Source organism: Cyanistes caeruleus, chromosome 14, assembly GCF_971803275.1.
Source record: "Cyanistes caeruleus chromosome 14, bCyaCae1.hap1.1, whole genome shotgun sequence".
In the NCBI taxonomy this organism is placed as follows: Eukaryota; Metazoa; Chordata; class Aves; order Passeriformes; family Paridae; genus Cyanistes; species Cyanistes caeruleus.
In genome coordinates this window covers 11,699,298-11,770,977 of record NC_141714.1, presented here as the reverse complement: position 1 = coordinate 11,770,977, position 71,680 = coordinate 11,699,298, and the positions used below count along the sequence as shown (strand labels likewise).

The following is a 71,680-nucleotide window of genomic DNA, read 5'->3' as shown; positions in this document are numbered from 1 at the left end:
GACAGTGCTGGGACAGGGCTGGGACAGTGCTGGGACAGTGCTGGACAGTGATGGGACAGTGATGGGACAGTGCTGGGACACTGCTGGACAGTGCTGGGACAGTGCTGGGACAGTGATGGGACAGTGCTGGGACAGTGCTGGACAGTGCTGGGACAGTGCTGGACAGTGCTGGGACAGTGATGGGACACCGCAGGGACACTGCTGGGACACCGCAGGGACACTGCTGGGACACGGCAGGGACACTGCCGGGACACTGCCGGGACATCACCAGGACACTGCTGGGACATCACCAGGACACTGCCAGGACACTGCCGGGACACTGCCCCGTCCTCCGGTCCCTCTAAGGCAGCGGGCAGGGCTCGGGCTCTCCCCGCTCTCCATCGCCTGCGAACAGCGTGGGGACAGGTCATGGGACAGCCACAGTGGGACTGATACCATCACAGAATGCTTTGGCTTGGATCATGGAGAACATCTCGTTCCACCCCTCTGCTGTGGACAGAGGTCTCCTTCCACAAGGGGTGAAGAGAGGAGGCAAAAGAAGCTGGTGGAATGTGGGCTCTGTATGAATGAGCTAGCCACTCAAATCCTGTAGCTATGTTAAGGAAAAACAGGGCTGAAAAATCAAGTACATCCTGAAAATAAAAGAGAAGAACTATTAGAGTCCAACTGCTGAACTTCAAAGCAAAGGGATTTTCACCCTGTTTTAAGTGAAAAGTTCAATAGACACAATCCATTCACTTCAGCCATTTAAACCAGCCATAGTTTAAACCATCTCAGTGCTGCATAAAGCTGGCTTCTAATGGATTGTTGTCCACACATCAACTGTCTCTTACCTTTGAACCTGCTCTAAATGCCTAATACTTCATTGAAGCCCAAGCCCATGAATCTCACACAGTAAATCAAAATGAGACTATTTAAACACATCTATTTTTATCAGCCAGAAGTTCACCAAAATTTCTTCAGTGACATTTGGAAGAGAAATCTTTGTCATCCTATCAGGTGCCACAAAAAAGTGCAAAAGCATATAATTCCCTGGACACTGAGGCAAGTGCCAGCACTTGAGCAGGCACTTAGCTCTTCTTAGAGTCCCTACAGTATTTATGCAAGGTAAGGACCAGCCCTGGCCTGGCCTGGCTGCTGCCCTGTGCCCTGTACTAAAAAGTCATTAGGGAATGAGGAAAAACACCATTTTCAGTGACTTCTCCCTGGAGGAAGGAACTTTCAGTCTCCTCTACTATATATCCTGACTGTCAGGAAGTATTTTTATTTTGAGGTGGTTAAGTTTATGGCACATAAATCTCAGTGGTGTCTCAGCTGGCAAAGGCTGGCAGACTGCTACGAGTCTCTGTCAAGAGTCTGGACTCCAGGAGCAAGGCTCAGTAGAGGCAGCCAGGGTGCAGAACCACTCCACTCACCTGGGCTGCAAGATGAGCATGCAGGGCTGGTGTCAGCCAGAACAGGTCATGTCTTTCAAGATGTTCACTGTTGATCTACAAGCATAGTCATTGTTCCAGCCCTCTGCCACCTCATCCATCCACCTCCCTCACAGAAGCACAACTTATTTCTTCCATTTCCCTGTAAGTCTATATGACAGGGCAGCTGAGCATGTTTTGATGCCACCATCTCAACCCATTGTGGGAATCTGTCAGTGTCAGTGTAATCAGATCTGGACAATCACTATTTTTGTGCTGGTTTGCTTCCCTCCCAAATGTCATTCCAAGTCAGAGGAATGAGTATATTAAATTCTCTCTTAAAACACCTTTCTGTGCATGTGTTCATTCATCTTACCAATCTTACCAAGTAGAGTTGCCTCAATGACCCTTGCAGACGTCTTATAAGTTGGCCCAAATAAAGCAAGCTTTGAGAACATAACCCCTTAATTGTGGAAAACCCAAATGGGTTTTCAGGAAAATTAATTTTCTTGTCTATTCCAGTAGAAAGTCTTCACACAACTAAACTTACTTGATGGATGTTGCCAAAACACTCAGCCTTTTCATGATGAAGGTTGCTTCTAGAAATAGATAAATGTCCTTCACCCAAGAACTGGGACCCCAGCTTCAACAGAATAAACAATAATAAACAAATATTTCCTGCACCTACTAACTGCAGAAGCATTTCCTGGACATGACAGACTCCATCAGTGCCAAAGAAAGAAGGTCACTGAACAAAGAGAATCTCACAACAGTAATGGGTATTACCAGCAGCCAGCTTTACTACAGGGGTAAAATGATACCTTCTTGAGAGACTCCTCATAATTCTACCTAGTCTGGGATGAGTTTTAATTCAGAAAAAGGGGAAAATGCTTGTAAAAACATCAGAGCATTGAAATTAACATAGTTGCTCCTACATGCAGTGTCTTATTTTGAGAGAATTTCCAAAGTGGCAGGTAATTTTATTTTGTGCCTGTCCCTCTGTTGTTATCTGGCCCTCATGTCTCAGCACTACTTTTGCATTCATCAGCAAGGCCAGTTAAAAATTGCCTGAACTGCCTTTTGACCAAGTGCTTATCTGCACAACTGCACAACCCATACCATCAGTTAGGAAAAACAATTTTCCCTGGCTACTCGAGACAGCCTAATTACCTAATCTGACAGGTTATTAATGGTCCAAGTCAACAAAAAGTGTAATGGATGCTGATAAGCACAAGCTGCCTGAACATTTGGCACGTACAGCCCAGCCAGAAATCTTTGCTGTGAAAAGCTGCCATTGGCCACAGGACTGAAGTGTCTGATTTCCCAGGGTTTCATTTAACAGGTCTATCAACATGATAAAGAGACAAACTAGCAACTTTAATCCATTAATGAGGACTGTGAATCAGCTGCACAGTATAAAAGATATTTATGTAGCAGGTTAATGTAAAAATAAATCTCTGCTTCATTTCTCGATAATTGTAACAATCTCGTCTCCATACTAGGAAGGAGAGCAGCACATGTCCGTGTTCACCAGCAAATGGGCAGCAAGAATTATGACAGAGCCCTCGTTTAAAGCCTTGTCAGCACTCCCATAACTCACCACAAGTGCTGCACTATTTCATGGGTCTGTTTAAAAGATCCAATTACTAGACTCGCATGATCCCATCAGAAGCTCAAGTTTTCGTTTTAAAGAGGAAAAAGAGTCATATTACTTGCAGTAGTGGGAGCAGTGGACAAAGGTGTTTCCTGAACAGCTCCAAGACAGAAAGTATTCAAACAGGAGCATATGGCACCAGTCATTTATTTTAACCTCAGGGTTCTACAGGCCACTATTTTAATTGCTTGCCTCCTTCCTCCTGAGCTGTAAATACCTGGGGATAGCATCATTGAGACATTTAAGGATGAAAAGAAAGAAACAGATTTGTCCCTTAGACTTCAGACTGTAGTTAGCACATTCCAAAACCGATAGTAGCTGGAACTGCACCACCAGGACAAACAGCAGCTCACACCTCTAACACCCATGAGATAGATTTTTCACAGACACTCTTTGTGGATGCTGAATGCAGGAGTTCAGGCAGGTAGCACAGTGTCTGTGTGAAACTAAGTCACATAACTTCCTCACACTGGCCTGAGAAATGTGGCCTGAGAAATTGTGAAGAGGAACTTGAACAGTCCTTAGAGAAGGAAAACAACCTTTGCAGGTGTTGTTTGTGTCCTTATTGTTTACCTGCAAGAAATGGTCTAGAGGTGTTGTTCCTAAGTCCCCAATGATGGTGATGTGTTGGTTTGATGGCCAATGAAAGCTTTACCTTTTCAGACCTTTTTGGAACTGTCTATAAAAGAGGATCTGGAAGAATAAAATTTGCTCTGTTTCGCAACTAAGCTTGAGAGTCTGTGTCATCATTATCGCCATTCCTAATACAGTGCAACAACTATTTAAATTCCATCTGGTCCACTGACTTTTTTTTTTAATTAAGTAGCACATCTTTTATTGTGCTTTGTTGCTCCAATTCCCTGTGAGAGCTTTCATCCACTTCTGCAGCCAGTCCACTTCTTTGCTTAAGCATCCATCCTCTACTGCTCATACAATGAAAGGGTTTAAGGGTGTTACCTGGGCAATGAATACTCCAGTAGATCTCAAGTATGTTTTGAAATGTGTCCAATCATTAAGCAAAACTTCACATCACTGAAATATTTATTTCTGTATCTCTGCAAACCCCCAGCTCCATGACAGCCACACCTTGGAAAAATATAAGACACCTACCCACTTTAACATGCTCTGGATGATGTTCCTAAAGTGACTTTTAAAATTAAGATACTTCACAGTGTTCCACATTTACAACAGCCTGTACTCCCTGAAAATAAGTACCAGTGGCTCACTCAATGCTTGCATTGCTTGGGGCACTTCAGGGCTAAAGCCCAGTTTATAATCCAGATAAGGTAATTACTGATTTCATTGCATGGTTTTTCCTCTACCCATCAGTAAAACTAAAAATAATCTGCATATGCATTCTGCTGCAAACTCAAATTCTTTAAATAGCAGCAAAGAGAAATGCAAAGCAATTTTGCTTGGAACTTACAAGTGAGCCACATCAAAAACAGAGTCTGTCATTAATGTTAACATTTTTCACCACTGTAGTGGTTTAACCCCACTGGTCTGGGATATCCCTTGGGTCACTTGGGGTCAGTGTCCCGGCTGTGTCCCCTCCCAGCTCCTTGTGCACCCCCAGCCTCTCGCTGCTGGGGTGGGGTGAGGAGCAGAGAAGGCCGTGGCTCAGGATAAACCCTGCTCAGCAGTAACAGAAACATCTCTGAGTTATCGGCACTGTTTCCAGCATAAATCCAAACCATTGGCCCAAAACAACTACTGTAGAGAAAATGAACTCTATCCCACCTTCTCAAAATCCCACTATATCTAACAAACATTAATGGCTCATACTGTCCACAAGACTGCTGGTGATACTGGATGATATTGGACAGTGCAGACATTCAATGGACACAGTTATGGTCAACAGAGAAGGGAAGTCATGATATTACCTGCAGAATATTATTAGCCTGTTTAGGTAGTGATGCCATCATTCCTTTAAACTATTATTGGGCCAAAACCACAGTCATTCTGTTGAGTATCTTCTGTATAACTGAGCTAGTAGACCTGTTTCACTTTTCCTGTAACTGGGTAACACCAGTTACATCTTTAACAACTACATAACTACTCTGTCGGAAATTCCTCACTTGCCTCTCAGTAACTTCATGATCAGACTTTGAACCAGTTCACTGCTGCTCCTGGGGGTCCTGGAGTGTAAAAGTCTCTCACACGAGGCACCAAATGTAAAAGTCCCTGGGGTACCAGAGGTAAAAGTGTCCAGTTCTTTTCCCCAGGATCGGATTGACAAACAGGTTTTTGCATTCGCATTTAGGATGTTTATTTTTCTTATCTATATTACATTTTTACAGACAGTAAGCACTTCTACACAGTAACCCAACAAGCTACAAATGGTGACCTCAGGCTCTGTCCACAAGGTCTTTTAAGCATAAACTATCCAATTATCAAATGACAACTAATTTATTTTTACTTTTAACCCAATAACCAAACATCTGTGTTCTGCACTGCGTACCTTTCTGTCCAATCACCCAATATCACCCAAATCCATGAAGAAGAAGGAAGAAAGGCAAAGACAAACCAATGCCCAAGTACCTCCATCTTGTTGCACACATATTACTATATTCTAAAACCTTAAAGTCTAAATTTTCCAAAATAAATATCCAAGTGACATAACACACTTCTGTTTAAACTACACACCCACAGTTTCAGTTCTATCTATTAATTTTGGAAGCCTTTTCCATGGCCTCAGGTCAAACACAGTGTTTTCTTGTGGGTTTGTGCCTGTCAGCACAGAAAGCATGAAATTCTCTGTGTCCAGGGTTCCAGCACTGGAGGCTCTGGGTAATCTCACATGTGTGTATGCAGTAACACTGCAGCCCATGGCAAAGACATGAAGCTAAACATGCACAAACAGTGAATTCCTCTTCAAATCAGGCTCCCCACCCTGCACATAATGCTTCACTATAAAGTTTAAAAAAACTCTTCTCTGAGGGCACAAATATTAGAAAAACACATTATCACAAGTGGCATTATGGAGCCCAGGAAAACACAGCATCTTTACAGAGTTAGAGCAACCAGCAGTAATCTGGGGTGTGGTTTTCTGTTGGTATTCCTTTTCTCATCTCTAGAGTGCACATAACTTCCACCTATGGGATAAGTATCTTTGCACATCCAATGTAAGTGTTTTGTAAAATCTAGGGCCAAGCAGGCTAATGGATCACTAAATTAATGCATTTTCTGCTATTAGATCACAAACCTGAAGAAGAAGTAAGGGAAAGGGAAAAATACACCAAATGGCACAAAGGTCTGCAGGAAGTGACATAAAAATTTAACTAGTGTGAGGTAAGTATTCCTAAGCTGTTCTTTCATGTGTATATGTAAAAATCAACAATCAACAGAGCATATATAATTGTATTTCATCATTCTGCATTTCCTGACTACTGAAAAGCTACAATAAAATCCAGCATTTAGCCTTGCTTCAGAAAGCTATTTGCTTCAGGTCTGTGTTTTGACCTTGTACTTTCACACCACTTCGAGTAACATCAGAAATCTCAGTTTATTCTGTCACAAGATGCTAAGTAAAACACATTCAGCTTCCCTCACTGTTACAGGCAGTTTTTCCCCGAAGTTTCTTCATATTTCTACATGTACCACAAGAGGGAGCGCAGACTTCACCTTCCTAAAGTTCTGCCAAAGAGGAGATAAACTTCGATGTAGTCATAAACTGTGACTGAAGTCAGAGTAGGAGTTTAGAGCGTTTTTATAGATCGCACCGGTGCTCAGACAGGGAAAAAAATCAGGTTTCTTCTTTGAGAAAGGTGTTACATTGCCACTGTTGCATTGCTCTCTTCAAGGATAGCCAACCCTGAAGAAGAGAGATACACAGGCTGATGCCACAGGAGCGTAAAATCAAGGCAATCCAGATGGGAAGAAGCTTGCAGGCTCATCAAAGCTGTGTGAATAGGATATTTGGAAAAAATTGATAAGCCTTTCCTAGAATATTAGATATACATGTGGGTGCAGGGACAAATGAAGAAAACACACCCTTCTGACTGCACATACTGCTTTTAATGGCAGTGTACTGTGATTTCTCATTAAAACACTATCAGAAAATAGCTCCCTAAAAAACAAAAAATCCCTGAATCCCCTCTTCTGCAGCACACATAACAAAAAACAGGAAAAGGCTCGCAGTACAGGAAGGTCTGTCCCTGGTCATTCCTTCTTTCTTTCTCTCCCCCTCCCACCACCTACCTTCTCCTACAATCATCAAATCTATTTTTAAATTACAAAACTGAATAGGCATAATGATTATACATAAATCTTAAATCCAGCTAGCTACAGGTGGCTACTGAAATATTATGAAATTTCTATTAACAGCAACAATTAATATCCTATTCCAGCAGAGCAATCCAGCAGATGCTTAAGCACATTGACTCCCAATCTTGTACAGTTACACTCTATGCCATTGTTACCACTCATATCAAACACAGTAACTTACATTTCCTTAACATTGCTTCATAAAGATGGACACAAGCTTTTGAGAGGGAGGAGAAGAAAACTCCCTGCCTCACACTTACCTTCCTCCTGGATAAAGTCACTCTGGGCTGGTGTTATCTGAATCAAATCCAGGCTGCATTTGTACTCCCCTTCACAATTGGTTTCCAACATGAGTTCAAGGTGTTTGCTCAGTTCAAATCTTCACTGCTTAGCTGTTTCCTTCTAATGATTCATTCTATTTCAATTCCAAAAAGTTAATTACAGAATAATTTTATACAGTGCTGTTCAGAACTGGTTCATAAAATAAAAAAGACAAGTGACTAACACAAATACATCTTCCATGCTTTCAACCAAGCAAGTTGAACCAAGTTATTAACTCTTCACAATTTAAAACAAACAGGTTTCCTTTTTTTCCTAATATCCCTGTGGATTCACCACAGCCTCATTGACTGCAACCACTTTATATACAGAAAACTGCCAAAATTGCCCAAATCTTCACCATTCCACCTCTCCATGCTTTAAATCTCCATAATGGCAGCAGCAAAATCGTTATAAATACTAGGATGAAACAACAATTACTACATTTGTGGAAGACTGAAACACAGATAACACAGAGGTTATAGCAGAACCCTTGCACATTACTGGACAGTTCACAACTCTTTGAAGTTTCCTGACTTCAGTCCCTGTCCATAAAGTGAGCTGGAATTATTCATAGTACCCACGGTATTTGGGAAGACTGGGTAGCTCCATATCTGCATAAATGAACACCAGAGGACCTCAAACAATGTTAAAGAACATACTTGGTAAAGATTTGTTTCTAAAATAATCATGGCAATACAGAAAAAAGTAATCAGATTTTCCAGCAGTCATTTTGAAACTAACACAAGGTTATATTTAGGGCTTAAAAAGGGAATGGATGTAGCATGTATTTTACAATTGTAAATGGGTAAACATCAGCTGTGAATTATTCTAAACATACCCAGCTTTCCCAGAGATAATTTAGTAGCAAAGCGTGCGTGACCATTCCAATTTCACATATGAATAAATGATGCAGATAGAAGTGGTGATTTTTTTGTCAAGGGCCAGCAAAGGAAGAAGGAATGTGGTCTTCCAAGTCTAGTCCAACATTCATAGTCAGCCCCTAAATAAAGTAATTTGAAAAAAAAGTAATTTTCACTCTAGGAATATGCAAACATGATAGAGGACTGACACCCCTCAGAAAGGGTAAAATATGAACCCTTAAACAGAGATAACCTTTTTCTTAGTCTATTATCTAGCACTTTCTAAGAAAAAACAAATTAATATTGCATCCTTTTTATTTATCCTGGGACTTCTGGGACCTTAGGTTCTACCAGTTTTTTGCTCCGTAGATGCAGAGTTTAAAAATTTGAGATGTAAAAACATACACCTTTTTACCTTTTAGAAGGGATGAGAGCCTCATTTAATTGTGACCCCAAAGGGGTGGCTTTAGCAGATCCAGTAAATAGTAATTCATCACAGGGGCACTGCTAGAGGTACCTGTGCACCAAAGATCTCTTCACTTTTTACCTAAAGCCTCTGAGAAACAGTGCATTGCAGCAGCTGCTGAGAGAACACTCAGTGCAGTATGTTTAAGTCATTCCAAGTATCTTGCAACACTTTCATGTCACTTCAACAGGAGCCTCTTACATGCCAGCCTTTCATGGACAATCCATCTCTTTCAAGAACCAAATGCACAAAGGGAAGACTGAGGCTCTCAGTTTATTTGCCTGCATAAACTTAAAGGTCTGAAGAGGGGGAAGGAAGAGATCTGAAAGTGATACTGCCAAGAGATTTGGATGGGGACACAACAGAGGGACATCTACTCCAGGTGGGTTGGTCAGAATGAGCAGTGACAGCAGTGTCTGCCATCTCAACACAATGCCTTCTCCATAGTCAGCAACATTCCAATTCTTATCTTATTCTTCTTTCAACTAGTATTTTATTGTGCTTTTGAATATGCAGCACAGAAAGGGAAGCTGAATTGCCATGTACTGCACACACATTTTTTCCAAGCAGCCACATATGCCTAATCAGCAAAAAGCACTTACTTTATTTTCACAAGTTATTAATTGAAATGGGAAACCAGCTTACTGTGATTCCATTACAAAAGAGTTACTGCACTGTGGTGCAGCTGGTGTAATAATTATCAATTGGCTTGAGAGAAACCAACTAAGGCTGTACCACAACATTGAGTCTTGCATTTCCCCAGTATTTACAGGATTGCCACACATAACCTAGATCTAATCCCATAAAATGAAAGAGGTGATCTTCAAGTTCATGCAGATCTTCAGGCCTCTGTGTAAAACAGAAATAGAATGAGAAATAGTGGTGTTAATAAGAATATGAATCCAAATAATATCAATCCAAAGAGTTATATTGGCATTAAAGGTGTTCAGCACTTTTCATCTGCTTCCTAGGACATTAGCCACAGCCAATACAGAGCTCCCATCAGAATCACTTCTGTTTTACCCAAGTTTTGCACTTAATTCTCAATTTAGTAGCTATTTTCCTTCTTCAAGCCAAAAAAGATCCATGCTGAGCTATCAAACCAACTCCTTGGACACTCTTCAACACATTTTTCCTGTTAACTTCATCACATATTTCATCTCAGAACTTTTTTCAATGTAGATATGGACAGGATTGTTTTCTAAGCCGAAATATTAAACTTCATTAACATATATTTATGTATTTAAGGCAGCATAAAGAATAGTGAAATACATTATTAGCGTGCCAAGAGACATTTCAAGCACTGCAAACACCAGTGCCCCCTCATACAGTTGCAATTCTGCTGTCATCCACAAACATGCATATGCTTCCTTTCATCTTTTAAACACTCCATGGACAAGGCAAGCTTTATGATTCATTTGTCACATTTTACTCTGTATGGGAGTCAAAGAAAACCAAGAAAGCAGTAGCAACAAGCTTGGTTAGACACAAAGTAATGAAAATGTATTTAAATCACACTCTTTTAGGGGATTTTTCAATGATAATGCAGCAACTATGACACAGGTTGCTCAGCTCATGACAAGACACAATACAAATCAAAAATGACTACTCAACATCAATCAGCAGTGTAAATGTGACCTGCCTGAGGACATCTGAAAAACACAAATGTATTGTGGGTTGGCTTTGGCTAAACACAAGTTGCCTACCAAGATGCTGTCTTCCCTCTTTGACTGGGAGAGGAGAAAATAGGATGAAAATAATAATGGATTAAAGTAAAGACAGTTTAATAATGCAAAACCAGAGGCCAGGCACAGAAGCAAAGGAAGACAAAAGATTTATTCTCTATTTCCCGTTAGACAATGTCCAGCTCCTTTTGGGGAAGTATGGCTTCAGCCCATGTAGCACCTGTTCTAGAAGACAAATTTCATAATAATAAATGCTCTACAACCTTTTTCCTTAGCCTTTATTGTTGAGCAGGCATCATCTGGTCTGGGATATCCCTTTGGTCAGGTGGGGTCAGCTGTCCTGGCTCTGCTCCAATAAGGGTCTCTTCCACCACAGGCTGCAGTCCTTTGGGAACAGACTGTTCCTAAGTGGGGTCCCCATGGGGTCTCAAGTTCTGCCAGCAAACCTGCTCTTGCACTGGTGCCCACAGGGTCATAAACTCCTTTGGGTACATCTTTCTGCTCCAGCTGGGGGTTCTCCCTGGACTGCAGTTGGATCTCTGCTCCGCCATGGACCCCCATGGGCTCCAAGGTCCCAGCTGCCTCACCATGGCTTTGCAGCACAGGCTGCGGGGGAATCTCTGCTCTGGCACCTGGAGAACCTCCTGCCTTTCTTCTTCACTGACCTGGGTGTCTGCAGAGCTGTTCTTCTCATATTCTCACTCCTCCCTCTGGTTGCAGTTGCTGGTGTGCAGGTTTTTTCCTCTTCTTAATTCCATTGTTCCAGAGGTGCTACCAGCATTGCTGATGAACTCAGCTTTGGCCAGCAGCACGTTCAACTGGAGCCAGCTGGCACTGGCCTGTTGAATGTGGGGTAAACTTCTCACAGAAGCCACCCCTGCAGCTCCTCAGAGAAGCTTTATCTGCTGCTGTTCACAGATTGGGTTTGTACGGAACACAGAAGTAACAAAATGTTAGTCACTTCTGGCTCTTGGGAGATCCCAATGGAATTCCTGGGCATGCTCTCCAAGATGCAGGAGTTTCTCTTTGACCATAGACACGTGTGTGACTGTAACACATTTGTAACCATGAAACAAGCATTTCTCTGGCTATTTCACATCCAGGACATTCCTTATGAAGTTGTGACAGTTTCTTTAGTCAGAGGAAATTACATCATTCAAATCTTGTTTCCTGGAATTGACAGCATTTGGTCCGTAGGATGTCATTGTTTTTCCCAACACAAATGAGTCTCTAGGTCTTTGAACACAATTAAGGTTCCGTGAATGTAGCAGTTTGGGCTTTAGAGCTTAGGATCAAGATAGGGCAATAAATTAGGAAATTAGGAAATGTCAAGAAAACACCATGTAAAACCCCACTTTCTGTAAACATTACCCAGAGTTATCTTTCATACAGGCACCTTACTTTTTCAAGAGTTAGCATCACAAAGTGCTGTCCCAAACCTTCTCATAGAGGATGTCACAGGAATAGGCGAAATAGGTTCACAAAGGTATTGCTTCAGGCCAAACCAAATTGTTGTAGTGGAAGGAATGAAGTCAAGGTCTGAGTCAAAGAGCCCTGCAGCGGAGCAGACAGAAAGGAGATCTGTACAAAGTCTGTACAAAGATAGAAGCACTAAAGCAGTCACACAGCCCCAGTGAGGTGAGAGGAGAGGAGGGAAAAACAAAGAAATTTGCCTGTGGGCTGCAGTGCCAGAAGTAACCAAAAGATTTTTGACAGGTCAGAGTCAGGAAGCATTTCTGCACTGACAGCCTCTATTTCTTCAGCCAGAATGTAAACTAATCCAGCCTTGATATGAAGACAGAGAACTCAGAACTCCACCGCTTTTGTTTCAAAACTTAAATATAAACACACAGATTTTTAAATCTTTGCCTCATTTCTAATCTGAATTTGTCTGGCTTCAGCTTTCAACCACTAGTTTTGGGGTTTGGGGATTCTTAGCCCTTTTCTCCTGTACTCTCTGTAAGACTCCCTAGAAAGTAGTGTTTCATTCTCATCCCCCAAAATCAAGATCTCAGGCTCAAGTAATTTTGTGATCTAATTTATGGCAGTCTGTATTATGAGTACACCACGGTAAGATCACAGAACTGCTGGAGGTCTCTGTGCAGGAAATCATTTCCAGGCCTCCTGCTGAGGAACCATTGCTGTAACAGCACCGACAGCAGAATTGTAGCAGGAGTGGAATTAGAGATCTCCAGGAAAAAGGACTCAAGTCTTCTACGGGTTTGCGCACTTTCTGTTCTCCTGCCGGCACACAGTACTTTGCAAGGTCAGCCTTAAAAAGCTGAATTCAACAAGTGTAAGGTCATCAGGAGCAACAAAGGTAAACACTGGTGACTCTTCTCCCTCACTGCCGGCTCTCAGCCGGGGTCTCTCAGCCTCACCGCGAACCCAGCCTCGGCTCTGGAGAAGCCGGGCACGGCACAACTTCACCGCAGCCGCTCCGCGCCCCCGAACGAGGCTTGAAAAAGTTTCCTCCGGCCTGCGGGAGCGGGGGGAGCGGGCGGAACGGCCCCGGGGCCGTGAGCCGTAGGGCAGCCCCGCTGGGGCGGCTCTCTGCGCCCGCCCGGGGGAGGCGGCCCGGCTCCTGCGCGGCGAGCGGGGCACGGCTCGTCCCACCCCCGGCCTTGACGCCACGCGTTAATGAAATGCTAATGCCGGGGCGCCGAGCCGGGCGCTGCCCGCGCCCATAAAACGCGGCGCGGCGCGGGGGCCCTGCCCGCAGCCATGCAGAGCGCGGCCCCCGCCCCGCCGGCCCTGCACCTCCTCACCTCCTACTTCATCGACAGCATCCTGGGCCGGGGCCCCGCCGCGGGCCGGCACGGTGAGGGGCGGCGGGGAGCGCGGCACGGTGAGGGGCAGCGGGCTCGCTGCACGGCCCCAGCCCCGGTAAGTCCCCGGTTGTCTCCCGCAGGCGCGGAAGGCGCGGAGACGCCGCGGCCCGGCCGAGCGCGCAGCCCCGCGGAGGAGCCGCGGGCGGAGGAGCGGCCGCCCGGCTCCGAGGCACCGGCTCCGGCCAAGAGGAAGCAGCGGCGGTACCGCACCACGTTCAGCACGTTCCAGCTGGAGGAGCTGGAGCGCGCCTTCTGCAAGTCCCACTACCCCGACGTGTTCACCAGGTAGCGGCGGGCGGGGCCGTGCCGGGCGGCGGGCGAGCTCCGGCTCTAACTGTGTGTTCCTCCCGCAGAGAGGAGCTGGCCCTGCGCCTTGACCTGACGGAAGCCCGGGTGCAGGTGAGTGCCGGAGGGGACGAGGGGCCGGAGGAGGTTGAACACGGCGCGTTTTCGCTCTCGTCCGGCCGGGCGAGAAGGGAAGGGAAGGGCGGCGGTGCCGTCCTGGCCGCGGCGGGTGGTGCTGAAGGGACGCGGGAGGGGAGCGCTCCCTCCGCGGCGGGGAAGCCGAGGCTCAAGAACATCCCCAGGTTACGCTTCAGCCCCGCTTGTGCTGCCGCCTTCATGGGTCGAAAGGCAGGTACTGTCTCCTGAGTTTTAAAAGAGGATTAAAAAAGAATAAATTAGGTTGTTCCCAGAAAACGAAGGGTTCTGTGAGGCATCTAAAGTACTGAGGCTGCAGAGTTAACATCCTTCTCTTGGTCTAACTTAGCTCAATAAAACTGTCACACTTCTAAATGACTGGCTGAAACAAATGAAAGATTAATTTGGCATTCATATATGGCAGTCAGGTCTTGTCCAGGAGAATTCTATGCCCAGCTGGGCTGAGAGTGCAGCAGTGCCTGTAGAACCTCAGCACACTCAGACACGAATCACTTGTGGGCTGCACTTTGCTCAAACTACAAACGACCCTTAGTAACTTTTCCTGATTCTGTGCACTCCTGCTTAACAATATCCCTTAAAACCTCTTTTCTTTAGATTCATCTCTTGATAACCTAGAAATTCCCTTTTTGTACAGAAATTATAGCCTTAAAAAAGATTTTTAAAAAAATTTTAAAAGTTGTTTCAGAAGGTGTGAAGGCTTTCAAGTATTTATAAGCTGCAAATGACAATTGTACTAGATTTGGCTTGTGCTGTAGATCAGATATTGACTGTTCCAGCACAACTCTGGGTATGTGCCTACTTCTGAAAGACTGAGAACTGGTGCAGCTGCTCAGTGTGACAGTCCTGCTTACTACTGCATAGCTTTGATATTGTTAATGCCAGATCCTTGTTTGGGTACTTTGTCATTACTCCAGTCACTGGATCTGCGATGGTTCACACCACAGTTTCAGTCCGTAAAACTGAAACTTTTTAGCTTTTTATTTTAATATGCACCATCTTTTTAAAAGGCATTAGAAGTATGAATAGTACTTTATAATTGACTCAAATACCTAGATGAGCTTTTCGGCTCTCTTTTGTGGACTTAGGGGAAATTATGTACCCTCCACTCTTCCTAACACCAACAATGACTAAAACCTCTAGCCACTGACATGCCCCAGCCTCTGACAATTGCACATGGCATTTTACAATGAAAAAGACATGGGTGAAAAGCTGTTACTTTAACTGTTACTGCCAAATTCCCTTTGTGGGGTACATTTTCTGTAGACCCTGTGAAGGAATGGTGCAGTGGTACATGGCAAAGAGGAACATGACTCATCTAAAAAAAGAAAAGTGGAAACATTTGTGTTTGATGGAGCCAAAAATGAATTAACAAGAAAAATAATAGAGTTGATGTATGCCCAGTAGATGGAAGGAGCTGCAAAGAGCTGTAGCTCATTGCCTCATTAATATGTTAGATCTCACACAAGTCTCCTGAGTAAGTAGCATGGAGTCAGCCCAGTTGTTTAGTGTGAGCTTGCAGTGCACAGATCCAAGCCCCAGCTCCTATCCTGTGGGAATCTGGGATCAGCCTGGAGGGAAGGGGATGGGTAGGAATAGCACTGATGCACTTAAAATGTACTAAAACGCACTGATGTACTTAAACTTCCGTAATTACCAAATACTTGCCACATATGCTCATGCTCATAGCTGCTCTATAGGGCATCCTGTGTAAGATGAAGTTTTCCAATTCTCTCCCATGGTACCTGGCTAAATCAGCTGACACGGAAAGCAGCATCTCTTTACTTAGTAAAGTGTAAACTCAAGAAATTAATCTTACCCAATGCAGTCAGACCATTTCTTCACCTCAGTGTGTTTTACAAATGGAGGTTTGCTTCTCTGGGGAGAGCCCTCTGACAACCAGCTGAAATGGGTACCAGCCACTGCATTGTTCCTCCTCTTGCCTTTTGAGTCTTACATAAAAGTGAACAAATAAGAAAAAAATGGCATGAATGTATGCTCATTCCATCATCATTTCAAAGAGATCCCCCTCACCCAACAACCCCTTATGTACTTTAATAGAATAAGGGAGGTGGGGCATTCCTTACCTTGGGAAAGAGGTAGTCAGAGAGTCTGCAAAACCTTTTTATAACCTGGAGCTATGTTGGGATTTCTCTTCAATGGTTTTTGCATGTGTTGTCGCCATTCATTCTTTCTCATTATTCATATTGTTAGAATGGGAAGAAAATAAGAAAAAGTTAAAGGAATTTTTTATCTTGTTTAACGTGAGGGGTAAAAGGTTTCATGGGTATTTCATTTCCATAAACTGCATCAGTTTTAAGACACTGGCTCACAGATATAATTGATCTAGACATCTTTGTCATATTTTCTCATTACGATCCTCTTATTCACTTACAGCAGAAACACAATGCAGTTATGCACATCTCTATATCTTTTTAGCATAATTAGGTATTACATCAATTAAATAATATAATAATTTTTTTAAAGAAAATTACAGCAAGAAAACAATCCAATTTTACATGCTCACCTTTTCTTTTATAGAAATCTCTTGAATCTCTTGTCAGATATGCACAATGCTAGTGATTGCAAATATAATCTGGGTAATATTTAGCATGCAATTCAAGACTTGATGGTTTAAAATTTATTTTTGAGGATTAAGCAATACTTTTTTTCTAGAGTATTTTGCCATTGATATTACAGTCATAAAAATCTTAAGACTGGTATAGCAGTTTCTGTTATGGTTAGTTTGTCACTTCAGATGTGTCTGAAAACATAATAAAGGCAAGTTAAGCCTTTTATCAGAAGCAAAGGAAAAATTATTAACAAAAGGTTCAAGATGACTAATCTGAATGTTAATGACTATAATGTGTGCAGTAAAATTTGAAAGCTGTTTGTCATGTCAGTCTAAGGTATGAGGCATTGGTCTACTCCTGTTATCACTGGAACTGATGAGTTTGTACCAGTAAGGAATGGAAAGCCAGCTTTTTTCTAACAGTAATTATTAGATATCTATGCTGGTATTTCCTTCCAGTTTGAGAAATACAAAATCTGAGAGATTATTAACTTTTGGGATTAAGCTCAAAATTACCTGTAACTTTAAAAAGAAATATTTTGTAGTCAAATTGCATCTCTGAGTGATCCAATGGATTTACTTTAGAATGGAGAAAGCATAAAAAAGCAGATATTTAATTTTGTGTTAGGCTTCTTCATGAGGAACAGATTGAAGAACAGTGCTAAGATTTAGTAAGGACATGGACCCTTGCAGCATTTATCCTTTTTAGGAAAGGCTGTATCTGCATATCTCAGTGTGACACAGTTATTGGATTTTTTTTCATAGGAAGCATTATCACCTTTGAGTTGGTGGTCTTCTCCTGTAAGATTTTACCAATATTATCTTACCAATATCTCCACTTAGCAATATTTAGGATTATTGGTTAACAGTGATTTTAAATCATCTGATCCCATCAATTTAGTTTTCCCTACCAGACCCCTGTCTTGGACTAATACTGATGGAATATCTGGTCCTCACTGCCATGCAGGCATAGCTGCCTGGCATTTCGCAGGTTCAGATACTCCTTTGTAAGACATCTGACTATTGAAAGCTGATGGTTGCTGGAGTACATACAAAAGTTGAGTCTTAACACTCAAGAATTTCAAGTACCAACTTCAAAATTTTGATGTTCTGACTTTCTGCTGAGCGCACCTCCCTCTGCTGAGTGCCCATGAGCGAGACAGTTCTGAGTCACACAGGTAACCCCACGGGCAGAAACCCCTCTTCCAGGAGAACAGCAACTTCCCAGTGTAAATATACTGCATGCAATGAAAGGACTAGCACAGTACTTCTTCAGCTGGATCCTGAGAACCCCAGAGCAAGTGCTTTGAAAAAGTCAATTGTTGCTGACTGAGAGAAACAACAACAGGCTCGGCACAGCAAGGCTGGGGCATGCTGCAGCCTTGTTTGGGGATCAGTGCCCTGGTGTGTGGAGGGCTTTTCTCCCAAACACACTTGGTGTTATTTAAGCACCTGAAGGTAAGTTACACTGCTGGAAATGCTCAAAGGGCATTGGCTGAGGTAAAGCAAGCTGGGTCTCCCAAAACCTGATTTTTTAAATACTGTAGATGCTATTTAAAACACTTGGAAAACCATTTTTGTATTGTATTATAATTGCCACCTGTTGAATGGTTTTGTTGAAATTTAATAAATAGGTTATGAAAGGAAGAATGATCATTTCTAATAATTGCTCTTGCATTTCAGGTGATAAGTTAATATATTACAATGACTTTAAAATATATGTGACTCCTCAGTCAGAGAGTAGTCAAATTTACAATATTTAAAAGGAATTTATTTTGTACTAAACCCAATAAGGCATTTATGAAAAGAACTTTTTTATATTAAAGAAGTGAAGCTTGGTTTAACAGTAATTATTTTGCCATCCATATCAATTTGTGCTGTAGTATTTGGTAAGATAAACTGCAGAGTAAGTTCAGCTAATGCCTTTATAATTTCTTATTTAAGGTCTGGTTCCAAAACAGAAGGGCAAAGTGGAGGAAACGTGAAAAGAATGAAATTCTGGGGACTGTTCCGGGAATCTCCTTAACACACCCACTTGGTCTATTTCTGGATGTTCCACTGAGTCATTCTCCCCTCCTAGATCACACGTGGAGGTCAATGCCTCTTTCAACATTGGCTGTGCCATCCATGTCCCCAGCTTTTAGTCCTTCAACCTTAGGGCCATTTGGCCTCAGCAGTCTTACGTGGACTTCCCTCTTCAGAAATCCCATATTAAATCCACATTTTGGAAGGTATAGAATAATTTTATTTTTTCTCAATCTCAAAACTGTTAAAAATGTTGCATTTATATTATTTTGCTACTCGCATGTTCTCAATAAACTGACTAAAAAGGGTTAGTGCCTGTGTAGGATCTCTTGATTAGGAATAGCAAGATTTGGGTTTAAGTCATGCTAATAAAATCTGAATGTGTAATTGCTTTATGAAGACAAATTGGGCATACTTACTGCAATTTTGGTCTCACTGAACTCTAATCTTCATACAGACTGCTGTGACCTGTGTGGCTGCAGCTCCATCCTTTTCTCTCGCTCTCTCTCAAGAATAAATACATTATATATAAAATATGTAAATACATTATGTATTATATATTAGTATATACAAATATATAAAGAAATAGAAGGTAGCACTCTTGCTAAAATTAGAGCTTGTATCTTAGTACTACCTTGACAAACAAACAAATGCTTTTCACCTTGAATCAACTGATCTGAACAAATTGTCTGCATAAACAGCTATATAAATTGGTCTTTTTATGGGGTGGTTTATTGCTTTCACAGAACAGGCTGATCTACAGCATCCAGGGTTTGTTTAGAAAGGATTTAGCATGAGGGGTTAAGCAAATGGTTGATGGATTAGATATCTGCATGCCATGCCTAATCATCTCTTGTTCATTTAATTTAAAAGTGTTTTGGTTTTTATTTAGGGTGGGGTTTTCTGCTTTTTTTTTTTTTTTTAAGGGCAAGATGCTATACTGCAAAATAAAGCTAAAAAAATGTACATTTGGAAGAAATTGGAAATTTTGGAACTTTTTTTTCTAATACTTGTTGGTTTTTTTACTAATACTTTGGTGGGGGAAAGCTGCAACTCAGTAAGTATTTGTTCTCCAAAACAATTCTTAATTTGGATAATATTGACTTCTTTCAAATACAGGTTTCTCAATGCTTTAAATCCTCTCGTGACAACAGCTTCAGTACTAATGAAAGCTCCTGGACCCCCGTCAGACCCTGTTCTCACTGCCTTCACTGATCCAGCAGCAGTTGAAAGGAAAACGTCAAGCATTGCAGCACTAAGACTCAAAGCGAAGGAACATTCAGCACAAATCCCTCAATTAAACCTCATCTCCAGTCTTACAAACACTAACAAAGAACTTTGTTAGGAGCTCTCCCACAGACTACAGCCACGGAGGGGAAAGTGAATGCCTTCTCCAATAAGTAGCTCTCATTAGAGAGACACATTTAAAAAAAGAAAACACACACACACAGAGCTCTATTTCCTGCAGCTTCAGTAACAGACTGAAAAGAAATAAACCTGCTAAACATTGTTTTCCTTCATTACAACACAAAATCAGGTGGTAAATTGGCTTGTATAATTTCTTGCACAGCAGAAACAGAAGCAGGAACTATCTCATCTTTGTAAATCAGGCTAACATGTATGTGAAGCTTTGAAATCACCAAACTCACCAGAAGATAGTCCAAAGGCTCCAAATTCTTTGTAGGAGTAACCACTTTTCTAAGCAAGTCTTAACTTCTCAGGAGGAACTCTTACATGCAGTACTTGAGAATCAGTACACAGTTATTAACTTGGAGACCATGCTTCATGTTGAAGTGCAAATGCCAGTGAAATATTGCATTCTAGACAAACTCAGCAGGAACAAGATGGGGACTATTTTCAGTACGGGCTTTTAATTCAGAACTAGGTTTGTGTAAAGAGTACCTTGTTTCAAATTAAAAAAAAAAAAAAAAAGTTTGCTTTATGTTCAGGGTGGCAATGTTTTAACTATGAAAGTTTAACCTCTGTACATGAACTGTATCCTGTGAAAGTAGGTTAGCAGTGTGCAGTAATTGTGTGTAGCTCTCTGTGTATGTACATACATGTCAATCAGTAGCTTATAGCTGTAAATAGGAGGTTGCTGAATACTTTTAGCAAGCTTTCTGGCACACCTTACCAGATCAGTGGGTTAACAGATTACTTGTATATTTTGAGACATTTCATGCCTTGAGTAGTTTCAGAGTTTAAATGAATACTCAGTGTGAAGTGTTAAATTCTTCCTTGGACCAATGTTGAAATGAGTGAAAACAGAGGCCTTACTGAGCAGGAGTCTACAGTCCATCACAACCCTGGACTCCATGACAGGTCATTTTAAAGTCTTTGCTGAATTTCCCCATACAGGACATGGGACTGAGAACAACTCTCCACAGGTCTGATGTTTTAGTGTAAAGTGAGGATATGTAGTATCCTCCTGGTGCTTCAGTGAAAAGTGAGGATAGGTCATCATTTCCTCTTTCTCACTCGCCTACCTCACAGGGCTGTTGTGAGGACTCATTAAACAAACACAACTCTGGAAGAGTTATATAAATGCTAATTTTTGCTTTACAGCAACAAAAGAAATACCAACAGTTGGCTGCAGATGGAGGTCACCTTTCCCACACCTGTAGCAGAGGACCAAGCAAACTATTCCTGTGGTTGATGGAACAGCATGGAACTCCTCCACTGATGCTGCCTGTTTTCTCAAACACATTCACACTGAAAAGATTTTGTGTATTTTAGAACTTCTTTCACAAGGCAGCTCTGGGCCTACTCTTAAGACTACACAGTTGTGTTCTCAGCTAGAGTTTGATGTGCAGAGCTCCAGCTACATTGCTGCTGCTTCTGGAGACTGCACCAAGCTTGTACGTAGCTCCAGGACAAGGAAGAAGGAAGTTTGCTGAGTCAAACACAAATACTCATCACTTTCCACAAGAGTGGAAGAATTTCTATTTGGGTTCATAGACCTCTTTGGTAGCACAGGCAGGAGAAGGCAGAATTTCAGCTATTAGGAAAAGCCAGCTCCCTACTCAAGTTACAGCAGGGCTGTGCTGTGTGTCAGGCAGCAAGAGACTGGGGAAGTGAAGTAAGCAGGACCTCTCACACAAAGTTTGAGTGTGTTTCTTCCACAACAGCTATTTGCTTCCACCAGTCCACTCTCATGGCCCAGGCTGCCAACTGGCAGCACAACAAGGTATCCACTCAAGTGTTGAGTTTGTTCCAAATAAACCTTTTAAGTAGGTTAATGGCTTGAAAACTGTCATTACACAACTCCTGTTCTGTACAAGCTTCTGTGGTATCTTTCCTTGCCACCAGTGTCTCTCTCTTGCAATGCAGAGAGGTTCTGCAGGAAAGGAGACTCACTGTTTCATTTAAAGTAGCAGAAACTGTCCTGCATTTGACATGAGCCATTAAGAAAAGGACTCTGCAACAATAATAAAACTTGGGTATTTTTGCCAAATTCCATTTCTAGACAAGTTCACCAGAAGCAGCATATGAAAAATAAGAGCTGAAGGCTCATGTAATACATTGTATGAAATAGTAGGTCCTGTGTTATCACCAAAATCTTCATCACTGACCAGAGGGCCACAGATACCTCACTCAGGTATGGAGGAATCAAATTCACAGGTTAAATTTCAGCAATTACATCACAGATAACTTTTATCCATCTACAAAGTTTTTCCAATAGCTATGGCTAGAAATAATTTCAGAGACAGCAATTAAACACGCAGAGGGCAAGTAACTTCACTCACATGCATGACAGCTCCTGCCAGAGCTGGGAGCTGCTACCTCCAGCCAGCACACACAGCCACTTCAGCACCACTGTAGGAACTGCAGGGCTGGACAGCAGGGTCAGTTCCTAAAGCCTTGCCAGTTTGGGTGTTGCTTTGTCCTGATTCTCCTTACAAGAGGGCATGCCTCTCCAAGACATCCTCCTCTCCTACTGAGACCACAGCCAAGCACCTGCTGGGTACCACTCCCCTGGCAGCTGTGAACTCCTCCCAATGTCACACTGGGGCCAAGACTGTCTCCTTTGGTGTACACTTCTGTAAGGCTCTGCAGCTCCAAGCTACTGTGCCCAATTTGGCACATGGCAGAAGAGCAAAGATTTTGTTCCTGGTTAAGGAGGAGCTGCCATTCCTGTGCCATCTGGGCTGGAGCCAGTGTCTGCAATCATCAGCAGTTCCCAACAGGTACAGGTAGAGAACAAAGCTTCCTGATGTTTCATCTGGGTTTACTTTGAAATGAAGAGAGATTTTCTTTCAGATGGCTTCATTTTTTCTGCTTCAACCAGTCTTCCCAAGAAATTTCCATTCTTCCATGTGACTTGAAATCCAGCTGTGAGAGCTAATGGTATTATGAACATAAATACATAGGACAACACTTGAAATCAGCTTAGGAACCACAGAGTGCTCATAACCAAAACTCAGAAAGTTTTACATGTTAGTTACTACTACTTTACAATAAAATATCACAAGAGAAGAAGGTTTATTTATTCAGTCTGTTTTAATTTTACATAAAGAGGCTTAATTACCAGCTTTTATGGATATAGTACTAAAATTACATCTAAAAAATGTGGGGGAGAAATTAACTGAAAAACCTTCAGCCTAGTTTCATAGCTGCACGTGGGGTCAACACCTTTGCTATTAATCAAGCAGGGACATCTGCTTTCCTAGTTTTTCTCAGGGCAATAAGGTCTACAACCTCCCATATCTTAAAAAAGTCAGCCATTTTACAGAGCATGTCTCACACTGAACATTGCAACTATTTCCTGACATTTTATCTTGCCTTCTGCACTAAATTCTTTAGTCCAAATTTAGGCAAAGCCTGCAATGACCTGGATTGAGACTGAGGATTTGTCCCTATGCCTCTCTTCTGAATAAAAAAGGGTTGCAGTCACCCTTCTCTGGATGACATCAAAATTGTTTCCTGGCACAGATTTCAGCTGAAGGAGGCCTGAAGCCCTGGTTGCTTATTGGGTTCATCTGATTTTCTTGAAAACAAAAATATATGGGAGGATTTCCGAAGCCACAGAGAAATCTCAATGCAATCTCACCCCATCCACCCTCTACAAATACTGAGAAAAAAACTTATCTTCAAATTAAACCTCTTGACTTTATCCTCCACATCACAATTTGTTGAGGTGTTCTGCAAGCACATTAGTATTTCTTCAGGAAACATTGATAAATATTTCTATTAGGGGACTCACATTTGGCTAAACTGTCAAATATTTTCAGTTTGTTCTCTGGTCCAAGTTCAGTTCTGGTACCATAGGATGTTGGGTAAATTTCCTTATTTCCAGTGACATAATATCATCAGAACCTTGCCTACAAAGAGTGAGCGATTTTGTTGGGGGGGAAAAAAAGGAGAATAATAGGCCAGGTGTTTGAAGAAAAGACAAAGAAACAAGCACAGTAGGGTGTTCTGACTCACAAATCTGTATTGAGAAAGAAGTATTCACGAAGAAAATTAATTTAAGAAGTATGTAGTTCAGGTTTTGAGCCCATAAGTTCCTTTCAAAAACAGATTAGTGATTAAAAACTTTTTTAGTCTAGCAATCTCTTAAACAATTAGCACAGTAATTGGAAAGAGACTACAAATTCAAATCTAGATGGACATAAAAGACTTTCCCCATAGAGCTTTGCCTTGGTTTTGTGGGTAACTGGCATGCACCTGCCTTTACCATCAGTGGGACTGAAATACTGAAGAAGTGCTCTGAATAGGGATACAAATGCCCCAAACAGTAATGCCATACAAATTACTTAATTCATGTAAAGTAGAAGTAATTGTATTGATTATGAATGTGTGAGTGACTCCTTTATTTCAAGTTATATGAGATGTAAGCCACCAGCTTTCAATGGGGTCCTTGCTGCAAATTTGCCAACCGTGGAGTGGGATGTTACATTTTTCCTTATTCTGAGCAAGAAATCCAAGGCATTGCCATTTGGAAACGGAAATCTGCTGACCTTAACCTAAACCAGGTAAATCAGAATTCCTCTCCTCCAGCCAGGTAGTAATTTTTCTCTGCTTGTTCATCCTCTGAAAGATGCTTGAAATCAAAGAAAAAGGAACATAAGGGAGAAACGTCCCCAAACTTCAGATGCTTTTCCTCAAAGTAGAAGTTTTTTCTCTTTTTGTTAATATTATCATGAAACACCATGGATCACCAGATAAAGCCTGCACTGCCAAAAGAAAAGAAATAAAAAAGGGAGGGGAAGAGAGATTGTGCACAGTGTGTCCCTAGCAATTTAATTACCTAACAGCAAATGTCTGCCTTATGGCTTCCCAGGAAGCTGCATCAAGAACACACGTAGGACACACGTGGGATGAAGCCTGTGCTAATACACACACACACACACACCTGTACCTCAGTTGCTTCAGCTGCACTGCCACCCAAAAGGCATGAAGGACAGTTAAGGACAGGGCACTTCTGTAGGTCTTATAGTCAATCAAGTCATACAGTCATATGGACTCACAAAAAATCGAGCTAGTGGGTTGTGTCACAGTCTGCCCTGATTTTGGATATCCCCCCTGCCCCATCCAGGCCTGAGAACAGGATGCAGGTGGAGGAACCACAGCACAAGGCAACTCAGGCATGATTTGATAGCAGCAGCTCTCCCAGCTGCTTGTCTTCTCCTCAGCCCCTGGTCACACTGCCCTTACCAGTTAACATACTGACTTTACCAAAAAATGTGAGGAAAACCCAGAAAGAATATTCTCTATTAACTTCATTTGTTGGCTGCAGCAATGTTTCCTATATTTCAGCTGGAAAATTGCTCAGTGCTGGCTGGTGAGAAGCCACTGGAAGATTGGGATGAGCTTGCAAAGTCACTGGTTGAGTAACAAAACTTTTATATTAAAATATAACTGAATGTTGGTTTGGTTGGGTTGTTGGTTGAGTTTACTTATTTTATAAAAACTACATTATCAGAAATGACCAGCAGAAAAGCTAGGACAAGATACCTGATGTTACAGATAAAAACTTCAGCCTTTGGTGTGAGCAGCATAGTGACATTATTGTGAACTAAAGCAGAAGCAGACAAGACAGCTTGAATTACAGTTTCATCTGGTTCAAAAGGGTTGCTAGTGCAATGTATTTAGGGGATCTGCTAAAGAAAAGAATACATTGCATTTTGTAAGTACCCAGTCACAGCTAGAGATTTTGACAAAAGTTGACTTTCACACGCAATTAAACACAATAATTTCAGTTTTCTAGTTTCATAGAAGCTGATCCACAGACTGCCCTATCTCCAGGGTTATTTTGTACTGATAAAAAATCACGGGATTAATGTTTGTGAAAGAAGACAAGAAAGGACAGCATTATTATAGCCTTATTTTCTATATATCCCAAAGTGAATATAGGAAGATAACTGAAGCAGGCTGAAATGTTAATGTATGAGAGGAGCCTGGAGACACTCTCATCAGTAAGTTATCAGAACATCTCAGTCTTACCTCTGTGCTCTCTCAAACTGAACTAGTAGAGAAGTTGCTGACAGAAGCAATAAAGTTTTCAGGTGTTGTTTGGCATTGTGTACATTCAGCTTCTTTGTACTGAGCTGAGAAAAGAGAAAGCAAAGCAGTGAGGGGGATGTGTTTGGAGAACACGGGAGCAAATGGGAGAGATTCTTACTTGCATCCCAGCTCAGCAGCAGAGTTTCTGCTTTGGGACTGTGGTGAGTTCTGAGCTCAGCCCTGGCTGTAAAACAAATAAACAAATAACCTTCCCCAAGCTGGGTGGATGGCAAGTGTTGAGGACTGCCAAGACACAGCCTTGAAGACAAAAAAAAAAAAAAAAAAAAAAAGAAAAAAAAGAGAAAAAAAAGCAGCACCAAGCATAACCAGAGCATTCACAAAATTCTCAGTTTAAAAAGAACCCAATCTGCATTTCAATTTCTCATCCTCACTCTAAGAGAAGGCAGGAGAGGACCTCATTTATTATTTCCAGCATAGGCATGGCCATTACTATTGACTCTTACAGAATTCTACCTTATGAAGGTGCCATTTCAAATATTTTCAAGAATAATTTGTTCTTAGGACAAAAATGCATGACTATGCTACAGTCAAATATTTTAAATTATCCACAGCCTTAACAGTGAAGTGTTCAGCAATTTTTCTTGTGGAAGAACACTTTGATGAGAGAAATCAAAAAGCAGGGAAGGCCATTAAAAAACTCCAGTCTGTTTCTTAGACATGCATATCGAGGGAAAACATACCTGACAATGAAAAAAACTTTTATTATTGTAGGAAATCTAAAACCACCCTCAAGATCCCCACTGTTACTGCTTAAAAACTAGTAATTTACACCCTGCTTTTGGCTAGGCAGTCTCTGTTCACTGTTTTATCTTCCTGGCATCCACACCAATGCTTCTTACAGAACATTCCTGTACATTAGGAATGACCTAAAAGAAAGGTCTGCTTCTAGACTGAAAAACAAACAGATGAACAAGAAGAACCAGAAAACACCTAACTCCATGCATACAAGGCAACAAAGGCCTCAGCAGCCAGTGGAATGAGAGCCATAGATCACCTGAACTGGAGCTAAACCAGCTCAATGGAAAGATCTAACCATGCTGGACTGAGACTTTCTGGTCCCACTGATGTGTACAGTGAGGCACAGGGTTTAGAGACATTAATAATTAGTCATACTTTTAGTAGCCAGAAAGTTGAGGTTTTAATTAGCATTTTTCCCAAAATTCAGAAATTACTTTTCACTGTAAATATAATTTTCCCCCGGAGCTGGCCTTGTGCCACGTTAGACACCCCAGAATATTATCCTTCACTTCCAGAGCTTGCCAGTGTTATTTTGAGGGTCTGTGTTTTATAGGTTTAAGTCTATTATTAATTAGTTAATATGCCTTGCAAACCACATTTTTAAAAGTTATTTTCATAAATACAACTCAACTGAAATCATGGCTGCATGATAATAATAAAACAAACCTACAAAATTACAGTATTAGATAATTCCTGCATTATCTACAGGGGAGAAGGTTGGGGTTGTAATGTCAGAATATTGTTTGTCTCCCTTTAAAATTTAGAAGGTGTTACATACAGACTTTGCAGTTTGGCACCTATACATCAAAACAGACAGAAAATACTCTGTTTTCTGCTACTATTTCAATATGGAAAGGTCTCATACACAATGCAACAGATTCACAGCAGGTCTTTAGAAAATATTGTACCTTTAGTACCTTTGAGTAAACAGGCGACTTTAGAAGGAGAGAAATGAATACAACAAGCAATCCAAACAAATTTTAAAATAATTTCACGAATGGTTTCCCTTTCAGAAGGATAAAAAACTCTGTCTTCTCTCTAAAACACTCAACTGATAGCTTACTTATTAGACAAAAATTAGTGTCCATTCAACCATGAAAAAGACAAGCCATTATATGCTATAAGGGAGATCAAACTGACATCAGCTACTGTACATCTTGACACTTACTACATAATCAAAGTAAACTTTGCTATACGTGTCTGATCTAATGTACCTGTCAGTTATCACTGTCTCTGCTCAGATGAGTTTGTGTGCCACCTATATATGTGGGACAAAACAAATAAATAAATTGCAGTGTTATCTCTTCAAGCTGCTCACACAGTAAGGGGAAAGTACTTAGTATTCCGTAATGGAGTTAGGAGTAATTTACTGAGAGATAATTTCTTTTGGACCTAAAATCTCCTACCTCCTGTAGAGCAGACAAATAGAACTATCTTACAGGAAATGGGGCATGATAATACTGCTCTTTAAATAGAACTAACAAAATGGAAATACAATAGGCATTACAAAATATATAGCTAACAGTTACCAAAACCTTTGATGTTTTTATAGCTATTTACTGCAAGAGATTGTATTAGCTGCTCCAGCCCATTTTAATATAAGGAAAGTTTACCATGTGTTTTTTAAAACACTTTTTAAAAAAAAAAAGTTAAACCTGTAAAGTAGTACTCTCAGGTATTTGGGGAAACTGAGCATGAGGAGGAAAAGCCACTTGGTTGATGAAAGAACAAAGATTTGACAATCGGCTCCTGTAGGGGATAAGAAAATTCTTATAGAATAAGGGCCTTACAGGCATCTGCTTACTTCTGTTCCTTTCTGTCACCTTTTGCTCACCGAGAAGAACTCTGGGAAAGGTCCCCTAATAAGATAGCAAAAACCAAGTTACATAACCTAGAAAACAAGTTGTTGTGCTGGTTGAACACAGACTGGGTTTTTGGTGGGGGCAGGGGAAGCCACAGAGGCGGCTCCTGAGAGAAGCTGCTCAAAGCTTCTGCTGTGTCCAGCAGAGGCACACTCTGATGGCCCTGAAGATGGACATGCTGCTGGACCAATTAGAGAAGCTGGTCATGCCTCTGTGATGACAAATTTAAGAAAGGAAAAAAAAAATCACACGCAGGTCTTCCAAGGGGTGGGAAGGTACCGGAGCTGGGGCTGTCCTGTGGCATGGTGAGCAGCTCCCTGATACGGAGCCCAAACAAAATCAACCTTTCAGTGCTGCAAAAACCTATAAGAACTTTCCAACTGATAGAACTTGAGAACAAAAGAACCTAGGGACAACCATTTTCTTCTGAGTCAGAGAAAAGGAAAAGTAAGGACACGTGAGGAAAACAACATGGTGACACTAAGGTCAGTGAAAGGAAAGAGAGGAAGGAGGTGCTCCAAATATTGGAGCTGAGACTCTTCTGCAAGCCATGGGAGGATATAACACAACAAACTGTCTCCCTCTAATTTATGAAGTCCATGGGGTGATGCAGAGATCCACCTGCAGCTCATGAGAAAAGCTCCTCACCCTGGAGCAGGTGGATGCTAAAAACCTTACCTAGTGCAGAACTTGAACAGAGAGAGAAGACCCTTGCTTCCAGAGATGGAGAGCCCTCACTTCCAAACTAGAGCAGCTTATCCTTAAAAGACTACACCCCATGAACTAAAATTACCCACACCATGGCAGCTTTGGGAAGACTGTTTTGCCTGTGGGAGGAACCCACGTTACAGAAGGTCGGGCAGGACTGCTACTCATCAGAGTCAAAACCACGCTGGAAAAGTCCACAGAGAACTGTCTCCTGTGACAGCGTAGCAGAAGAGACTCCTTTCCTTAAGTGAATGGAAGAAAGATTTCAAGTGAAAAATTGACCAAAACTCTCACACCCTGTCTCCCTGCGCTGTCAGTGGGAAGGAAGGAGGGAGGGGGAGAAAACCAGTGTTCTAAAGGTTTATTTTAGCTCTCATTATCCTCTTTTAATTCCTAATAATTTCTTTATACCTTTTAAGTTTAAGCCTATTTTCATTGATTCTCCATTTTCATTGTTAACCCATGAGCACTTCAGCTCTTCTTTCTCCCTCCTCTGCTCAACTATAGCAGAGGAGAATGAGTGAGGGGCTTTTTTCACGGGTGCCTGGCTTTTAGCAAGTGTCAAACCATGACAGTTGTACAACCAAGTGTGGTCACCTCGTGTTTTGGGTTCAGATTGGCCAGGGGTACACGTGAACACTGCGTGAGCAGAAAGCTGGTTGGTTAGAAGCACGTGTCAACAGCAGCACCTGCAGCAGCAGGCAGCCAGTGCTTATCGTTATCTTGTCACAGGAGTGTAAATAGATAAGAACTTAGAATACAGAATAAAATGGCCTGGAGTTTAGCGATAAATTATTCTCTTCAGAACAAGAACCAAGACAGGGTCCCTGTCTTTTTGCTAGAAGCTCCAACTGTGGTGAATATGGTCTATAGTGATTATGGACCTGACGGTTTTATCTTCCAGGACAAACCTTTCTGTAGCTGAACAGAGATGCAGCAGGGTGCAGAGGCTGGGACACTCACCTGGGATTTAAAAGACTAATTCTACTTTTGACTCTGCCCCTGCACCTCCACGTGTCTTAAAGCAAGACACTTCTCCATTTTCCACACTCTGCCCTGTCTGCAAAGCACAATGTCCTCAGGGAGAGGCACCTCTTTGTGCCAAACACAACCCTCCAGCACATCCCCAAAAGGAGTAACCAAGGTCTTACTGAACAAATAAATTTGTCAAGTTGATTTTTCAGGGTTATTTTACCTTCTTTCTGCTTTATACACATACATTCCCTTCATTGTATTCCCTCTTAATTGCATATCTTTACCAAATTCATCTTGGTTCTGGCCTCTCTTGGCTTTTCTCTTCTGTCTTGGGCCTGGTAATACCTCTCTAAAATGAAAAGATAAATTATCCGAGGATAAAATTATTCCCATGACAGAAAGTGAAATGACTGCAGCTACCCAAACTCAGCTTTGCTCTGCATCCTAGGGTCAAGTTGAATCTCCAGCCACCAAGAATGCTGCTTTCTAACAAATTTTTCAGGGCATTCTGTACTGAGTTTTTTTCCAGAGCATCTCTTTTGTTCATTTGGCTGGTGTCACTTCCCTCTCAGGGAACTTTTTCAGTACAACAAAATATTTATCAATGCTGAATGCTTTGTGAAGCAGAAGTGGGAAAATTCTCTTCAGTGGAAGATATTTAAAATATTTCACTTTCCAAGTAGCTCTGTGAATACAGGGAAGAAATGCATAACTTAAGCACAAGGAGTTACTGACCCAGAAGTGATTAGCATTAGTGTAAAGCTTTCAGACCCTTTTTCATCTTATTGATTCTAAGCAGAATAAATCCGTAAATGATAATAGGGCTCAATTTAAATTACCTACAGCAAGTGCTGCTTTTCAGCTCTCATCAGACAATCATGCTGTTCAATCAGCTTCATTCTGTATGTACAAAGCAAATTAATGTGTATAAAACAGTCGTAACTCAGGCCAGTTTTCAACAAAAGAATCTTTTATTTAGCACACAACTGCCTTTTATCGACATGCTTTTAATTGAACTTATAATGCTATATCCATATTCCACCTAATTATAGCAGAAAATTCATATATCTTTCAAAATACTGACCATACCTTTTCCTTTGTAAAGTTTCCAGAACCTTTACCAGGATAGGGAATGATATTCTCGGTTAAGCTCAGATTTCTTTAGAAACACTGAAAGGGCTCATGAAGGCAATTCTGAGCCTATGGCAGCCAAGCAATATCTCAAGGACAATTACACTAGTGCACTGAATCAGCAAGGCCATCTCCTCATTCCTTGAATCCAGCCTGTAAAGGTGCCTCCCAAACCAGGGAGAGAGCATTGCACGTGAGGCATTGATAGAGAAGCCTTCAGTCTGCAAGAACTCTTTCTTAAGCAATTTGTTTCCATTTCAAAAGACATCTTTAGTGTGTCTCACTTTCTTTACTTGTGTTGCTGAGTTTACCAGGGAACAGGCACACAGGATACTACTTTAAAGGAAGAATTCCTGGGATAACAGAAGCAGCAATGGCAGGAAACAGAATTGGACTCTGGAAAACACTTCTGGGTCAATCCAAGACATTTGGCCTGTGGAATTATCTTTGAGAGGGCAGCAGTGCCAGTGGTGGGGGAGATTACTTGCATTTGTCTCTGCCATTTCAAGCAGGATGGCTTAGAGAGAGATAGTGGGAGATTCTACAGAGATGAAGGAGGACAGAGCACAGGCTTTTTATTTCCATTTCAACATCACCAAGTCCAGATCTTGCTGTGGGTAGGAAAAATCCTGTTGTCAACTTCCACAGCCTTTGCAATAAAGCCTCAAGCTAAGACAACAGCACATATTCTTCTTTAAGAACCATGCATGCCATACCATGGTTACCAGCAGCAAAGAGCAAATAAACCCAAGGCTAAAATCAACTGAACTGTTGACATTGATTTTAACAGGGGTAGAACTCCACCTCAAGGATGTACACTGCAATTACTCAATTTTATTGCCAAGCTCTTCTGACAGGTCTGGTCTGCATTGACACTACACATGGGACTCCCATTTAACATTTTGCTTTAAACATTTTTCTATTAACCAGTCAGTCCAAACACAGATTGAGGTGGAGGACATGAGTGAAGCCACTCTTAGGTGCACATAGATGCAGCAAGTAGCTAGGAACACCACATAGAAAGGCAAGTTCTTCAGAAGAACTCAAAGACTCCTGATCAATATGTACAAAAGAAACCTGTATTGTAAATTATTCAGCTACACTTCCCACCACACAAAACTCTTGCCTGGCACTCAGATGAGCAGGTAGAGCATAGCAGCCAGTGCTCCCACTCAGGGCAACAGCTCTCTACAGGAGTGACCTCTTCTTCTTTCTTCACTTCTTGCTTGAGGAGCTTGCCAGGCACTGCAATTAAAACTCTGTGAGCACTACTGGAGTTAAAGCAAATAGATATTTAATCTCTCTGGGGAAATATTTAAGAAGTGCACCCAGATGTATTTACTGAATATTTCACTAATTCAAATAAATCAAGTTAAAATTACAGACTAGACTGGCTATTGTCAGTTTTCTGAAAACCCTTCAATTCAAAAAAGCAAATAGAAATGGTAAGTTCATTTGTCCTTAGCATTTTGACTAGGAGTGGAGTTGACATTGATGTGGTGAAAGACATTAGTATTTAACTACTTGAAGAAATTCACATTACCACAGTGTCCTTTTAAATTGCTGTACTTATGTTCGCCACATAAGTTGCTATTAGCAACTCTAAAAAACAAAAAAACACCCCTTATATTACAGTCTTGAACATAGCAAAGGTTTATTGCACTGAATTATTTGGAGCTTTCTTCACTCAATATTTGAAATAGAATTAAAATGCTATCCCTGGAAAAGAACTATTTTTTCTAAAGTATATCACTCACTGTAAAAACAGACTTTATAAACTAATGTAGCTGGCAAGCAATCTTGAAGTTTTATGTCATAAAGTAAAACAAGTCCTTGTGAGAATATTGACTTGCCCCTTAAACCTGACTTTCCAGCTTTTAAGCTAAATAAAAACATATTGGTAAAATCCTTATGTTGAAGTGACTTTGATTTCTCTGAAGCATGCGACAATTCCTGTTTGCCCTCCAACACTTTACTTCCATATCACTTTTCCAAATTTATAAAGTCATAAAGTTCTAGAGGAGTAGAGTTTAGATGTTATATATTTAAAGTTAAAGCAAACATTTTATCTAGGACATATCAAACCCTTTGTGAGAATCTGCCTTAAATATTTAAGTAATGATTCTCTAGGAATAAGTGAGGTCACCTGATGTCAAAAACAAAATAATGTTTTAAATGTCTGCTTTACTAAATAAAAAATGTGTCTGACATTCAGATTTGGTGGGCTGAGCTTTCCATTCAGGTAAACAACATTCTATTGAAGTAGCAAACAACTGGTCATGTGTTCCTGAAAGCACTCACACTCCTCAATAACAACACAGAGTGACAACATGGCTCAAATTTAGGAACAGAAACAACATGCCAGTAGATTGTCATTTACCATACTTTTACACAGGAGGATCAAATTAAAAATTCAAATTAAGAAAACAGGTCCAATCTGGTTGTAGTGTAGTATTAAAGACAGAGCAAAATTATTAAGTCAGAAAGAATGTTGGAAGGTCCTGCTTCCCTTTCAACAAGTGTCAGAATCCAGGTTAGCTCAGAGCACTGTTTTCCTCTCTAAGACCTGGGCAATAACACATCTTGGACCTACAGAAATGAACACAGGATTAACTTGCTTTGGTACAGAAGCAGCTTTACTGCTTTATGCATACTTAGATACAAGCATTTAACCTGTTTAAGTAACACAAGATAAACAAAAGCTTCAGAGAATGGAATCCATTCACTGACATCGTTATGAAATGCCTCTCACTGGTAATTTATATCTAAAAATAGAAGTAGTCTCAGAATTTCCCATTATGAAGTTTGCAGCTTAGTGCCTTGCAGCAGCACAGAGTCTCATGTTCCATTAGGCTCCATTATCAATAATATTCTTGATGGTATTTTAGTCAGGGGGACACAGCTCATTAACCAGAAGGAACAAGACAAGAGTTACAAGATGAGGAACCTCAGTGGTAGAAAATTGTTCATATCACATGCATCCAGTAAGTGAGTTTATCAGTTTGGAAGATACACTTTCCCCTTGAGTGCCAAAACACTTCACTAAAGAAATGTAGTTAAATATGTCTTCAGGAATGGCCAAAACACCACTGAAGTGGAGCTTTCAGGTCTCACTTTGAAGTGAGACATCAGATTCTATTCTGTGGAGTTAAAGAGGGAACAAAACCCCTTTTTCTCTTACACAAACACTCTTACCTAGACCACCTCCAAAAAATATTTTTTAGAAAATTATAGCGGGGCTCAGATTCTTCTCAGTTCTTACTTTTCTCTGGCAGTACTGCTCGAGCTGATTTTTGTTTTCTCACCAGAAAACATCCTAGATTTCCTTGCTTTTCTAGTTGCAAAAAATGCTGCTTTCTTCTGGAACAGAGGATCTATCTAGATTTAGTTCAGTCACTACATTAACTTTTCTAATGCATTCCAGGTCTCTGGAGACAGGTGGTTCAGGATGGAGAGAGACAGATATAGCTGTTTCTCCATGGAGCATTCTGTTGCCTCAGGTTTCCAAATCCAAATTAAGTAGTTAATGATTTATGTATACACTGAGCATTAGCATCTTTGTGCCACGTTAGTCATCAGATCACAAGTGGCTCTAAAGAGGCTTTAGTCAAACAAATGAATATTAGGTTGAATGATTCAGCTCACTTCATGTAAACAGTTCCAGCATGTTCACATCGATCATCACTAAACGGCAGAGGCAGCAGGCTCAGTTGTAAAGGTGAAGGAAAAAACCAACACTATCATGGGAGCAGCAACAAGCCCCTGGCTCTTCTTTAAATTCAGGTTTTATCACACAGATATGGCCTTCTCCAGATGTATTATCCAAGCTTGCAAGCATTCACTGTAGGAAGTGATTTTTTAAAGTTTCTCTGATGCCATTGTGAAATTGCAGGACTGTGTCTCTTCCTTTAAAGAAAACTTTCAGCTTCCACAGCCACAAGAAACTCTGAACCTGTAAATGCATAACCAGAGACCAGATATATTTATGCATAGATGCAAGTATTCATTTTTTTAAACCTAATTCCTAGTGCAGAGATTTAACTTGGACTTTTTAGAGACTGAGTAGGCACTACAGGGCAGGTGTGAATTCTTCATCCTCACCAAAGCTTCTGGTTGTACAGTTTGCTCTTTAAACCAAAGTTTCCTCTGAGGGTGTTGCCTTGGCTTTTCTCTTCCTCAGTTTTGATACTCAAAGTGAATAATTTTATCACCTTTACACTGACAAGACCAATCCTCAGGAACCTCTGACCAGGAAACCAGGGTGGAGGAATGCTGGAAGGAAGACTTCCCCTTGGTCAGGAAAGACTGGGTTAGAGAACACCTATGCAAACTTGACATCCACAAGTCCCTGGGCCCTGAGCATTCTAGTAATGAGCTGGGTTTACTCTGCAACAAGGAAAGCAAAGTTGTCTCAAAAACAGAGTTAACTTGCAGAGATGGCCTTAAAAAGACAAATTCAGAGAACACTTGAATAATACCAGTTTTCAAGGTTAAATTAGTTTTGTTTTACAGATCCAAGATCATTACTGCAAATGGTTTGGCCTGACCAAGTAGAATAATTAAATTTCAAGGAAGGGAACAGTTATAAAATTTTTGTTTGTTTGTTTACACTCTGCTTTTGATAAAGTGACATCAGAAGTCCTTTAACGAAAGTACTCCTCAGCTGTATTCCCAGTCCCACATTGACAACAAGGCAATTCTCTGAATGTAGAGAAGATAAATTGTGCTAATGCCACTAAGCAAACATGACATTTTTGTTGTACTGTGATCATAGATGAGTCACCAAGTAAAATGATTAATCACAAATCCATGTTACTAGGCTCATTTAGAGATGATTCTCCCTTCACAAAGCAGGTAGAAGCTCTAAATTTATAGGCTAATGCGTTTATTCTAGCTGTAGCAGTCTCATTATTGGCCTTAAGCATCAGAGTCTGCAGGAAATTTGTGTGCAATTAAGCTAAAGTGATGACCTCCTTATACACATTTTGGCACTTTTTTATCTGACAGTCTGTTGTGCAAATATATAAATGAATTGAAGCATTACATAGAAATTACAGCTAATGCAATACTAAGAAAAATAGACATATCCCCAAACTTTAATACATATGCCAATAAGGTCTCTCGACCATAAATTACACTCATTTTATCAGTCTACAAATGGGTTTATCAGTCCACAAATGGGTTTGTGCTAAGATTTTAGACTGCTTCGTTTTTGCTTGGCTAACATTTGTAACTTCTACAAACAGTTTTATGACCTAAATTGTTTCAGGAGGAAGTGCATGCATTTGTGGAGCAGCATGTTTATAAGTCAAACACACATTGTGAATACTTTCTATTCAGTAAATAAACTCACCTTATTTAAAAATTAGGCAGAAAAAATATTCTTTCCAACTTCATAAAGGCTTGCTAGCACTATAGTGCTTTTTTCCTCACCTTGAATTTAATAAATTTAAGTACTCACATAAACTCACGCATTTTTTATCTGCCTACCAAATTAGTCAATATAAATTGTCGCTGAAGTGATGATTTCCATCTACCAAGAATAGGTTGTACCAGTCCTGGACATGATAGGCCCTGGTCCCCATCCTAGAGGGACTGAGAGGGACTATTCCAAAGCAGAGCTGGCTGAATATCAAACATGATTTAAAGAACATGAAATAAATACACGACAATTTGATGAACTTTAATGTTCAATTATACTTTCAGCAGGGAGTAATTATTTGAATATAATAAATATACTTCTGAGAGTGTGGTGAAAGTCACTTAGCACCATAATCACAACTTTTTAGACTCTCCTAACACATGGTTTTGCTTTGTTCAGCAGTAACAAAGAGATGGGATACAGAGGTCCCCAAACTGGTCTATGTTCTAGAAGAGCAGAGAGAAGTTGCCAAGTAGAACCAGCCAGGAGTTGTGAGACCCTAAGCAAAAAGAATTTATAGTAACTGCTAAGCAGCTGACACTGCTCTTGCCAGAAAGTACCAGCCAGGTAGTGAACACACCACTGTGCTCCAGCTTTGGAACAAGATAAAAAACAAAATCTCTGGACATGCACAAACCTGCCCTGCATGAGGATTTATTGCTCAAAGCATATGCCCATCACCACAGTTCCTGCATACTTCCAGTGCTCCTCAAGATCATAACTGGTACATTGCCTCTTTAAATACCTCTGGAATGCAGGAGACATGGAACCTACAAAATTATCTAAACTATGTTTAGATGCTGTCCATACCTGAAAACTGACCAGCTATTAAAATGAACTAATTTCAGCTTTTCCTTTGCTCTTACCAGGCACAACAGAAAGTAAAACAAAATTCTGTGACTAATTATTTATTTCTATACTGAACAAAGGAAGCAAGGACTAAATCAACTTTTAAACTACTTAGAAAGGAAACAAATACCATTAAATGATAACTACCTAAATAATAAGGAAGGTCTATAATGAATTAAAACCGTGTTTTCAGCAACTCCTGCAATGAACTGCCATGTTGTACTCACAGCTTACTGTTCTCATGAAGTATAGACAGAAACTAGGCTTATAGAAAGAAAAACAAGCTTCATAGATAATATCTGCCACATTTTAAATCTCCTTACTCTGTGATTATGATTTAAAACTTTATTCCCTCCTTTCAAGATTATTTGGGCACACATCTTCCCTGGGGGAAATATCCTACAGTTGAAGACTTCAGAATCTGCTACTGTTTTTCTGACAGCTACTGACACAACAGAGGATGGCTCTGCAATCACATAGAAGTGCTCAAAGCCTTCCTAGTCCTGTACAGAACCATTTAAAGCTTGACTTCCAAGAATGAACCCAAGATACCAGGGAAAACTCCTTACATGTTCTCTGCAGTCATACGTGTTAGTAAGCTTTTTGAAAGGTACTGATAACTGTCAGACAAGCAAAGAGAAAAGGAAACACTACAGAGGAAAGCAGTACTTTCCTCTGCTCCAAAGGAAGCCCAATTCAGATGTTATTACTTAAAAAAAATAAAGCTAGGTCAAGCTACATCTTTTCTGCACTGCCTCCCAGGGACAGGCAGCTGTGTGCATTATGAGACACAGCACATTACAAGCTGGCTGCTTGTTTTCTATCATCACCTAATATTTTCAACTGCAAAATTCTCAGCTCCCAGCAAGGAATTCTGAATTCAAAACAGAAATCAGGAAATTTAAAAAGCAACACAGTGCATACATAACACTAAACAGGAGTGTGTTTCCACCTTTCAGTTGCAATAAGCAGGTCCAGGCAAGAATTAGCAATCACAATGAATAGAAAAATCTAACTTTTCTCTTAGTCACTGGAAATGTGACCCTTAACAGGTCAGAAAACTGACCCTTAACAGAAAGATCCCTTCCTCAAAAACAGTATAAGAGGAGAAGCAAAACCCCCTAACATCTTTCAACAGGATTTAACAGAATAAAGGAAAGCGTTTGTAGCAAAGCAACGTTGGCAGCTGTAATTTAACATGCAGTAAATGACCGCAGCGCTCCCCCTGCTGACAACAAGGCACCCACCGTGAGAATCAGCACAGCGCTGCAGCTGCTGAAATAAATCCTCCTTCTTCCAGAAACTTTGTAGCAATACTGCAGTTGATCCCACTGAAATACAATCAGAAAGACTCTAATGGCACGATGAATTATCATGCTTCAGCTTCAGAAATGTGTTCTACATTATCAGAAAAATGTTCTTACACCAGTGATGCTGCCAGGTGTCACTGCAGCATGGAGGAAAGAGCATGAAATGAGATTTCAGAACAGAAATGTGGATTTGGATTTAAATTTAAATTTGATTTTAGCACTAGAGAAGAAATTTACAATGGATAAAGGTCCTAGGAGGAGATGAAAAAAATGTTTTCTAACCAGTAGGGTGCAGGATCTTTAGGAACAGATACAAAGGATCTCAGGAAACCAAACTGTAACTAGTTTTGTACTAGAAAATGTTTGGATGAATTGTTCAGCTCAGGCCAATATAGTAAGAGTGGGTTGAGGACAGCAAGCCCATAGCCAATGACACCTTTCCCTGTCAATTAAGTAAAGCAAGTTTATCAATTGGTTTTGCAAGTGTGGAAATCTGTATTAAGCTTGTGCCTCAATAGTGTTTGGCTATCAAATGTGACTTTCTCAATGCAGTGAAACTGGCTACACTTGAGAGAGAAATGAAATGCTTAAGGATGGCTAATAAGATTCATAACATCATTGGTTGTGCCCATGTAACACTGCTGGCAGGCTGCCAGCAGAGCACTCAGCCCTGCAGCTGGTACCTTGGTAATGAACTGCTGCAACAGGACAGACTGGGAAAGTTCCTGGGGAGGCGTAAGCACCAGCTTCCCTGCAGCTTCTGGTGCTATCCAAGGAAACATCAACCCTTACAACAAGCAAACATCCCAATGGGTCAAGGTCCTTGGAAACATTTCAATTTGGTTTTTGTTGCAAAACAATCCACATTGTCACTGACCTTTGGGTGGGTGAAAAAAACACAACCAGGCTGCTCAGGTGAAGGCATAGCACCACAAGAGCAAGAGCTTCCACAGCTGTGTTCACAATTAAAGATCTCTCACAGTTTGACAAGACTTGCTGTGATATGCAGCATTTTTCACCCTGCCCTTCTCCATCCCTTGACATCTACAGAAACTGGGATAGCAACACTTGCTCAGTTCAACTTCTCTCAGAAGTGTTTGATGAGCCATAGCCAAGACAAAGAAGGTGGTTTGAGATCCCTGAGATGCTGCAGGAAACTTTTTGCATGCTGAGGAATATACCCCTATGCCAGCTATCCTCTTTGCAGGTTTTCAGGATTTTTTAATTGGATTACAAGGGGAAAAAAGAGTTTTTGCAATATTATACTTCCAACTTCTGTATTGTAGAAGACAAATTTTGTTCAGGACACAACTTACACAAGCTGGGAAGCATCCTTACTCTTGCCTATTCAAAGACTGCCGTGCTCTTGGTGGTGCTGAGCATATATATCAAAAAACACCTCTGACAGAGGAATCAAAACAAAGGACAGTTTTAAGTACATTACCTTGGGTTATACAGTTCACAACAATTGCTTCCCTATGAAACAATTCTTGTCAGATTTTGTGGTTAACAAACCCCTTTAGCTAAGGGGTGACCAGTTTGCTTTCTGTCATCAAGAACAGTTAAGATGTGCCACTTTATTTGTATTTTCTGCCTGAAGAGTGACTCCGCAGGTCCTGTATACAAATTCCCCTGCTCTGAAGAAGATACCACATCATTGCATAAGAATACCTTTGCTATATCATTAATTTTAATTCCAACCTGTACTTCAATATGCACATAACTATTTTCAAATACAATGAAAACTTGAATTCAACAGCATCAGAGCTTTCAGTAAATCCTTCACAACTTCAGAAAAATCTCTATAAACATTGTGTAAGTAGATACAGAATGTACAGAGAACAGTTTTCTATACAAAAGTGCATTTTAGCCATATAATTAGCAGAGAACCTGGGGAAAAAAATCCCTCAATTTAAGCAATACCATATACTCTAATCTATATCATCTCTCCCCCACAAAAAAAACCCAAAACAAACAAAAAACCCACCTTCCCCTTGCTTTGGTTATTAACTATTTTCAAGGCTTCAATATCACAATTGGGTTTTTTTACACTGAAGAATTTATTTGTCATATGGAAATATTTTAAAGTTAGCCAGATGAGAGAGAATGCAAATATGATTCATCAGAGTTAACAGTCAAAATAGACAAACTTTGAATATTACTTAGATTTGCCCTTGATAGATTAATAAACTAATCTTTGCAATCCTTAAATGGACAACTGTTGACTTTTCTGTGCCCAAGAACTAACTGCAAGATCAGTCAGTTTAAGAACATTAAACCAATAAATCTAACAACATTTGCCATGAAAATCTGGCTTATATGAATGAACTTTAAAAGCTCCCAAAACAGTCAGGTTTATTAATATTTATAGACCAATGCATCAACTGATTTCAAAGTTGAAAGAGTGTTAGGAGAAAAGAAATGGCTTCAGGACATTCAGCATAGATGAACAGTAAATATTGCCATTTTTATCTTTCAATATTGTATATGCACTCTGATGTAAATGCATGTAAGTTCAAGCAGGTTGGTTGGTTTGTTTTCTCCCCAGAGAATGATCTTCACAGGCTTCAAACCACAATATGAGAACTAACATTTGAGCTCAGGAAAGTCTTGCAAAGACTTTTCCTGCTCTTCTGAGTAAGCACCCTATACTGAGCACATTGTAACCATCTCTTTATCAGCTTCCCAAATTAAAAAAAAAAAAAAAATCGGTATCTTAACAAAAGTTGACATTAGATACAAAGAAATCAGCCAAGTTTGCCAACTTTCTTCCTCATATTTAAAATCATATTAGAAAATAATGTTCTCTCTTGTTTACAGTCCTATTGCATTCAAACTTTCAGTGCTCCTTCTAAGCCTTTTTAGAGAAAAAGTTACCATGGAAGCAAACTGTTATTGTTACAGAGTGTAAAATGATTATATTCACACTGCAGTGGATACAAAGTTCCTACAGAAACAGTTTAGGTACCATGAAGCCATGTAACTATGAGCTTTTTCCCGTGTCTCTGTGTTATTTTTAAGCTTGACATTTTTTCTCTATTAATAAAACACAGGGATTTGATTTATTTTTTGAGAAAAACCACAACAAGGATTCATTATTTTAGCGGTCTGTTACTCTTCCTCATCAGAACCCAGTAGTTACACCTGTAGCCACAATGGCCAAAACTTAAATCAGCAAGACCAGATTTTACTGACATTCCAACTGTTTGACTAATACCATGGGTATTTCATAGAAATTCATAGATTTTGATTGGAAAAGTCCTTTTAAGATCATCACCTCCAACTGTAAATCTAACACTGCCAAGCCCACCACTAAATCGTGTCTCTTAGTGCCATATTTACATGTCTTTTCAAACCACCATGGATGGGGTATTCCTGAGTAAGCATTGAGCATGCTGCAGGGAAAAACATGAATCTGACAAAAAATTTGCCCCCACCATAAAAAGAGTGTGTCACTGGAACTACAGGGGATGAGAAAACAAAAGGGAAAAAAAAACAGATGTGTGAAAGTATGTGAGAACTCTTGAATCCCACAGTCACTTCAGGCCTGTTTCTCTGAGATCAGGAAAAGACAACATTATATCTCTGAGTACTTGGCAAAGAACATTCAGGGTAAGCAAGATGTTATTCTGCAGAAATTCAGAGTTTTGTATTCTTTGTATTCTAATGAGCATCCTGGATCTGTGAGATCTCAGAGCTATAAATTATTAGCATGGAATCCCTGGAAATCCACTCTCTTCTATCATTTTAACTGTCACACGTGACTGAAGTACCTGCTGGAGACAACAAAGCACAATCAGCTATTCTGGCACCCAGGACCTTTTTGTCCAATGTAACAGATGAGCAACTGGACCCACCTAATCACTTAGAATAATTTATACTTACATGCTCACACTATGATGGAAATACTATCCTCCCTCACTTCATGATCTCTGGAAGCTAGTAGACAGGTGACCAGAATGAACTGTACCTCATCAAAATGATGGGTTGTTCTCTCAACAAAACCCTGAGGCATTTTAAACTCTGAATAACTGCTGAAACAGAATAAAGTGGCACACTTTCATGCTCCACCACACTGAGATATTGCACCTTTCTTACAATTCACTTCAGAGTTTCAATTCTCTACAGTATAAAGTGTGCATTTTTCTTCAGAAAAAAAATTCAATCACATTTCAAAGTCACTGCAGAAAATAAAGGTTGTACTGAACTGTGACAGTGTACACATGGTGAAGTATTTCATGATGAATTCATCCATTACCATGGAAGAGTTTAACAACCACACCCTGAAATTATCCAAATTGATAGCAATTAAATTTTATCTTCCATACAAAGTATTTAAAAGAAGATCCAGATCTAAGTCAATCTAAATTCTCAGTAAAGTGTATAGTGTTAAGAAGTTTTCAGTATTGGTTATACAGGAGTGAGGCATCAACCAGCAACAGTGCAGTACAAGCAAATACTGACAGGTCACAGACACCTGTGGTTAGTGGACAAATAACTGGCTATATGGGATAGCTAACATGAGCTTAAAATGACATTACTTGCCTTTTGTCACTCAATGGCTAAGCCTGGGGACCTGTTGTAGAGCAGCATTAAGTTCAAACATATTAGTTTGACTATGGACCTCATTTATTTCTTATCAAAACCCTTTCAGAGGCCATTGTTCAGATAATTTATTGGTCAGTTTATTTTGAGGCTAAAAGGAATGCCACTTCTGAAAAAAAAATACCTCAGCTGTCAGGGCTAATAAGACTGTGCAGGACACAGAACATTAATATCAGTAGTCCTAAAGCTGAACATGCATTCTGCAGGATTGGGCTGTATCCTACAATTACAGACACCTGTGGCCATGATAAACTGTCAGTCAAACTCCTTAATTCAAGAGCACAATTAAAGTAATGAAGCATCAACATAGTAAAAAAATATTTCCTAAACTCAGAACTCAAAAATGCTTTTATAAAGTTTTAAATTTCACATTAAAATTTAGAATTATCATTTTTATCTCAGCCATGTGGGGAAGGAGTTCTATAAAAGTAGTTCCAAGATAAAGACTAAAATCATCTTAAAGATTGTCAGAATTAAGAAAAAGGTTGAAACTACTACTACTTCCCTACCTGAAAGCCACAATTTTACCTAATTTTCTTATCATGAGAAATTTCAAAAGCTGATAGACAGCAGAAGGAGAATTCTGATAAATGTCATGGCGTAACGACCCACACAGAAGACAACCTCAGCTAAACATACAATTAAAAAAGTACAGCTGCATTAATTAAGTTCTTTTGTCAACAATATGAATCTATTTAAATATGCTTCTGGGGAAGAAAACCACTCAAGCTGTGTGCCACTTGTTTGCACTTCTGTTTCCAGTAGTGTTTTTAACTATTTTAAGTAGTGTCCTAGACAACTTAATTGTAGATTAGTGCATAAATGTGTTTTTATTGGAATCTTTTCACAGAAATACTAGGGATGTGCTGGTGAACCATTAGTAACAATCATAAGATACTGAGCAGCAAAATAACTTTCTGAAGACAAAGCCCGCAATTATTTTGAGGGTTGTTTTTTAAATTTTAGTTGGTTCCTAAGAACTACGTTATTAGGCAGTATTTGTGTTACAGATTCTCTGCATTAGATGTCCTGCTTCTTGTTTTCTGTGTAGTTTGAGTTAAATCACAACTTTTAGAAAAGTATCAATAGTACTTTGATTTTGTAGAAATCAAGAGCAAGGCTGAAGAAAACCCCACAGAGCAAAAGATTTTTCCTCATGCTAAACAATCTTCCTAATAATGGGAAAGGAAGACAGAAAAAGCCAAGTGTAATACTATCTCTAAGTTGGAAAAAAACCTAAAAATGCTGAAGCATAGTAATGCATGCTTTGTGTCATCCAAAAGCACCCCTAGACTTACGTGTAAGTAAGTTAGCATGTTAGCCAAGTTCAAATATCCTTAAAATCATATCTATTCAGCAGCCTTTCAGAAGACAGATAAGTTTCTGAATTCTTTGTTGCAAAATTAGTCTCAAAAAGCTGAAGTTACTCAATACTTAGACCTTCTTAGCAAAATTACACTTGAGAAAACATCTGGTTTGTATTGTTAACACTAATCCAAATTTGGTCAAGAAATATATGTAAACAATAAGGATAATACATTTAAGGCTTAGAAAGAACACTGATAAATTCACCCCTGTCACATTAAAACATCCACATCTCCTTCATGGTCCTCCTCAGTCACTTTTAAAGACAGCACTTCTTCATTAAGGAATAATCCACTCAGTCTTTCCTTACGAGCTTGTCTTTGTTCTTTCAGCTGTCTCTTCCGTAACGCCTTTTGCTGGAGTTTCCGTTGCTTGGAACGCTTCTGTCAAAATACAGAAGAGACAAAACATAAGATTTTGTTCTGTAAATTAGAAAAAAAATCTCAAAAGCTGGCAAATATAAATTAACCTCTAAAATAACAAATAGGAATTCTCAGAGGTGGTGTAAACATAAACATTCATACAAAATCATACAATCATACAAAATCATATTATTTCATAATATGAAAATATCAAGACCGTTTACCACAACTGAATTATGAGGCACAACATTACCCTGTGATGTTGCATAGTCAAGTCTTGGATTGGAGGAATCTTTATTGCTGGAGAAATGTTACAATCTTACATTAACAAACCCACGCTGCTGAAGAGCAAGAACTGCTCCTCTCATTCACACTTGAAATTAAAACTATCGGACAGAAGGAGTGCCACAGTACTACTTGAAATGAAACATGCTTCAGAGGGTCCCTTCTCACAAAAAAATCTCATGAGACATGCTTAAAAAATAAAGATTTTAAAAGCCTGATGAAACTTCTAGTTGAGTAAAAACAAACCAAATCAAGGTTGTCTCTACTGTCCAGAAATTATGCCTAGATTAGGGTGGTGATTCTTAAACAACTTTTTTCTTAAGTTAGATGAATAAGCCCTTATTCAAGGCCACTCATCCTAAACAAAAGGAATTAGAATATCTACTACACAAAAACATCAGGCTTTCAGTTAGAAGTGATGGGAAGTTTAAACTCCTTATGTTGGTTTAGCTAGGTAACTCAGTTACTCTGTTCCTTTGGGACAAACATCCCAGGTAAGATCCCACGAGCAGGCTTCAGGAGTTAAGACAGCTTAATTAATACAGATATACATAACTAGAAACTTTACTTTTGAATCCCGGATTCTTTCTGCAGCGCTTGTGGACAGATTGCTGTCGCTGTGTGCTCGACTCATGTTGGCACTGGAGTTTGAGGCGGAGTTGGCAACGCTGGAGCCACTGCTGCTTGCTGAGCTGACCATGCTGGCACTGCTGCTGCTGGCACTGGCACCACTCACACCACTGGTACTGGCACAGCTGTAGCTGTTCCTCTTCCAGCTCTCCCTCGCAGACCGCTGGCGAGGTCCATGTTCCTTGATATAGTTTCTCACCTTTAGAACAGAGGCAGCAGAATAACTATAGCTTGATAAATGCTGCAATGAGATACTCCTTTTCATGGAAAAAACACAATCTGCCTATTAATAATGATGAAGTTATTGGGTCAGTTCAGGTAGGCTTTTAAAACATTTTCCTGTGGCTGCTTAAATCCCAAGGGATGTGGAATTGCCCAGAGAACTTAACTAAGTTAACATTTGTGACATATCACAGGAAGAAAAATAAGTAGCAAGGGTTAGGGGGGTTGCCTGTCATGTTTGTGACTATGTAACAATATGTTATTCTTCTAATATCAAACAGAAATGTCAGACAAGTTTAACTGAACTAAGTTGTTTACTTAATGCATCAAACCCCTTTATTTTGCTGAGTATACTCAAAAAAGTGTGTGTAAATGAAGAAGCACTATTCTACTTTAAGATGACACAAAATGCTCGAAATATGTAACAGACAAGGCCCATAAAACAGTGAATGTTTCCATTTTCAATTTTATCTTCATCATTATCAGTGCAACGCTGAGGAGTTCAGTTTGCTTGGACACTGTGTCTATTCCAAACAACACATCTCAATAATTCAGTAACTGAGAAGACAGTAGGATGTATCTAACCTATCAGCCAGGCACCCTTCTTGGTTATAATTTGCATCTTGTAACATCCTTAAAATGCATTATTCTCTATCCCTTTCTACATGAAATTTATGGTCTTCCCCAATGAATTCCAAAGTTTTTGAGTTTTAAATGCTAGTTTACATTCAGTAAGCAAATGAAGACTCTCAGCTAGCTGATGGTCATGAAGTGGAAGTACAGTCCCATAAGCAGCACCAGGTCCACAACATAACTCATTACACACTCACCAGCTCTGGCTTAACACATAATGAGAATATACAATCAGTCTTTCATGTAAAGGTTTAATACATACAATATGCTTTTGAACTCTATTTTCTGTCACTGACAGTATTGTGCTCTACTGTCTCTCCCTACACATAATGATTATGCATAAAAATGGATCACAAGTCTAAGATTTTGCAAGATACAATCAGATGCTGAAACCATAAAGTCAAATGTACAAACCTTAACTCACCTGTTTCAGTTTTTCATCTGTGAGACAGTTTAATTCAATTATGAATTCACTATCTGTAGGTGAGATCTGAGCAGTAGGATCAATAATTTTAATAATATCAAGTTGCTCTCGAAGGCCCATCTCTGTACTGACTTTGCGACTCAAATATTCAATATATTCAACCTAGGACCCAAAGAAAGGCAAGTCATTTTGAAGCATTATTGATTCTAAATGAGAGACAGAAAAAAGAAAGAACCAACAGAATAAAGCATGCACAAATATCATGGTTCTAGTATCCTTAAAAACTTAGGGTGAAAATTTGAGTAGGCATTAAGCTGCCTTCTATAGATCCAAAGGACAAGGCTTAGTTTTAAGAATCAAGTAATACTGCATAGGTCTGCATTCACACCTACAGCAAACAGGATGGCCTTCAAGTTTTGTCTTTTAATTGGAAGTTCTTCTGTACATTGCAATTCTCACATAGGAAAAAAGTCACCTGCTCATCATTTGTCATTGCACTCCATGGAAGTTCATCAAGATTCCTATGCTTGTTTTTCTTTTTGGGAAGCAGACAGGGAGAGCTTGGAATACTCGGTATAACATCAGAAAGCACATCACTCCCACTTGTAATGTCGCTGCCAGGCAACTTGTAACATGCAAAAGGAAGAACAAAGCTTTAGAATACAGTAGGCAGATTGTAAATCATTCTAACACTATTAACAATTCAAAACATACCCTCAAATTAGTAAAGCATTGATTATCTCTGTACTTTAACAAACTCTAATTACTCATAAATCTGCAACACTCCCTTGAATCTTCCCACAAACAACAAGTGCAGCAAACTTAATTCACACTATTCTGTATCAATCCTCTTTTTAAAAAGTTGTGTTTAAGAAAACAGCAGATTGAAGACACATTACAACTATTTTCCTTCTCCATCTGTGGAAACTGTCCATTACAATCTAAACCCAAATCAAATGCTTTGGAGCATAAGTCTAGTTTAAGGAAGATAATTTTGAAGTAGGTCTGAAATTCCTAACAAACTCCATCATCACACAAGACAATTCAATTAAAATCACTGTAATTTGCCTAGAAGCAACTGAAAACTTCAGGTAGCTTCATTTATACAACTGATAGGTGATTTCTGCACTTCCAGTTAAAATAGGACAGCTGGATTTTTTTGTGCTCAGATTCTGACAGATAACACCATAAAGAGCTACAAAAAGTCTTTCCAAAATCCTACAAATCCAATCAAATAAGTTTCTTAACAAAGGCTTGTTTTAAAAAACAAAGTAATAAAAAAGCCAGTTACCAATCAAATATACTGTCAGCAAGCTAAGGCATAGGAAATGGCTTCTTTTCAAAACAATTGCCAAGTTTATCAGAGAATTGAAATTTCACAAATCAGTGAAGTTCTGAATCTCTGGGATCCAACATGAGCTGTTCCTACAGGCTGCATTATACAGACACACTTGTAACTTCAGTGATATAACATACACTGAGACCAGTAGCTGGACTAAACCAGTCAGAAATTCAAAGCTGATCTCAGTACACATCTCAAGTTCACTTGCATTTTCTGGGACAGGATCTGAGCTTTTTTGAAATCAGTTTTCAGTTCTTATACTATCCTTAGAAGACTCTCCACATGCTTAGACTATGTTTTATGACAAAACTTTAAAGTATTCCCCAATAAATTCTGAAACCCTATGTCACTTATGTCAAAGTTATGTACACATTCATAGTTGACTTAAGTCTTTAATATAAAAAAGTCAATTTAGATCTCTAATATATTAAAAATGTATACCACATTTGAAAAACTGCTGAACAGGGAAGTCTATCACAAACTAGAAATACCCAAAAAGGACTGCATCCAGCACAGACTAGGGATAAGGATGTGATTCACCTTTACACTTTTCCCATCCTGGTGAGATAAAATGAGCTCTGTACTTACTGGCATAGAAAAAAAATATGAAAATAAGACATAAGCTATGGCAAGAGTTTGTACACTTTACCTAGAAAATTTCAGTAGGAGCAGATATCTATAACCAGATTTCGTTAGCAGGGTAGATCCTCAGTACAGAGGGTCTAAGCTCATGGCTAAAAGAAACACATACCAGTCCCTAAAACCAACCAACCATAATACCTAAATGTCCTTTGGAGAGCTGGCCTTCAGTCTCTCATCCTGATTAAGGAGGTTGGAATAAAATTAAACAAAACATTTTTTTCTATCATTCAAGATTCAGATATGTGCTCCTATGTTCAGTAGTTACAAAGAAACAAGTGCTGAGGTCACTTGGTTTGTTCAGAAGAGGAGATAGAGGGAAGACTTCATAGTTGACTACAGCTTCCTCAAGAGGGGAAGAGGAGGGGGAGGGAGGAAGTGATCTCTTCTCTCTGGTGACCAGTGACAGGACACAAGGGAACAGCAGGATGCCAGGTTAAGGTTAAGGTTAGGTATGAGGAAAAGGTTCTTGCCCCAGAGGCTGGTCAGGAACTGGAACAGGCTCCCCAGGGCGCTAAGCCTAACCGAGTTCAAAGAGTGTTTGGGTAACACTCTCAGATCCAGGGTGTAACTCCTGGGCTTGTCCTGTGCAGGGCCAGGAGCTGAACTTCAGTGATCCTTGTGGGTCCCTTCCAACTCAGGATATTCTAGTCTATTACTTTTCAACTACAGCTAAATCCAGTATGCAATAGTTTACACAAAAGTTTACAGTTCCAGTGGAACCAGTTTACCTGCCACTCAAACTCGCTGTCTGACCAATCCCAGTATGTGCTGATAGAAGAGGAGACATCACTGCAGACACTGCCCTCGGGGAACAGATCAAAAGAGGTGAACTCCTGGTCATCCAGCAGAGAGTAACAATCATCCTGATCCCCCACTGACACGGATGAGAACAGCTCCTCACTGCACTCCGAGCTGGCCACACTCGTCCCACAAGATGTCAAGTTCCACCTGTCAAACAGGACAACACAATTAGAGAGCAACAAACCTTGGCATCATGTGTCCCAAGAAATTCCTTTAAGCCTTGTAAAATTATCTCCCTTTTGCTAGTCAGTGATATTATATACTGATTTTATTAAAACAAGTTATAATTATGTAAAATGAAGTATTTTATTTTTAAATATTTTTCTAAGTACATAAACAACACCAAAGGGAACACAGTGTTACAAATATCAAGGCAAAAATCCATATACACTAAGTATAATTACACTTTTATTTTGATAGATTATTAGTTTCTACCCCAGGGCTATGACTCCTGCAGTATGGAAATTGCCTTTTTTTATGCTGCTAGTTGGGTTTTTAAAACACACTGATCTAAAAATAAAATTTTCCATATATTGGGATATTTAAACTTCCATACAAACTGGAATAAACAGAACTAAGTAATTAATCAATTTGACTTCAGGACAAACAGAAGTCAAAAAGAAATTTCAGGTTGATAGTCCCCCACAATATTAAGGCTTAATAAGGAAACACATTATGGATCTATTACTCACAACGCTGTCAAATGTCAAAAGCATTGGACATGATGTTGGAATGAGACAGTGCAGAATGGGGAAGTAACCTGTTTGAAAATGACACCATGCCAAAACAAAACACTTTTTTCATCTCATTATTTCATTACAAAGCTAGTTGAAGTTGTTGCTAAAGGAAAGCTATTGAGAACTCAATTTTCACAGAACAGATTTTTTACTCTCATCAGTCTCCATATCTGGACCTATTTTACATATTGGAGAAAAGTAGGTCGAGACAAATATGAGTCAGCACAGCACTGCAATATGGCCAAAACAATTTGAAAAGGGCTTCTAAAATGCACCACACAAACCCACACAATCCACTCCTGTTCCATCAGCCTGTCCACTTCAGCCTGGCTAAGTAGAAAAACACTCTTCTCTCCAACTGAGCAATCCCATCACCAGAAAGGTTGGTCCTTATATTCATTAAGTTGCATACCAGGCTGGCTAAATATGTTTGTGATGGATTCACTCCCACATCCACTTGGCCAGATGTGAATTCATCCAGTGTTAAAGACATTTCCAAAACTTTCCTTTTAGTAGATTCAGGAGTTTGTCCTGCATCCCTTATAGATGCGCAATGCCTTGCTGGTACAGACTCTTATGGGCAGGGCAATCCATTGGTAATGAGCAGAACAAGACTGTGGTGACACAGGACATTACTCAACATGAATATAGTTTCAGAATCCGTGATACAAGAATGAAAGATAGAGTGGACAAAGTTTCCAGACATATAAAAAAAAAAAGGGTGAGGTGCAGGGGATCTAGCATCAACAAACTACACAGATACTCCAGGTACAGGAAGCCAGCCTTGCCTTCCCATAGCTGGGGAGCTGCTCCCTGGGGTGAACTGCATTAACTACACTAAAATTACACCTAACTTTAAAAAATAGAGAGCCTTATGCGAACATCACGGATTGAGCTGCACATCTGCAATGGCTTAATCAGTGCGAGACAGGGCATGTCCTTTTCCAGAGAAGTCAAACAACCCTTTGAGATGCCTGGACTATAAACCTGGGCTTGTAAAATGAGCAAACCTGAGCAAAACACTTGGGAAGGCAGCCCAAGGAGAAATGTAAAAAATTAATTAAATGCAAATTTGGTCACTATCACACATTTATTTACAGATATTCTAAGAATATATCATACTGCTCATGTCTTATGACTTAACAACTATATTATGAAAGTGCATCATGTTTGATCAAGACTCTTCATGCTGAATCATTTAAGAATGTATAATTAAATTTTCCCTTGTGAATGACACTTTTTAAGTGCAATTTCCATGACTTCATACAAATTCACGCTTCACAATTCTGTCGCAGAAATACTAATAACCCATGAAAGAATCTTGTAATTCTGGAACAGGAATGCTGGAGACATGTATATTGGAGACTGAAATCTCATAGACTATTCTCAAAGAAAGCTATTGCTATATTCAAGCTTAATACTATGTATTAGCAGAATTAGGTTCTTAGGAAAGCAGGACTGAGGTTTTGATTTTACAAACTCAACTGATATTTCTTTGCAGAGCTGTATTTGCACTTCTAGAAAAGACCTTTTCTACAAATCACAGGCAGAATAATTTGCCCTCAATTAGTAGCATGGGGTGGAAATGTTTCTGCAGGAGTCAGTGCAGTTCAAAAGCCGCCTAACTCATTCTAAATCTCTAAAGGTGTGCCTGGTGTCCATGCAAGGCCTGCTCTTAAGTCTTATAAACACACCATTCTGTAGGTGCCTACAGCCCTCAAAAACTCATAATCTGAAAAATTAAGAAATTCGGAATGAGGCTAGGAGCAACCTGATCCTAGTGAAGGTCTCCCTGCCCAGGGCAGGGGAGTTGGAACTATTTGACCTTTAGGATCCCTTCCAACCGAAACCATTTTGTGATTCTATGAAAAAACAGATCTTAAAAAACCGACCAAGCTCACACTGTCAACTGTAAGGTGATGAGCCGAACCCAGACCAAGCCAAAGGGAAGGGTAACCCAGCAGGGCGTGCGGCGGACACGCGGGGCACCTGCAGCCCGGCCATGCCCGGCCCGGCCCGGCCAGGAGCAGGGGAAGGATGCGCGGGCCTGCCAGGGGCGGCCCCGGCCCCGCCGCGACCCCCGCGCCGCCCGCCCCGGCCCCTCCGCATCGCCCGGCCCCGCCGCCCCGAGCCCCTGAGCGGACCTGTTGGAGTGGAAGCGGTGCAGAGGGTCGGTGCGGTGGCAGGAGGACAGCTGGCAGCCGAAATCGCTGACGTCCAGGCAGCCCTCTTCGCTCAGGCTAAAGCTGCCGCCCCGCGGCGGGTGCTGGTGCGAGAGCAGCGGGCACGGCTCCTCGGGGGTCAGGAACTTCTCGTACGGCTCCTCGGTCATGGCGAAGGGCGCGGGGGCGGCGGGAGCGCCTCAGGCAGCGGCAGGAGCGCCCGGGGCACACGGCGTCGGCGGCGCCGCCATCAGCGGCCGGTCCCGGGACGCGCCGCGCCGCCGCGGCCGCTCCTTCCGGCGCCGCGCCCCCACAGCGCCCCCTGCCGCGGGGAGGGCGCGCGGCGGGCGGGCGGCGCGGCCATGGCGGCCGGGGCAGCGCAGGGGCTCGGCGAGGGCGGCGGCGGCCGCGGGTTCCTGGGCCCGCGCGTGCCGGCCGAGGTGGAGGCCATGGCCCGGGGAGTGCAGGACGTGGGCAAGGAGACCTTCCGGAGGCTCCTCAAAGGTAGGGCCCGTGCGGGGCCCGCGGGGCGCCGCCCCAGCGCGGAAGGGCCGCGGGGGGGTCGCAGCCAGAGCCCATGGGCCGGAGCCGCGTTCCCCGAGGATGCCGTGGATCCTCACGGAAATGTAAGGACAGCTATTAGAGGGCTTCCAAAGGAGACCAGATATGGTGAAAGGCCTTAGGGGGGAAGCCACGGACTGAGATCACTTGGTCTGTTCGACCTGGAGGGGACTGAAGGGAGACCTCAGAGCTGGCTACAACTTCCTCACGAGAGACAGACACGGATGCCCTCTCTGGTGACCAGTGACAGGACACGAGGGAACAGCATAATGCTGTGTCACGGCACTTCAGGTTAGGTATCAGGAAAAGATTCTTTCCCTAGAAGGGGTGGGGCACTGGAACAGGCTCCCCAGGAAAGTGGTCGCAGGACCAGACTGACAGAGCTCAAGGAGTGTTGGGACAATTCTCTCAGGCACATGACAGGATTCTTGGGGTGTCCTGTGCAGGGCGGAGTTGGACTTGATGATCCTTCTGGGTCCATTACAACTCGGAATATTCTGTGATTCTGTGACAGCTGGAGAGCTGCAGCTTCCTGGGGCACTTCCCATTGCTTTTCCCAACAGGAAGCTAGAGCTGAGCTTTAAATAAAATGAGGAGCTTGACTCATTGTATTCTACAATTCTGAAATCTGTGATAATGAGGAACAGAGTTCTCCAGCTGTGGATGGCCCCCAAAGTCAGCTGAGTGCTGTTAAAGTCATTTCTCTCTCATCTCTGTGTCCCAGAGCCAGCAGGCCAGTCACTGTCAGGTTGTGTGTGGCAGTCAGAACTGTGGGCATCTACAGAACGTGCACGACACAATACAGCAACCCCAAGATGCAGGTGTCCTACTGAAGTTGAGGCTGTAAGATTGATAAGGATTGATTTAATTTTTGTCTGTAAGGCTTCTCCTGGTGGTGAGAATTTTCTCAAGGTACCTTTGACCATCAAAATCAAGAGTTACACAGTTGAGTAAATTAGGGTATGTAAAACAATCATGGAATAATGGAATAGTTGATGAGCCAAAGCACAGCTTGCTGGAGGGTAGCTGCTGCCAAGTGTGGTGTGACCCTGGCATGTTCTCTCAGCTAACATCTTGTCAGGGATTTTATTTTTTATTTAAAGGACTCAAAACATCTGGTAGCTGGTTTGTCTTTAAAAGTGTTGCTGCACAGTAGCAGAAATGAACAATGTATTCAGGGGTTCCTTGTAATACTTGAAATAATAAAGCTGTGTATAGGCAGAGACATTTAGGACAGAAGTCAATACACAAGTTGAACAATATTTGCTGTCTAGTGCAGGGATAGAGACTGAAAAGCCTTATCCATGCCAGGAAGCCTGTCTGGGTTTAATTTTGGTGTAAATTATCACCTGCTTTCAGGTGTGCAATAAATGCTTCCTACCATAGCGGGGGCAGACAGTCCTCCAAACTGCCTGGAGCCAGGGCAGTGACCCCAGTGCAGATCCTCCTGGAGCAGGTGGGCACAGCCTCCCTCTGGTTATGCAGAGCTGGCACAAATCTCCCCTCACTGTCTGCTCTTGCTGGCCTGTGACTCACAGTTTGCAGGGCTGCAATTTTTCCTCTGAAGGTTTTGTAATCTTTGAATTTCAACACTATATATCTGCATTGCTCTTCACTTGGGTCAGGTTCATTTTTTGAGGCTGTTGCTGTTACTCTACTGCTAAACAAAGACTAATGTAAAAAAATGAGATGTAGGTTCATGTGCCTGGTCAGTTCATGATGTAAAAACTGCATGTTAACAGTATCTGAGGATTATTTAGACAGTGTTATTGCAGGCTCTGCTACACTGTCTCAATAACTGATATAATTTTTTGTCTGTGAGCCTTCTCCCTGTGGTGCGAATTTTCTCAAGGCACCTTTGACCATCAAAATCAAGAGCTATGCAGTTGAGTAAATTAATGATCTTTCTTTGCTTTCTTGTTCACAGTCACTGTTAATGCATTGGAAGGAAAAGACTGCAAGGAATCTGTCAGGCTGATTGCAGAAAGTGCTAATCTTTCAGAAGAGCAACTTGCTTTCCTCATTTCTGGCATGTACACCCTCCTCCGAGAAGCATTGAGACTCCCTTTATCAACTTTCAAACAAGAAGTAAGTTCTGGGAGTACTTGGAACCCTGATAAGGTAAAAGCTGCGTCAGACACAAATCATCATCTAAATCTCATTTGCCTGGGTGGGAAGCTGCACATAAAAATGGTTCTCCAAGTTAAGGTTGTTGGAAGAAACTGTTAAAAATCTGGAACTTAATATTTCACTTGTTGGGTAGATTTAGAGTAAGCTTTTTGAAAAAATATTTAAGCTTTAGGAAAAAGATTCCTGTATCTACTTCTGCTTCAACATCTTGTTTGCTGCGTATGTTTGTTTTCACTTATAAATTAAAAACACCAAAGAAAGCATAGCAAAATGTTATTTCGTAGGCATCAACACTCTTTCTAACTGGGTGTTCACACATACCACTCATTTTTGTCCACGCTTATAATTTCTCATATTTGTTTAGCTCCTCTGTTCATATTTATGCCATAGAGGAAGGAAGGTCTTATGGCCAGAACATTATAGTGGAATTTGGAAGAAAGTTCAATTTCCACTTATGCTGTGCATGTTTGGTGTGAATATGTACATGCCTGCCATGTTCTCAATCCCTATCCCTTCTTCATGGCTATTTTCTTCATTTTTCATGTTCCTTTACCTTACAATTTTCTCATTTTCATGTGAGTGAACCACTTCTAGGTTTCCAGTAGCTCTTGTTTAAGACACAGCTTCATATTTACCCAGGCATACTGGGAAAGCTTCCATATTGCAGGAAATGTAGTGGAAGTATTCTTTTAATATACAGACCTTATCTTTTGCCATTTACTTTTTCTTGTCATAGTTTAAACAAGTTACTGCAAAATGTATTTGAGAATAAGGGCATATAGTTAATCTAAAAGAAAAATGTTTCTGGATAGCTAAATAAAAGAAGTGGCAGAGACATTGTTTTGAAAATTAAAGGCTTCCAACATATTTAGGTCTTTAAATCACAACTTGATTGAACACCTCTGAAAATTCTTTTCAATATATTACTAGTAATTTCAAAACTACTGGCACTCAAGTCTAAAATTTTTGGGGAGAGATACCAAATAAGTAACCACTATTGTTTCAGTAGGTAAGAAATGATCATTTAAGGCTATATCATGTAAAATTTCATCTTCCTTGTCTTTTTAGGTTTTTAAAGAAGACTTGAAGGAGCTCAGGTATGCCTGTTTACACCAGTTCTTTTAATGTTTGTTTTTTCATGGCTTTTATGTAACTGCTTCCCCAAATTAACTTTTTTACACAAAAATGTTGGTATAGAAATTAGCTGTAAATACCTCATAATGCATCTGTTGCCAAACATCATGTAAAGCCAGAGGAAAAAAACAGGTGTTGTGTAAGACTTGATTTAGCACTGAGCATAAAGAGTTTTATTTCACCTGCTGAGGAGAATGATCTGATTTAGTCTGTAATGTAGGTTATGCAAATGTGAATGACCTTCTCTCTGCCATCCCCACATTGCCCTGCAATAGTTTTTTAAGTGTTTGGTAAGACAGTAGTAGCATTTCAGAAGCTAAGAACTGCCCTACTTCTTTCCTTCTTTGAAAGGTCAATGATATAATGCTCATGAAACCCTACTACCATGTTCAGCCATGATTTCTCCTGCCCATTACCCAAGAAATCATGACCTTTGTTACAGCCTTTTCCAAAATCTCTATCAGCCTTCCATGAGTATCTCTGAAGGGATCATATTCTAAAAGCTAGATATCAGATGCTAATATTTATAGGTTTTACCTTATTTCTATATTCAGTAGCAATGAGAGAATAACAGCAGTTCATGTTTTCTTCTGTAGTGAAACCTCTGAACCAAGGCTTAATTATTTTAAAACACTATTTTCACACATTTCTTTAACATTCTGATTGCTACCTAGGACAAATAGATATTTCTAATTCTGTCTTTTTTCATCCTTACTTTAACCTGTACGTCAGCTTTCTCTTCATAAGCAGTTAAGTCATAAGTATGATTTACTTTATGAGCAACTTCAGGCAAACTAAAACTGCAGACATAATCAGGGTGTAATGAATGAAAGGTGTCATTTGGGCCATAGTGAAAGGTGCCTTACAAGTCGATACAGTTTTGTCTGCAGCTCGGTGCTGGAGTTTGGCCTGCCTTTTGTCTTGAGAGCTCAAGTGCAAGCTGCTGCCTGTGCCACAACATGAAGTTCACACCCAGGTTAAAGTAGGTCAGTAAGAAACTGACTAATTGCTTTTGACCCAGTGGAAGCTGGTGTTTTTTGAGGTGTACACACAATGTACCAAGTTTGATTACAGAATAACGAAGAATACTAAAAGCCCCATGCCAAATTCTCTGGGATTGGGTGAATATTCCTCTTTTGAGCACTGGAGAAAGTTGGTATAGGAGTGTCAGAAGTCACTGTCTGGGCTGGCTGTGTCTAGAAATGCAGACTCCCAGGTTCCTGTCCTTGTAATTTGACCATACTTTAATGACTTACACTTTTGTAGCTGTGTTTGAGGTTTTTCTTCTCACATAATGGTTTGTTCATACATTTTACTCAGACACTTTTCAGTCTGGATGATCTTTTTTATATCTTGATACATCTTTTTATCTTACTGTTCTGGTTAATAAGGCTGATCTAGCAGCAATAGTTAGGTAACTGCATTTGTGCTGCTTGCAGACTTGAGTGTTTTATGTGATGCTAGTTGCTGCTATGCTCTCATTATTTTTATTATTCATCTCATTCTCAGTATTTGGACTCTTCCAGACTTCCATCTTTGACTATCTTACTTCCTGTGAGTAGCTCTCTTCACCTTGTGGCTAAACTTTTAGAAGACTAAATAGCTTATTCTATTCTCAAGCATAGAAATTTGGTAGCACCTTCATTTCCTCTGGGAAACATAATTTCCTATGTTTCCCAGTGAGCTTGGGTTTGGAGATGAACTACTTGCTTGTTTTCAAAGCACTTTCTAATTGCATTTAGACACTTAGCCTGCTGCATTGGCCATCCTGTGATCAAAAAACATGACACTGGTTGAACAGTGTTGTCTTGGCATTATTGGTATCCAGTGTTTGGGTAGGTATTTTGCCTTTGAAGGCAGAAAAGGCGCCTATAGACCTCTTTTTTGTTCTCTATTCCTTTAAAATGTTTGAACTCTGTGCTATGTAACTTTTTTTTTTTTTCACTTCTTGCATTCTGTTTTGTTTCTTTTGGTGAACCTAAAGCTTGAGCTAATTCTGCCATATAATATCTTGTAATTCTCAATTTTCTGGTGAGGTACCACCTCCTTGATCTTGGCTTCTAGTTTTGATAAAGAGAGAGAGGCTGGAATACATGCCCACTTCCAATTAACTAGATTAAAAGAGTTGTAATTCCCTATTTCTTAGCCTAAGTGGCTGAGCCAGTAGGAATAAATTCACAGTAAATTGTGGGTGCTTTTTTTTCCCCTCCCCTTGCAGATTATTTAATAACTTTATGACTCAGGCGAATAACATGGGATTGAGACATCTTCACGCATTTTCTGCCCTTTGAGTTCCTTCCTCAGAAGGTTCCACTGAAAAGTGATTGCCATCTGTAGTTCAGGCTGTACTGTGCCATGTTCTATCTTATCTGTGTTGTGTGTGACTGGCCTTATGTTGGCTTGAGCCAGGAACAGAATTTTCATCAAAATCGTTGGCTGCAAATATAGGGCAAAAATAATGCAAACCCAAAGGTAGTGTTAATGCTTCTGTTTTAGTAATGCTCTTGGATCAAGTGTTGTGGTAGGTATCATCATAATCATATTACAGCCCACTGTCTCCAGCTATTCCACTACATGGTCATCCATGTAGCGTCAGGATTGGCTAAATAATACACTTGCATGAAAGTATAAGTAATGTTTGCAGAAATAGTCTTGTCTCATCTGAAAGACAGACTCTTGCAGCCAAAAAAGTGCTGTTCCAGTGCTTGCTAAAATGAATTTCTTTTTATCCAAGCACTATTTAAAAATGTGGTTTAACCCTGCTTCTTCCTTCATGAATTCAAGCTGTAGTAATTGCTGTTTCATCTTCCCACTGTGTGAGTTGATGAGTTGTTTTTTCTCTGGTCATTAGACACTGTAAGCTCTTTAGGACAGATAACTTCCTTGTTTGCTTTGATTTTTCTTTGATACACTGCTGTGTGTCTCGAGCCACTGGTGAGTAATGTCTCTGGGCACTGATTCATGGTGAGTGCTGGATTTAACTGTGGCAGCAGCAGCAGCAGTGACTTCTCCCCCTTGTCCAACCTGCCTCTCTGTAGGAGGTTACTGTCCCTGTGGCAAAGGCAGCTGAATGGATAGTGTTTTCTCTGTGGTCTTTGCAATTCACAGCCTGATCTATTGAACTGCAAATCAACAGTAGTTTGTTTGTAAGGCAACAGCAGTGTCAGAGGGATGGTGAAGGAGTGGAGAGGTGTAGGTAGATGGAGTGTATTAATCTCTTCAACCAATCCCCATGTATGCTCCTTTTGTAAGTAGCCTTGGCTAAAAGGGCTTCTGTTTGAATTTTGAGGAGGCAATTCCTTCTGTCTTCATTACACTTGAGGTGAAAGTGAAATGAAATGTGTAAGTTTGGGATTTTTGAAAGCATGCATTGCTGGCCTGCCTTCTACACTTGTCAGAGCCATCATTAAAATTTTTCTTGACTTTACTGAGAGAAGTTAAGCAAATACTGGGTTCTTTTGAAATACGGTGTTGTCATACAAGATAGGGTGAGAAGATGTAGCACAGTTTTTAGTGTTCTTGATATATAAACGTAAGTTGTCCTTTTGAGAGCCCTGACTGAATCAATACTGAAGTGCTTACGTAAGAGGTGGCAATTTTAAGCAATGGAAGATGGAAAATGTTGACACATTTTTTGTGTTCTGTAACAGATTTAAGGTTTTTTCAGAGAAGGCCATGTAACTGTGGTTACAAAAAAACCCTAATCGTTTCATTTTGCTCTTCTCTTTCAGAATACCAGAAGATTTCATTGTGGACTTTTCCAGTGTAGTCTTTGGTAACAGGTTAGTGTCTTCACTGTGCAGACAGCAGGGCTGCACAGAGCTCTGCTGACACAAATCCTTGGTGTATTGAAGGAACAGCAATATTTTCCAAATTAATGAGAACAAGACTTGTCCCATTATTTTGATTCAGCACAGTATAATGTCCATCATGCATGGCAATGCATGCATTAAGTATCTTTCTTGCCAATTTTCAGTTTTTCTGTGTTCATCAGTTTTTATAATGTTCTATAGACTGTGAAGTGTATCAATACCTACAGATGAAGAATGCAGTGCAGAATTACTAATTTTTGCCATCATTATCATTGCAAGTTATAGAAAAAGAAAGAGGCTACATAAGCCCTCTACATGCTCTGGTTTATGGCAGCTTTCTCAGATAGTATTTCTCAAGTCTTAATGTACAGTTCAATTGGAAAGTCACACTGAGTGACTTGATGGCAACACATAGGAGATATCAAGTGCTCTGCCTGCTGTAATTCACTTTTTAAGCAACATTCCTTGGTAACTCTAGAGGAAGTTCTAAATTGAGAGCTTTTTGAACAGCCTGTCTCTTCTGTCCATTCTTGGGATTCCCTGTTTCTAGAAGTTTCTCTACTCAACCATAATTAGCCTATTTTGCATCTAGAAATTCAAAGTCTTGAACATTATGAAAATGCAAACTTGTGAAGGGCCAGGAGTTGGACTCTGAGGGTAATTTTGGGCCCCTTCCAACTCAGGATACTCTGTGATTCCAGTTTTCCCTCTTGAAACTTGAGGTCACTCAGCACATAACATCACTAACCCAATGCTGTTCCAGATTCTCTGAATGGAATCCCAGTAATCATAGTTGTGGTTTTTCAGTTACCCTCAAGGGTCTGAGTGCTCTTACCAAAGCTAAAAATATTTTTCATTTCTTTGATTAAGATCTTGGCTTACAGCTAAAGGTTCCTGGAGTAAAAATAAATTCAGTCTTCTCATCTTTTCTTTGCTCTTCTGTTTGAATTATAGGTGTTAAGAATGCAAAACTCATGGTTGCAAAGTGGAAATATTGTTTGCAGTAGGGAAGGAAGATAAATTTAGATGTAATTTGAAGCATGCATGATTGTCTGTTTTCTACTGTGAAATCACGATGCTGAAAAATTTAGCTTTTTCTCATTTTGAAAGCTGTGATTATCCAGTGTAATCTTGCTCTGTGTTTTGAGACCAGAGAACACCTCAGGTTTGATTTTTAGACAGATCTGCTTTTACAATCTTAAATGTAGCACTGAATCATACATATGCGTATTGAGTTGTAAATATATATGTTTGTGATGGTAAGAGATGCATTAGCATGTGATCAAAAATTCAGTAATTCAGTATGAGCTAGATAACCTAGAAAAATCCATTTTTAATACTTCTCCTGGCATCTTATTTTTAGAGTTCTTTTCACTAAACAACAGCTCTGAAGTATTTGGCATTTGTATTTGTGTCCCCACAGTTCCACCAAGCTATGTAGACTGAAAGAAAAACTTGCCACATTGGCACCATCAAATAACTACATGAAATTAAAACTGTTTTTTAAGGGAAAGGATAACACTAACTCCCCCCTCTCTGAATGTTTATAATAAATGCACTGCTTTGTTTTTCTAATGGTGTAGCTTTACCAGGAGGGTGCATTCTGTGTGCCATTTTTCAGCATTTCACATCTACAACTTTGTTCAGCCTTGCAGTTCAGTGGCCTGCTAGGCGTGTCTTGTTATGTGTATAGGGAACTATCCAGAACTTGTCTTTAGTTTTGATACTGGTAGATCAGCTGCTGCTTCAAATTCTCTAATATTTCATTTTCGAGTTGCATCCTTTAGCAGGTGATATTATTGTCACAGTGTATCATCCTTTCCACCGTAGCTTGTATGGTCTTTAGGATGGTCTCTACCTGATCCATGGTTTTACTTGTTCTGACTTCTGCCCTCTGCACAATGTGCTGACAGTATATTGCAGCTTCTGGCACAAAGTGTTTACAAAATGTAATTATAGGGTATAGGTTTTGGATGTAAGATTAATTGAATCTTTTCTGCTCCATTTTGCTATTCCTCTCAGAAATCAATGGCTTGATTAGCAGCCTGTGTAACTTCTGTATGCATGTTGGCCACTATGCACATTCTGTCATCTTTACAGGATTCTTGCAGTTCCCATTGTGGTCTTGCTCAAGCTGGAAAGGTCCTGACAGAAGGTTAACTAAGCTACAGAAGCTGTGACTCTTCCTGGGAGAATGGTACAGAAGTGCAGTCCCGACCAGAAATAAAGCTTTGTGTTTGACCACAGAAATGCCATCTCTCGACAATATTCAGAAGCTTCCCCTCTGTTTGGGAGGTCACCGTTTCTGACCTTTCCCACCACTGCTAAATAGAGTATATTTCTGTTTCTAAAACTCCTTTCTTCCCCTGGAGTGCTGGTGCTGCACTGAATGGACTGACTTCCATTGATGGGAGTTAACATGTCTTAAGGAAACGGTAGCAGTGTGGCTATTTTTAGGGAGTCTCCAACTTAAGCAATGCTCTGGCAGCAGCTCTTCACTGAGGGAAAGGCCTGTTCTTATTGTTTAATCCTGCTAATGACTGTTCTAGACTCCAGCTCCTCATGGCTGCACCCAGCTGTGGTGACCTACTTCCTATCCAGGAGTTGACAGAAAGAACCAGCTGATCTACTTTTTTTGCTCATTCCTTTACCATGCTATTAGGAATGTGTGTCACTTCTGACACCCAAACCTGACCCAAACCACCTCCCCCCTACCAAAGAGATAATTTCTTTCTTATATCATCTTTGCAAAATGCAGGATGCTTGGAGGATCTCAGCCTGTGAGTCCTGTGTACTTTATCAGATCATTAATCTTTCTGGGCAGTTTCTAAAGGCCCAGCTAACTTGCACACAAGAATCTGAGTAGTGATGTTAGACTGCCATTCCTACAGTGCTTGATTTGTTCAGAGAGGATCCCTTTCTGATGCAAAGTCTGTAATTAGATTATGTCTAGCACCATGGATAAAGGATGTAATGTTTCTTATCCTGCCCTTAGTGGAAGTACTGGAGTAGCCTTGAAATGTACCATAAATAAATTCCAGGGACATGGGATGCTTACAGAGAAAGGAGAAAAAAAAAAAAAAAAAAAAAAAGGGTGAGTAACACAAAGTCCTTAAAAATGAATGGTTATTATGTATTTCTATCAGATTTGTCATTTAGTTATCCAGACCTCAGGATGCTATTAAAATTTTTTAAATTGTCAACCATCTGAAGTTTAATTGCTGTTAACTGTATTTCTGCTCAGAAATAAACTAGGGCTTGATCAGCCTGATTCTTCCTGCAATTTAAGTAACAAATTAAATTCTTGGCTTCTTACACAATAGACTAGGCAAAAGTCTTGAAGGCTGTGCTGGGGTTGGCAGTGAACATTATGTAAGGAACTTGAAGTTTGTAAATTGTATTGGATCAGTAAGAACCATTGTGGGGGTTTTTTTAAGTATGCCTCAAAATACACTAATGTTATTATGTTTTAAAATGTTGCTGCTTGCCAATACTAGATGTTTTTGCTGAAGAAGAACAGTGACCTTATGGAACTGTTTTGCCTAAGTCATCTGTCTTGTCTCTGCTTGCTTGTTCCTGTTGGATTTGCATGAAGGTAAAGATATATTTGCAGGTCCCTTTCTATGCCTCACAGTTCCATACAATTGAAATAACAGGTGTACCAGGCGCCACAATGACTCTTACTAAACTTTATGGAGACATCAGTTTGCTAGAATTACACAGTCACTTGTTCTCTTTCTTCAACATGGGCCATAGTTAAGCATAGAAAAAGGGGATAATCCAAGCACAGCTGTCTTAAATCCACAAACACTCCACTTGTTCAGACCTCTTTAAGTGAGGACAGATGGAGAGAAACAAAATCCGGACAGGTTTGTACTGAGGAATCATATTTTCTCTTTAGATTGTTTCTTCTTTTATGAATTTACATTCCAGTCTCTTCCTTCTGATTCACTCTTCAGGCGTCCCACTTCCGAAGGCACAGCTCTGATACGAAGAAGTCGGCTACCAAGCATCCAGGACTTCAAGTGGAGAGTGGATGTTGCTATATCCACAAGGTATAAAAGAGAATCATGCACATCCATAGAATTACCTAAGATAAAACTGATTTCTTGTGCTGCTTAAACATTTTAATGGGGTCAAAATGTGCCATGCTATTAGGGATTGGCAGGTAGCATTAAACAGCAAGATAAAGGTGGAATTTTCTGAACCGTGTAGAGGTCAGTGTATATACACTTCACTGCTGGTTACATTTCACTCAAAGTTTGAGTCTATTTTTTTAAAACTTAATAGAGATGATGCACATCCACAGGTGCTGGTGATGGTGGCATAAATTAGTCACATTGAGCCTCAAGCAGCTAGGCAAGCTCTTAGTTTTACTGAAACAGAGAAGGGTACTCATCTATTCAACTTCCAAAGAAGAATTTCTTAATGCACATGTTAAATGACTTTTCATCTCTTGTACTCTGCTTCTACAAAGAGAGGTTTCAGGACAGCACCTTTACACTGCCATAGTTATGTTACTGGTCATTGAACTACCTCCTAGTTTCTTTCACAACAGGAGTAAAAGCCTTTAAGATCATCCTGCCTGTGCCTGCAGTGAACAGCTTCTTACCATCTGCCACAACAGAGGCATGTGGGGGATGGATCTTTGGCTAGAGCCAGAAGGAAACAGAAACCTGTTGTCTGTGCTGTTTCATCTCTTGTCTAGTTCTAAGACAGACCAAGCTGAAAGAAATTAGATGATCCAGTCTTTGTTAGTAGTGTAAATTGTTAGCATGAGTGACTTCATGTTGTGTGCCTGAATACCTGCATCTGGGAGAGAGTGCTGTCTCTGCTGCCAGAGAGGCCCGTGGCTGATCAGGGATTGTCTTCCTGAAATCAAGAAAAAAGGCTCCTAAGAGAAAGTTGGAATGGCCACAAGCTACTAGTCCAGGTGACTTTCTGATGAGAAGTGCTGTAAGCACCACACGGGTATCACTCCGTAAAAAAAGAATCTATACTGATAAGTGAGCAAAATGTCCAGATAAACATCTTCAGACACAGTGCTTGCAAGCTGAAAGCAAATGCTATGATTTGTTTTCCAAACAACACAGGAGCAATACATCACTGGTTTTTGTTTTCCTTCCTTTTAGTTTTGTTTTTAGTTAATCTTCCCCCTGGGATTTCTTGTTTATCATCCAGCAACAGCCTCTGCGGGGAGATATGGCAGCTTCGGACTGTAGTGCCTGTCTGTACCTGAGCAGGCTTTGGCAACGTCAGTTGATGGAAGCTGCACAAGAATGACTCATTTCCCTTCTTTGGGTCATCAAATAAAATAACACACAAATTTAGGATGAAGCCTGGAAGAGGTTGATTCCCCAAATGAGGTGGCAGTTGAACGTATGAAGGGAGGGAAATGATTAATGCAGTGTGGTAAACTGCATAAGAAAACTGCATTATTATTAGCAGTACTTGGTCACCTCTTATCCCTATCATAGTTCCACTAAACCAATTATTTAAAATGTAAATGCTCCTGTAACTAAATTATTGCAGTTACTAAACTATTAATGAAATGTTAAGTCTCAATACTGAGGTAAATTGGACAGAACTGTTGTGTTCATGAGTTTTCAGCCAGACTTTGTGACTGAAATTACTCATGTTCTGTGTAAAGCCTACATGAACATCTAAAATTGTTAATGTGCAATGCTGTACTCATCACACTGCTGATCTCTACTGCTGTAATACTAATGATGTAAATAATTTCAGTTCACTGGCCCGTGCACTCCAGCCATCCATTCTGATGATGATGAAGCTTTCAGATGGGACAGCTCATCGCTTTGAAGTAAGTCTGATTGCCATAATAAATAGTAAGGAAACCACTTCCAGTTTTATTTAGAAAGTTGAATTATTACTTAAAATATCAAAGCTTTTGTAAATTATGTGTTACCATTGGTTGGTTTGCTTTAGAATCCTTCATATTCAATGTAGCCATACAAAATATTTAATGAAATACCAATCAAAATAATTTCATACCTTGCTCCTACACATGTTCTGCTGAACTGCAATTTATTAGAAGAATATTAATTACTGGAAAGCACTATTACATAATATTTGGTTTGATTAAAAGTTATGGGGTTGTTATGAACTGTAACCTTCAGACCTGATGGTGGCTCTTGAGGGCAGGAAAATTATTGGGGTAGTTTAAATGATGTATGACACACTTCTAAACTTTCTGCATTTGGCAGAGAAGGGTAACATTCTTTTATGTGGCAGGGGTAGTTTTATTCTTTTTCTTCAGAACTGTTCTGGCTGCTAGAAGGTAAAAAAACCCTCTTTGCTTGTTACAGGATTAGTCAGTGGCAGTATTTATGACACTGTACCTAAAGGCTTGCCAGAAGATGGCATAAACTCTTCCATAATTTTAACCTTTGAAAAGGAATGCTATTTGTTCTATAAATAACGTGGTGGTGCATACAGGAATTCAATGCACAGCAGGCATTGTAACATTTGAACTCTGTACTGATTTTGGCTTCAGTTCCCTCATTAGCAGTAGTCTGGAAGAAGCACCAAAGTCTTGTGGGTTGGAAGAGGTGGACTGATTTTACTGTTAAATTGTTATGCAAGAAAGCATCTACTGAGGAAGGCATAAATTCTGTGCTACATTGCAAACTGTTGAGGGTGTCACTTCACAGGAGACAAAATTTACCCCTCTGGACAGTCCAGTTCAGAGCATTCCATACACTGTATTTCAGGACTTCCATTAAGTGGAACTTAAATGATATCATGGACTTCAGGTTAACCCTTTACAACAGGGTAAGTTTCACTTGTGAGAATAAAATCTAGTTTGTACTCTATTCGCACTATTTCCTGGCATATAATGTCAAGTGTTGATCTTGGTGCCATTGTTTCTGACTGTTTTAGCTTGATTTTAGGGTTTGAGGTGGGTTTTTTTTTTTGTCATTGTGGGTCTGTGGAAGACCCTGTGTTATTCTGCAGTGGAGATGTGTTTGTCCAGCACACGCAGGAGTGCAGATATCTGATAACAAACAGTGTGCTTCTCTTAGAATCAGCTCTTTGCTGTTGCTGCTGCTTGGATCTGAATGCCAAGGGTGTGACTGAAAACAGGATTTCTATAGCTGATAAGTGGTCTTCTCACAGTTAGTATCTCTTTGGGATAAACTTGGTTTTGGTTCAAGGTATCATATGCAAGTAAATACAGCCTCAGATCTTCAGTTTTCCTTTATTTGAACACGTTCAGAATGTCCTGCTAACTCAAAGGGCTTATGTAAGATGGTAAGTCCAGAAAATAATTCTGTTGTGTACAATTTTGAAATGTGCATAGAAGTTACACTCCTTGGTCTCCATTTGGTGTTTTAATCACAGTGTGACTTCTGACTGAATTTTTTTTAAAAAAAAAGCAGTGGGAATTGCAGCATTTTGAGTCTTGTTGTATATATGTCAAAAGTGAAAAGGACGTGGTGCCTTTTTATGCATTTCTGATGTATGTGGAAAATGCAAATCAGGTGTTGGATTCCTCTCATGTAATTGGTATCTGCTACAGTGGGCAGAAGGATGACAAGGGTCTCTGCCAAAAGAACTGCTGTCTTCAGTGCAGTCAAAGGAGTAAATTAAGCAGTGCTGTGCAGACTGTATGGGACCAGCCAGACTGCACTGGGCACTTGTGTGAGCATGTGTTTGTGCACTGCCCCAGTGCCACCAGTCTGTGCCACCAGTCTGTGCCTACTCTTGGCTGGGGGCCTCTGTCTTCATAGATAAGATTTCCTTCCACTTACAATTTCTTGGGCTTGAAAGGAGAGCCCATGAGTCTCCTGCACAGTTGAAAATGCTTTTTATATTTAATCCTAAATATTTTGCCTTCCACATGTAGTGCTCAGTGCCATTTGCTCTTGAGTTTGCTGCCAAGTCTCTTTTCTCAAGTCTCAATTTCTTTCTCTTGCAAGTTTGGACAAGCAGAGTATCTTGAATTTGTTGCTTGAGAATTCTATAGTCCATGACCTTCCAGATGTCTTCCAGTCCATGACTTTTATATCACCCAAGCAGCTCTCAGTTTACATCCTCAAGTATTTCCTTTCTCTCATCAGGCAATACAGAAAATGTATCATGTAGGTGTTATTTCTGGCTTTTCCCACTCTCCTTTTCCACATAGATTTAGTCGGATTAACTGAATAAGTATTTTAAGAGAGATTGGCCTTGCACTGCAAAATGTTCCGTGTCCATAGACATGACCTAGTCAAGGTTCCTGCCATGTCCTGTGTTTTCTAACCTGAGTGTTCTGTTTCAGGTGCCAGTTGCCAAGTTTCAAGAACTGAGATACAATGTTGCCCTTATACTGAAGGAAATGAATGATTTGGAGAAGAGGAGCATCCTGAAGATCCAAGACTGAACACTTCTAAATTGAGAGTTTATGGAAGAGATCTGAAACCCTCAGCATGTTTTGTGAATGCAAAACAGGGGACCATCACCACTTTGCCTCTATGAACTTCAATGTGGCATTTATGATGTCTGCTGTAAATATTTTTTTCCAATCCAAGTGTTAAAAGCTCAAACTCTTTTTGTAAGACTTAAGAAAAACAAAACATTTATCTATGAAAAAGTATAATGTTGTTTGTGAACATTTTTGCATGATTCATCAAAACTTTTTTTTAAATAACTGTCTTAATAGATGTAAGAGTCATTTATTTCTGATTATGATTCATAACTCTAATTTTTTTTTAAAGTGTGCTACCGGAAGCCCTAGCAATGTGTATGTATCACAAGAAAACTGCAATATTTCAAATTAAAAAAAAAAAAAAAAGATAACAAACCCACTCCTGCCTTCTAGTATGACAAATGTGATCTTGAGTTTTGCATAAAATTGTTGCCTCTTTTCTTACTATGTGACTAAGGTTTAGCTATGGATATTTAAGGGCTAATTTGGAAGAAAATTGGAAGTCTGTGGATCAAGAAAGAAGTATCATCTGGGTTTCCAGGACTAATTCCATTGAATTACTGCAGTGGGAAGGTGAAATCTGTTTCTTTATCTGGTTTATCAGAATGGGCTAAATAGTAGTAATCTCATAGTTTTGTAGCTGGAAATGCCTGCCTCTTGTTTCATGTGTTGCCTGTGTGTTTGATTCCATGAAATCAGCTGCCACGACTAGGCAGAAACCTCTGACCCTGCAGTGGTGGTGAGCAGCAAGAGGCAGTGATCTTGTAACCCACTAGAGCTCATCAATTGTGCAGGCCAGACCCCAAGATGAAGGGGCTGCCTACAGCCTCTGGGATGGAAGTCACAGGTATGAGGCTATCCAAGCCCCTGGACTGAAAGTAGAGTTAAGCACAGGCTGAAGTTTCCTGAGTTGCTCAGGTATTTGGACTGGATGGTCATTGTAGGTCCCTCCCTTTCTACTGGAAGTCTGTTCTAAGTTACTCCTTTGGTCCATGAGTTTACCTTGGAAGGACTCCCTTAATGTGAAACATGTTTCATTTAAATGCTGTGGGACCACATATATGTCTGTAAAAGCTTTGCTAAAAATGGAATAATGCCTCACTCCTTGCCTGAATGAATTTTCCCCAGCAGCAAAGGGAGGCTGAGAGCAATTGCCCAAGACCGCAGGCTGTGGCTCTAGGACTCAGTTTGTCAGAATCAGATGTACTTTAGAATGCACATGCCACTGCTACTGTTAAGCATTGGCTTATTCTAGTGAATTGCAGGGTTTCTATCACAGTAATACCACCCATATTTGTGTCTTTTATGTTTTATGATTGTAGAACTTGCCTTTAACTTCTTCACCCTCTGCAGAAAAATACTGAAATTAAAATTGTGGATTAAAGAGGCCTTTTACACTCCCACAGATGTTTGTGTAGGAAAGGATGACTTGCCTTTTGGATTTAAAAAATCACAACAAGCATAGTAAGACTTATTTGTCATTTTTCTAAAGAGGAGACTTCTTTGACAGCAGTCCATTCCAATTTAAAGACAGCTGAATAGCTGTGGTCAGGAATGCTTTTAAAACCTGTGCAAGAATGTGTCCTGTAGTTTGAAATAAACCATCAGCCAGGATTTCAAATTGTTCAAAAGCTTCCTGTTCCATTTGCTTTGCAGCAGACTCATCAATAACTTCCAGCATTGATCCATCCATACTGCATCTTAGTCTTTTAACTTCCAAGTGGACTGTAGACTGCATTAATTCCTCTATGAAGCTTTCTTGTCTTCCTTCTATACCACCACAGGCTTGAAACAAAACTTACATCCTTGTTACATCATTTCCCTTCTGACTTTTTAGGTTTACATTGTTTCTAACTGAAAATGTATCTCACTGACACAGTGATACTGAACCGAAGCCAAGTTGTTTGGAAGAGAATTCTTCTGCATGGAGGTAAAATGACCTGTTGGCCAAGGCATTTGAAAAATCATTTCTTACTGGTCAGAGCAGAGGAATCCACAAATACCTTCTAGACAGAATGGATTCATTTGGTGGTTCTGTAACAATTGCTCATGTTCTCCAGAAAGGGAAAGGCTTCTTGACTGGATTTGTCATGTTCTCTGGACCACTTAACCTTGAGTTTGTCTTGCCACACATTAAGCAGCAGTTTACTGTAATTTGAGGGTCACCGTGTATGCTGATAGTTGCTTGAAAATTTGGGGTGTTCACTCCTCTGTACTTAAGAATTAATTTGGCCTTTCCTCCTGGGAGATTGGTAAAGCAGAACTTGTCACTAAAATGGCAAGTGGGAGTGCATAGTGGATAGTTCCTCAGTTTTGCTAAAATAAGAGTCTTCAAAATATTGCAAGGTTTTTC

At 40.3% G+C, this 71,680-nt stretch overlaps 3 protein-coding genes and 1 long non-coding RNA gene across 4 annotated transcripts; 2 read left to right on the top strand and 2 right to left on the bottom strand.

Moving 5' to 3' along the window:
- Window positions 1-13,386: 13,386 nt before the first annotated feature.
- On the top strand, window positions 13,387-21,769 carry ESX1 (ESX homeobox 1). The gene is made up of 5 exons (XM_086850276.1): window positions 13,387-13,485; window positions 13,576-13,780; window positions 13,849-13,894; window positions 18,450-18,736; window positions 19,650-21,769. The coding sequence occupies exons 1-5, from the start codon at window positions 13,389-13,391 to the stop codon at window positions 19,873-19,875; spliced, it is 861 nt and encodes a 286-aa protein (XP_086706402.1). The 5' UTR covers window positions 13,387-13,388; the 3' UTR covers window positions 19,876-21,769.
- A 9,523-nt stretch (window positions 21,770-31,292) lies between these two features.
- LOC147650557 (uncharacterized) lies at window positions 31,293-39,073 on the bottom strand. The gene is made up of 2 exons (XR_015276103.1): window positions 38,990-39,073; window positions 31,293-35,423 (listed from the first exon to the last, which is right to left on the bottom strand). It is a non-coding gene; the product is annotated as an uncharacterized LOC147650557 (long non-coding RNA).
- Window positions 39,074-40,720: 1,647 nt separating this feature from the next.
- On the bottom strand, window positions 40,721-53,585 carry FAM199X (family with sequence similarity 199, X-linked). The gene is made up of 6 exons (XM_086850036.1): window positions 53,245-53,585; window positions 50,291-50,510; window positions 48,054-48,203; window positions 47,579-47,740; window positions 46,238-46,498; window positions 40,721-45,405 (listed from the first exon to the last, which is right to left on the bottom strand). Exons 1-6 carry the CDS (start codon window positions 53,430-53,432, stop codon window positions 45,235-45,237), a joined length of 1,152 nt encoding a protein of 383 aa, XP_086706162.1. The 5' UTR covers window positions 53,433-53,585; the 3' UTR covers window positions 40,721-45,234.
- A 20-nt stretch (window positions 53,586-53,605) lies between these two features.
- On the top strand, window positions 53,606-69,706 carry COMMD5 (COMM domain containing 5). The gene is made up of 7 exons (XM_023926164.2): window positions 53,606-53,766; window positions 55,751-55,911; window positions 57,022-57,050; window positions 60,819-60,869; window positions 64,859-64,954; window positions 66,645-66,720; window positions 69,181-69,706. Exons 1-7 carry the CDS (start codon window positions 53,625-53,627, stop codon window positions 69,280-69,282), a joined length of 657 nt encoding a protein of 218 aa, XP_023781932.2. The 5' UTR covers window positions 53,606-53,624; the 3' UTR covers window positions 69,283-69,706.
- The last annotated feature ends 1,974 nt before the right edge of the window (window positions 69,707-71,680 follow it).

Coding starts and splice junctions, on each gene's coding strand:
- ESX1 (XM_086850276.1), top strand. CDS start 13,389: ATGCAGAGCGCGGCCCCCGCCCCGCCGGCCCTGCACCTCCTCACCTCC. Junction 13,781..13,848: donor TACCCCGACGTGTTCACCAG/GTAGCGGCGGGC, acceptor TTCCTCCCGCAG/AGAGGAGCTGGCCCTGCGCC. Junction 18,737..19,649: donor TTAAATCCACATTTTGGAAG/GTATAGAATAAT, acceptor TTTCAAATACAG/GTTTCTCAATGCTTTAAATC.
- FAM199X (XM_086850036.1), bottom strand. CDS start 53,432: ATGACCGAGGAGCCGTACGAGAAGTTCCTGACCCCCGAGGAGCCGTGC. Junction 48,204..50,290: donor ACAGCGAGTTTGAGTGGCAG/GTAAACTGGTTC, acceptor GCATGTTACAAG/TTGCCTGGCAGCGACATTAC. Junction 45,406..46,237: donor AAAGAATCCGGGATTCAAAA/GTAAAGTTTCTA, acceptor GTATTTTGACAG/AAGCGTTCCAAGCAACGGAA.
- COMMD5 (XM_023926164.2), top strand. CDS start 53,625: ATGGCGGCCGGGGCAGCGCAGGGGCTCGGCGAGGGCGGCGGCGGCCGC. Junction 60,870..64,858: donor AGTGTAGTCTTTGGTAACAG/GTTAGTGTCTTC, acceptor TTCACTCTTCAG/GCGTCCCACTTCCGAAGGCA. Junction 64,955..66,644: donor GATGTTGCTATATCCACAAG/GTATAAAAGAGA, acceptor AAATAATTTCAG/TTCACTGGCCCGTGCACTCC.